The 55117-nt window shown below is 46.2% G+C and overlaps 1 protein-coding gene and 1 pseudogene across 1 annotated transcript; both read right to left on the reverse strand.

Moving 5' to 3' along the window:
* Positions 1–8262: 8262 nt before the first annotated feature.
* On the reverse strand, positions 8263–12394 carry LOC148215489 (uncharacterized; annotated as a pseudogene).
* Positions 12395–18452: 6058 nt separating this feature from the next.
* CASTOR1 (cytosolic arginine sensor for mTORC1 subunit 1) lies at positions 18453–44378 on the reverse strand. The gene is made up of 9 exons (XM_088143206.1): positions 44169–44378; positions 38453–38523; positions 29735–29928; positions 28054–28186; positions 27356–27479; positions 25464–25571; positions 24551–24633; positions 21520–21614; positions 18453–20681 (listed from the first exon to the last, which is right to left on the reverse strand). The coding sequence occupies exons 1-9, from the start codon at positions 44279–44281 to the stop codon at positions 20616–20618; spliced, it is 987 nt and encodes a 328-aa protein (XP_087999332.1). The 5' UTR covers positions 44282–44378; the 3' UTR covers positions 18453–20615.
* Between the last annotated feature and the right edge of the window lie 10739 nt (positions 44379–55117).

Genomic DNA, 55117 nt, shown 5'->3' on the forward strand with positions numbered 1-55117 from the left:
GGCTAGATGCTGCCATGCCACCCAGCCAGCCATGGGTTCAGCTTGGTTAGGCTTCTGAGGGCAAAGCCAGGCCATTGGGTTAGCTGATCATTCAGTGCATGGTCTCTTTCCTATGGTGCAAAGCCAGGTCAGACTAAGTTATTTCTTGGATGGGAGACCACAAGGAAATCCCTGAGAAATTACAAAAAATTCAGTGCATAGTGCAAAGGTGGAAAATTCAGCAATGAGGTTAAGTAGATTAGGTGGAGACAAGCCAAGCTAGAGAGTTGGCAAGCTGATCCCCTTCCTCTTCCCCTTCTCTTTTCCCTTTCTTCTAGATCAGTGTTTCTGCTGGCTGGGGAATTCTGGGAATTGAAGTCCACACATCTTAAGGTTTCCAAGTTTGAGAAACACAGGTCTAAACATTTCTCAAGTACAGGATCAGGAGCATCCCGCTGGGGCAAAAAAGTCAAGATGGCCACAGTCAAAGCCTCATTCCTTTTAACATGCACCCTCTGCAGCTGCCATCTTGACTTTTTTGACCTTCCACCCTCACAGATGCACTATGGTGGCAGCACCATTGCTGGGAATGTATCAAAGTAGCTTTCTTTTCTGAAATCTTCATTTGGAATTTAATCGGAGCATCTGAAATAGGTCTCGGAAAAACTACAGTTTGGAAATTCAGTTTGAAGGTGGAATCCCATCTGAAAATCAAAAGCCTTGAGGATTCAGCAAAGTTTTTGCAAGCTTTAGAGCCCTGTTTTCCAGATCAATTGATCCCGTTCAGTTTTCTCAAGCTGACGGGACACTGCAGATCGAAGGCAGTGAATCAACTTGATTTGATCCTCCAAATCAATTCAAATCAAGCTGATGGCTCGGATTAAGATCAGAGCTAAAGTAGGGATTCCTAGAACAGGGTTCCTCAAAGTGGGGTCCTACGATCCTCTCAGGGGTCTGCCAAATCAAAACTATTTGCCAGCCTATGTTGAAAAATAAAACCATATTAAAATCCCATCAGTCATGAGAAGCGATACGGGCAGCAAACGGGTCCGTTTTAAATGTTGATCGATAAATACAATCCAGAGAAACAAAAGCTCTTTTGGGGTCCTCCATCATTTTTAAAAGTGGGAAGGGCTCCCGAAAGAAAAAACCTTCAACTTTTTTTCTCCCAGGACCCCTTCCCACTTTGAATGTCTGAAACCCTGACCTAGAAGAAGCCGAAGAGGAGAAAGGACTATACAGTGAAAATAAAAAGATTTACACACCCACACCCAGGCACGGAGGCCACAAATACATGTGCTTCAAGCTCACCACAATCGCTCTCCTCTGGACATAATTCAGGACGTAACTTTCTCAAACTGAACGATGCAAACCGGCAGAAGAAAGGGCAGGGTTTTGTTTCAGCCAGGAACTAACCCCGAACCGTTACCGCCATGCACCTAATTCCAGCCCGCGAAAGGGGCTGCCATTCCTGCCTGGGAGGATGCACTAGTCCATCCTACCTGCCTCCCAGCGACTTTTCCACGCGCGGGGCGAGCAGCTGGATCCGATCCCGGCTCCCCCCGAGGCCGTGGCATTCATTTCCTCTGCCCGCCACGTTTGCCCAGAGCTGCCAAACTCACCTCTCACCTTACTTGGCTGCAAGAAACGGATGAGGTTTGGAAATCCGCGAGGGAGATGTTTCAGCGGAGGCCAGTTGTGAAAGAGGGGTGAATTCATACCAAACGTCTAACGCCTCTGGACATCACGGAAAATTGAGGAAGGTGAAATCGAGGCAGGGCGGAGGGGTGGGGGGCAGATTGAGGAAAACGTCTTGCTTTGGATTGCAGGGAGATTATCGCCAAGTATGCGTGACTATATTTGCATGCTTTCTCTCCTCATCACCTTACTTTGGATGTTCCCCCCACGGCAAAATACTTTATCAGTCAGGCTGAGCTTCCAGATGGGGTCTAGCCTGTCTATCTTGGAAGCTGGAAGCCTTTGTTGGGCTTTTTACTAGTGCAAATTCTGATCCACTCGAGAGGAATGCATTGCACCTCCATCCGCTTAACATTATTCTTCCCTCAAGGACATCGACCTGGGGGGGGGAGGTAAAAAATGGACAATGGCAGCTGCAGCCGGGTGATCAAAGCCTAACACACATTAAAAAAGAGGGCAAGGGTTTGATCACATGACTGTGGCCCCCATCTTGACTTTTTTGACCCCCCCCCAGACTCCCCTGTCCTCCCTTAACACACCCTTTCATTCCCACTGGACCCATTTAGAAGAGCACAGTGGGTTGCAGCGAGGGGTTGCAGCGTCCTTCCCCGTATCAAAGGGAAAAAGTTTCTACATTTCTCGTTGCTCCAGTTCTTTGATGACCAACGATGGGCACAGCCCTGCCCTCCTCCTCCCACCCCCCCGTCTAATTTCAGTGGGTTGGGTAGCCCCCCGGTCTTTGTGCTTTAACATTTAATTCCTGCATAGGTGTGTTTCTTGCTAGTGGACTTTTTTAAAGAATGCAACTGAAAGCAAAATGGCAGGGCCACGTGCCTTGCGTTCCAGGGGCGTTCCGGGGGCTAACACGTATGACAAAGTACATGACCAGCGTCTCTGGGAGCCGGGCGGCATATAAATTGAACGAATAATACTTTTCAGCCTCATGCAATTCTTCTTAGATTACCACCTTCTGCCTGAGCGGATCCTGGATGAGATGCTACCTTATATACATTATCGTACAACCGGCAGCAGATTCACTGGGTTGGGGGATAAACAGCACAGAGGAAAAAATGTGCATACATTTAACACTGCCCCTGAACAGGGTGCTGGAGCAAGTTCGTCTCGATGGAACAGTCCATATTAGCATTTTAAAGGGACTCCAGAAGGGAATCAGCAGGAACTGAAATGCAGGTCTCCCCCAGGTTGAGCTCAGCTTGTTTTTGCCATCTTCATATCTGTCCTGCTCCTTCTAGGAGTGCAGTTCCCAGAATATCACTCAAAGGGCAGGTGTGGCCTTTGACGGGGGCATCTGCAGGGGTGTGGGTCAAAAAAGTCAAGATGGGGGCTACCTCTGTGCAGTCAGTGTCACCCTCCCCCCTTTTATGACACGTTAAAAAGAGCCTGGATTTCAATGGTGCAGAAATGCCTGCTCTCTTGACTTTTTCCCCCCGCCCCTCCTGCAGACTCCCTGGCTCTTGACTTGAAAAAAACAGCCCACCCGGATCAGGAAACCCTGGACCATTTCAAGATCATAAGGATCTGATGGGCAGCAAGGGCTAAACCCGGCTGATGATCTGACGTGGCCCAGGACAGATTCCGTGAAGGAATGTAGACCTTATTTTGGGGAAGGAAGGAGCGAGCCAGAAAGGAGAACCTTGGAGAAGAGATTACACAGAGACTGAAGAAAACACAGGAATGAAACTCAAGAAATTCCTGCCATGCCTGATTCTTGATCTGGCCTACCTTGCAGGGCTGACATTCATAGGAGCAACTGCCCTGCCTTATTCTACTTTTTCCACAGGTAAGGCATACATCCACTCTGGTGAGCTGCAGGGAGAAATTACAGCAGTATGAGTGGCTTCTCAAACATTTAGAAGGCTTTGCCCCAATCTTGGGAACACCATCTATAAATCCATTCACACAAACGCATTATTCGCTAGACCAGCAACTCCGTGTCTATACTTCTGATCCTGGTGTTACTCAGCAAGGGTGTCTGTGCAGAGGCGGGGACATCATCACGCTTCATGACCTGATTGTGCAAATTACGGAGTTACGTAATTGGCGTCGGTTGTACCGCAACTGGATGCAAAATCCCTAGCCCAAAGTCACTTGCAATTTCTCCCTCCTCAAATATCTTTTGAAAGTGCAACTCCGACTAAAACAAATAGAAAGCTAAAAAAAAAAAAAACTTTAATGAAAATTATTTCAAGAGAGCAAAAACAAAAAGCTAAAAAAAGAGAAAAGAAAGGACAACTCCAACTGATTCAGCGTGCGTGTTTCGAGTCGTCTCCAAAATGTTCGGTTCTTTTGTACTTAATCGATGAGAGTAAAAAGCAGAGGGGGATCAGAACAGACTCACGGAGCCCCCCAAATTCAGCTTCCAGAAAACAAACAAAAATTCCTACTTTTTTTTTTTAAGTAGGTTTTTAACCCTCGTGAAAAATGACAGCACGTAGCTGAAAGCACGTGAGCGATGCCTGATGTTGAATCTTGAAGTGGCAGATCTGCAGAATAAAATCTCCAATGTTCACACATTGTAGTTTGAAAACCAGCAGCCTATTTATTCATTCATTTTCAGGAAAGGATCATTCTTCCTCTCGGGACCAGAGAAAGGAGCAAAAAGCAAGGTTGTTTGCTTGCTTTAAAAAATCCTGTCTCCCCTTCTGGCTTGACATGGGGCGTCCAAAGAGGTGATGAGAAAATTAAGGCACGCATCATACAAAACGTTTTTTTAAAAATATATTTTATGAAAATATCCAAAGGACAATAATTGTATTAATTGTCAGGAACAGGATACAACGTTTTTTAAAATTTTTGCATAAAAGCATGTTCTTCTCAGCCAGTAAGAACCAGTTCCAGTAAGAATATTATTTCCATGTATCCATTTGTCCTGCCAAAGTAATAAATACGCCAGACAAAATATCTCAGAGCGATCCCAGGCACAGGATAGCAAAAAATTAAACAACCCCGCCCCCTCAAAAAAATAAAATAAATCACAAACATCCTTCAATATAAATACCAATTGCAACATCTTAAATAAGCTTTTAGACATTCGAATCTATGAGATTCAATAAATAATGAAACCGTATGATACGTCTCGGAAGACAGCTGGGCACAAATGGCCTTTCGAAATAACCCACCCAAGTTGTGGACCGTGGAACTGGAGGGACGCCTCCTCCCAATTTCTCCGGGGGGAAATACGGTGCAACTGTCCTCAAAGAGGGGATTCATCCCTAGCAAGAGTTGTCCCTCTGTTGGAAAAATCCAAGGAGAGGCGCTCTCAAACGCTTCCCTTGGGTTGGACAGAAAGGTGGGAAGCCAAAAAATGAAGGGAGCTCTGGAGATGGCCTTGAAGGGAAGATGCAAAAACTGCGAGTCCTGAGAATGGAGGTAGCGTTGGGAGGAGGCTCCAGCTGCCTCCTCAATGGATTACAAGAGGGAAGGAAGGTAAAACACAAGCAGACTTGCAAGATTCTGTTACTCTACCCCAGGGTTTCTCGACCTCATCAACTTTAAGAGGCGTGAACTTCAACTCCCCGAATTCCCCAGCGAGCATGCTAGGAAACTTGTGTGGACTTCAAGAAACTGGGAACCTAAGTTCCCTTGGGCCAGGGTTTTGCAACCTCAGCCATTTTAAGAGGTGTGGACTTCAACTCCCAGAATTCTTGCTGGCTGGGGAATTCTGGGAGTTGAAGTCCATACCTCTTAAAGGTGCTGAGGTTGAGTAACACTGCTATACCCTATCTCAGTGTTTCTCAGCCTCAGCACCTTTAAGAGGTGTGGATGTCAACTCCCAGAATTCCCCAGCCAGCATGCTGGGGAACTTTAAGAGGTGTGGACTTCAACTCCCAGCATGCTGGCTGGGGAATTCTGGGAGTTGAAGTCCACACCTCTTAAAGGTGCTGAGGTTGAGAAACACGGGCCTATCTCAATAAAGTATGGTCATAGCCTTCCTGTGGAGTCGGTTTCTTGATCTGGTCTACTTTGTAGGGCTGGCAGAGAGGCTACAAACAATGAACAAGAGGACTGACAACCGACAACAGCAGCATTCACACATCACACCCTTGTATCAACTTCATGCAGGCACATGTTTAACCACCTCAAGTATGTTTGCACAACATGAATAGCACGATTAGTGTTAATCTTAGTTTGCGTTTAGTAATTCAGCTTGTGCAAACACAGCCTGTATCATTCATGTAGGTTTCTGTGCATTGTCCAAACCCAGAAAATTGGGTAAATTCAACTGCCACATTCAGCGTGCAGCCCTTAAGTGCAACATTAACACACACCTTGAAAATATTCTTTCCCTTAAATATTTTTTTTACAAACAATTCTCTTAATCAAATTGAATGAAAGCTTGGGGGGGGGGGGAAACAGAGCAGAATTTTTCCACCCCAGCAATGAAGTGAGTTTCTGGAGGGAGCATTCTTGGGAGCTGAAACTCTTCAACGATCTTTAAAAATGGTGTAAATCACATGCGTGCAATCGAGTGCGTTTTGTAGCATGAAGATGTTTAGTCAGGCAGGATCATTCGATACTGAATCACTGGAGAGAAATGGTCAGGTTCCTATTGAAAGCCTTTTTCTGCTGCTCTGGGATAACCTTGGAAATCCACGGACATGACTTGATGCCCAGAATGCCCAGAAAAAAATGATAATAATCAAGGGGAGGGTGCAGGAAAAACTGCTCTAATTATTCTTCACTGGCAAAAAACAGGCAACTGGCAATTACCAGCATAAAACAAGCCGGCTGGCCTGTTTTTTGCTGGTAAGCAAGGAACAAGATGCGCTTTCAGTGGGGTCGCTTCCCAGCCCCTCCCTCCAGGCTTATAAAGGAGGGGCTTGCACAGTGACATCACTGTGGGGCAGAGCCTGGCATAATTTGTCCTGTTTTGCTGCAGGCAACCCTGAATTTTAGCAGTTAAAATGCTTAGTATTCCCAGGATTCTTAGTATTCTCCCTGGGGGGGAGGCACGCAAGTTAAAATGATATGAGCGATCAAATGCCTTTCTCCTCTTTCTACCTCTCTGATTTAAAAAAAAAATAGGGAAAATTGTTCAGGGACTACAGTCGAAGTTGCATTTTCTCTTCAAAAGCAAGTTGGCGTTCACTGTATCTGTTGCTGTTGTATTCCAAGGTATTCTCAGGTAAGTTTCCATAAATACCACATTTTCCCATAGGGTACCTTGGCAACGTCCCTGAGGATTTTTTTTTTTATTATTATTTTTTGAAATGGTAGAAACCTTGCAGAGTTGTGAAATCCAGAAGTTCTTAACATGTAATTGCCACCATTTTACAAGATTTTAGGTCATTTGGGGACACCAAGTGTGACCACAGAATCACACATGGCTGGCTGGAAAGTGTTCCCTTTCCTATTCTATAAATATATCTTGAAGAAATTTGGGGTTTTCCTAACCAACATGACCAGGATTGAAGAAAGCACCAAATGTCTATCTTGAGAAGTGTTCTGTGAACAAGTGTGGTTCAAGTGTTGATGAACTTAGGTGATATTACAAAAAAGTGTTTCTTCCCTCAACAAGTTCTGAATGAAAACATCTTAAAAGAAAATTATGAAAGAGGAAAAACTGTTGCTCTGGTCTTCTGGTCAAGGAATACACATTTTGGCTAACTACCCCTTGAACAGTCAAAGATAAACATCTTAGTTAGTATTAGTGTTAGTTATCATTCACTGCTTTGATTCTCAACAATGGTGCATTGAAAGTCAAAGCAACTTTGGCACCTAAAGGTTTAGCAAAGACTCTTAAGTACAGTGGTACCTTGGGTTACGAACGCCTCTGTTAACGAACTTTTCGAGTTACGACCAGCTCCGGCCGCAAAAATTTACCTTGGTTTGCAAACTCCGCCTCGGGGTACGAGCAGGATACGCAGCCATTTCCCCTCCCATGACACGGTCTGCGGCCATTTTTCCACCCCTAACACGTGGTCCGTGGCCATTTTCCGCCCAACACGTGGTCCACGGCCATTTTTCCACCCCTGACACGTGGTCTGCGGCCATTTTCCACCCGACACGTGGTCCGTGGCCATTTTTCCGCCCGACACGTGGTCCGCGGCCATTTTTCCGCCCGACACGTGGTCCGTGGCCATTTTTCCGCCCCGACACGTGGTCATAGGGAGGGGGACTCTCCCTCCAAGCAATAGCCGCCTCCCTGTCCTCCACGCCAGAACGGATTAACGGTAATTACATTGAACCTTATGGGGAAATTTCCTTCGGGTTGCGACCAATTCAGATTGCGGCCAGAGTCATGGAACGAATTAAGTTCGTAAACCGAGGTTCCACTGTATTTCTCTTCCTATGAAAAGCCTTCTCTGACCTTCCTTGGTCCAAAGAACCAATTTAAGAAGAAAGAATTTAAGAATTTAATTTTTTATTAAATTAAATTAAATTAAATTTATTTAATTTAATTAACTTAATCTTAAATTAAATTTAAGAATTTAAGAAAAACAAGTTTAAGCACTCACAATAAATAGATCTCTTTTGACCAAAGAGGCAATTTGACACTGATAAACTTTACCTATGGGGGAGGTTGGGGAGTCATCATTTGCATAAATTAAAAAGATTGCTTTGCCTTTGCCTGAAAAATCCCTTGGACTGCCCCATCGTTGGCATTTCCTCCAACCAAAAGGAGTAAGATGCATTTAGAGGAAAGAACTATTTGTGTGAAGAGCCTCATATTATTCTCTGCTCGTTCCTTGTTCAGCCCCAAACTCCATTTCTCAATGACGTAGCCTTGAGTCTGTAGGGCGGTGAGAATGAGAGCCATGGGACAAAGCTGCTAATCCAGATTGAAGAGTGTGTCTGGCTCCAGACCCAACATTCTCTCTTGAAGACTTTGCCCTTCAGGCCTCTTCCTTTCCATGGGTCTCCAGATCATGGCATCTAAATTCTGGACTTGTGCACCTCGTCCTTCCAGGCGATCTCGAAGAGAGACTTGTCGAATTATACATAGGTTTATCACTTTACAGCACCACTACTGATGAGTCACTCAGAAAGGAGTGATACGTCTTTGCCTTCTTCTTTTTCTGCCTTTAACACTCGGCTTTTGGAAAGCCTTTGCTAAGCTCCTGATGAACTTGGAGAGATTCCAGAGGACTTGGCATCCTTCCATTTTTTGAACAAAGAATGAAGAGTCTTGGGTTCTTTCTGGAGGTGTGACGGGGACTAGATGAAGGCCCCTCAAGCAGTGGGCGCACTGAATGTTGGAAAGGAGGCCAGTGAGTGAGAGAGAAACTGTTGCTAGCTGGTGGCGCAATGGCATCTGTGCATCTGTGTGCCGAATTTCCAAGCCCTTAAGAGCGTCTTCCATAATGACCGCAGCTTTATAGAGTTCTTGCAGCATTATCCTCTCTGGTTTCTTAGTGATATTTCTACTGGGGAACCAAGCAACGGGCAGCTTGCAAAACGGGCGCAGATCATTCTGCAGGTCCATATGAGTCAGCTGGGTGTAAAATCAGAGAGGCGAGTCATAAATGATTGGTCTTCTAAAAAGAGCATCATGATAGACAGATCATATCCCTGAATTCAGAGCCAAAGCAAAACACAAGCTTGGTCCCACAGAAGGGGAAGGAGCAGAAGAAGAGAAGAGAGTGTTTCCCATTGACGTCGCTCGGGTCAGCAGGCAGGAAGCACAGCAGGAAGTACATAACTAAAAAGCAGTTTCATCTTGTGGTGAAACCGTCACTTACCCTTCGGTGTCAACCCTGTTCATCTGTCGGGAGGGTCAACAGTTTAGATTGCTAAAAGTGTGTGAAAGTTACGGACGGCGTTGGCCTGAGTTGTGAATGTCTTCTGGAGCCTGGGCCAGATCTTGGAGTATGGGGATCACCTGAAGCTCTCTGCTTTTTCTGTTTCCTCCAAAACAGCTTCCTCGGTGGCTGGCCGTCATAAGGGCCAACCAATCAGGAAGCCCATCTCCTCCCTCCAATTAAACAGTGCTATGAATGTGTGTAGTTCTGGCTATGCTTAGCTGTAGACAGGTTTACAAAAAGTGTCCAGTTAAGTGACCTGGAGCCACAACAGATAGTTCCCCTCTAACACTGGAAGGTAGCACGGGATACGAGAAAGCCCTTCTCATGAAGAACTGTATTAAATTTTGATGAAGAATAAAATATAAGAAAACAGAAAAAAAGGGGGGGAATGAAAAATGAAGATCAGAAAAGAGGGGGAAATTTAGAGTGCAGAAAAGGAGAAGGAAAAGAAAAAAAAAGGATAATTTCTGACTTTCTTTGATACAGGGACAAAAATATAATACATTCACCTCTTACTCTAATGTATAAACTAACACAAAGCATTTCTGTAGCCCTAAAAAGATCAGTCATCACATCCCAAAATTAAAATGTCATTGCTTTCAGTTTCAAGCAACAAATCCAAAAACGGTTTCTAAATAGAAATAAAGCCAGTCGAAGTCTTTCCTTTAATGAAAACAGTCAGTCTGGCTTTTCCACAGGGCATGCTGATAGGCTGAAGGACCACATCAGATGACATTGGGGATATTCTACATAGGGGCAAAGCTATGGGACGTGAAGTTGGAGAGACAGCTACAAGAAGACCATTGGGACTGGGAAATCTGGATTCGGTCCCAAACAATTTGAAAAGTACAAGCTGGGAGAAAGGTGATTTATACAGAGAATGGGAGCCAGGAAAAAAAAAAAGAGTAGTTTCCTTTTGAAAGGCACCCAAACCCTTTAGACAAATGCACCCCGAAGCCACAGTTTAAGATGAAAATGAAAAGGGAAAAAAACAGTAGCCTTGGATATGGGTGTGTGTGTGTGTGTTGTGCCATTGTGTGTGCGTTGGTATAGCTGAAATCAACTCCTGGGTTTGGAAAAGCAGAATAGTAAGAGAGAGATCCCCTCTCAAAGTCTGGATACAGGATTGGCCAACAGCGAACAGCGTTCGCTCCAAGTGACGAGGCTTCACCATCTGGAGCTAACGAAGGGGCAAATGATAAGAGAAGAAGAAAAGAAGAAAGGTCAGAAGAAATCCGCCAGCCGGACGATAGGGCAATCCCATCAATAAAGCCAACTTTACTTACGTAGGATTTGTACAAGTCTTGAGCAGGTCGCTTCAACCACGTGACCTGCAGCTGTATTTTCTGCAGGAATCCTGAATCTTTTGGACACCTGAGGCAGAAGATGGAGGTGGAGTCCACCAGGGCTGGGCACAGGAGCCAAAACGCGGGCACCAGGACTAGACAGGAAGGCACATAAGCAGACAAGTTGTGAACCACTTCCACGAATAAATGAAATTTGACACAGTTCAGAAGCAGCCTTTTTATTTTCCAGAATTTCGTTCCAGCATTTCAAATAACGTCTGCTCTGGTTTGATATCCATACTGCCTTTTGCTGATTCTGAGTTTTTCGGGCCTCTAACGTTTGCCTGTTAATGCTTGACCCTAGAGCAGGGGGAGAAGGGGCATGAAAACTATTTAAAATATTCAAAATTAACATTTTGCCCTGAAGATGCTGCGAGTTAAGGTCTCGGTGTTCATAGAGGGTATTGATTTCTCTCCTCTCTGTCCACAGAGTCTTCCAATGGAGCGACAAATGCAAATAAATTAAACTAAACTCCCAATCTGAGATTGTAGCTAATAGCAAAGCACTTGTTTTGCGTGTGCAAAAACAAAACAGCGACATCCACTTTGTGACATCTTCACTTTAAACTTCTTTGAAGCCACTCGGGGGGACCCTCCCCACAATAGCTGCAGCCCAGACAGAAACCAAACTGGATTGAACTGATTTGAAATGAATGGAGTGGAATAAAAAACGGCAGTAAATTCGTTAAAGGTTCTTTCTGCAAGGGCTCCTCTTGTGGGCGACATTTTCCCCCAGCGCACTGCTGCAGTCCAGACTTTCTGGGTGGGACACCCCATCACCCCCAGAACGCCAGCCCCTCCGAGACCAATTTAAAGGAGGAAAATGTGTGGGTCCCTCTCTAGCTACTTAGAAGCTTGTAAGCTCTGCAGGAAGCCGTTGTTGCAGAAGACTAAAGAAGGCAGATCATGAAAGAAAGAGAAGAAGAAAGTGGGGTGCGGCAAAGTGTTGTTACACAAAAAGAAGGAAATGTAGAGTCATCACCTACCAAGTTGAGCAGCAAGTGCTAAAGACTTCTCCACCATTCTTCTGCAGTTGACTAACTAAAGGGGGAAACTTCATTTCAGTCATCTCTTTTCGTAGGGTGTGGTCCTCGCCTACACACAAAACCCACACTAGCAGACACGCTTGAAAAGAAGAAGCCCTGGCAACACAGGGCCCCGAAGGAAACGCAACTGCCCCATGCTTCAATTACGTTCTCTGAGGTCAACCCGGGTCACAGGAGCGAGTTGCCGGTGGGTAATAGAAGCAGGAGACTTCCCCTTTGGTGGGTGACCAGGGTCCTCCGTCTTGACGGTGATGAAGTTCAACAGCCGCTGACTTGAACGAACCCAAAAGAGCTCCACCTACAAAATGGACCGTGGAATATGGAGAGGGCAAGGAAGAGGAACCCTTGACTGGATGCGTTGCAGAAGGATGCCTGAGCTAACCAGGTTTTGGTTTTATCGCTTTATTGCTTTTCGGTTGGCTTGTTTCTATGCTGTTGTGAGCTGCCCAGAGTTGTGTTTTGAAGATCGGTAGCCACGTCCGCCTTTTCAGTAAATAAATACATTCAAATTCAGGGTGCCCAACTTGAGCTGGAGAAGAGCTTTTAAGGGCTTCTCCATACCAGAATTGATTTGATTTGATCCTTTTGAAGCAATTCATGGTTGCCCTCTCAGTAAATCCGGGGGGGGGGGGGCAGGTGAAACGTTGGAGATTGGGTACAGTTTGAACATGGCCATGCAGTTGTCGGTTCTGATGGTCTGCAGACTGGGTTCGCTTAACTTTTAGTCAAAAAGTCTGCAGTTCGTTAAACGTTTATGCCTTTTAATGACATTCGTTGGTCAGACTCTGATTTTTGGCTCCCGGAGACGAATACCTCTCCCTTCCTACAATATTAACTCACTCGTCTAAGCAAAAATGGGGTTGGGGTTGGTACTAAGGCTCTTATTGGACCCCAGGCATTATCTCAGCCAACTCCCCTTAAGCCACAATATATAGCATATTAAGGGAACCCGGTAGATGGGTTTTGTTTGCAGGCGGTTTGAAAATGTTGCATGACCCTGGCTGTTTTTATTTCACAGAAGTGTAACCATCACAGTTTGCCAGGCAGAAGGCAAGACCGGGAGAATTAGAAAATGCCTGAGTGCAGATAAAGATTAGGAAATCTATCCATTTCCGTTTCTCTCTTTTTAGTTTCCAAGCCATAAATTCCTTCTGGCCGTTTCAGCAACAGACCTGTGTCTGTATAGTGCCACTTCGCATGAAAATGTGTTGCTGCAATCCTTCTATGATCGTGAGGGTGAGGGGGTGACTGTATCCTGTATATACGTGCAAACATTTACACATATCCTGAAGTTTTACAAGACATTTTCCCCAGGAAACTGCCTTTTTAATATGCGCATGCTTTCATGTAGTTTTCTGCCCGCTTTTCCTCAGTGGAAAAATGTTCCAAGATGTGTTGACTGTGAACCCTCCTCTGTATTTGGGGGTACCAGCCCTGCAGCGTGATTATATTTTGAAGAGCCTTGCAGGTAACTCAGAAAAGCTAACCTCTGTTGTTTCAAAAATCCTTACCTGACTTCCAATCCTGTCCTCTACTGAGGTGATGTGAATTGGGCAAACCCTGGACGGACCGGTTGATTGGCTTCAATTTTGCATCCGATTTTTAAACAAATTTGGGGAAAATCAGATTGCTGACACTGACTCAAGCAAAAACATTTCTGGGGACGTGTCGAAGTCTTCTGGATTGTCCAGAGCAATTCCAAGCATCTGATCGGAGTCAAATCAACTTGACCGAGCAATGCAGAACCTAGAGAGATTTGATCAAATCCCCATTGAATCAAATCTTGGAATCCAACATTTACACTTCCTTGGGGGTTACACTACCCGACGTCTGCAGTGTTATTCATTTACCCAATTTGTATCCCAAAGCAGTGTAGATAATGCACCCTCCTCCTATTTACTTCTATTCTCTCATCATCTCTCTTACTTATTTATTTTACCTATTTTATTTTTTATCCTATCCCGAGATCTGGATGACCCCCCACGCTGCTGTTGTTGAGAAGAGCCGTGAAGACCTGTCTCTTCCCCCGGGCCTTTGGTGAGGGAGAAGGAGACCCCTTGCTTCATTGCACTTGCCACCTCTTATCCTTATATTTCCTTTTTTATTGATTTTATTGTAATGTCTTTGATCGTCATGAGCTGCAGAGTCATTGAGAGTTGGGCAGAAAGTTTAACGAATTCATTATTAGTAATAATAATAGTTATTTTCCCAAAAAACAACCTGGTGGGGTGGGGTGGGGTGGGGTGGCTGAGAAGGACTGGCCCAAAGTCACCCAGCTGGCTTTCATGCCTAAGGCGGGACTCACAGCCTACTGGTTTCTAGCCTGGAGCCTTCACCACTAGACCAAACTGGCTCTCGATGTGGTGGTGGTGTGCTTCCCTTGTTTTCTTTACGATTCCTGTTGGGTATGTGGGTGTCCATCCCTTCTTCAGCCACACGGTCCCCCTGCAGTTACAGTTCTGCACTGTTTGATATTCCCTCCCGTAAACCCTGATAGAGCTGAGGTTAGAGGTTCCTTCAGTCCATTCTCCATGGCTTGCGGTCTGTTTTCACTCTGACTAGACACAACCAGAAACCTGATGATGAAACACTGGATGGTGGCAAAACAGTTCCTTTCCTTTGCTATCTTTGCTCTGAAAGGACACCCTACCAAAGAGATCCTCCCATCACTATGCAAAAGGGGTTTGGATCCTTTCTTTAAAAGTCACCAGAGCAACTTGGTTGGTTCAGGAGATCCAACCCACCGCCCTCCCCCCCAGACTTGGGCAAGATCTTCATTAGGACCACCCCAAGGGATGTGCAAGCTTTGGAGTTCTCCAGAAGTCTTCCTCGGCTGAGCTATTACAAAATCAAAGGATGGAGAAAAAAAAAAGGAAGTCCAAAATTAAGGCAGATGTTCCAGCCACAAGATCTGCGGTTTAGAGTCGGTCTCAAACTGGAGAGCTGTAATCAACTGAAGGTGTTGGTGGCTGAGATTGGTGTCAGGTTATATTTAGTATCTGGGGGCCAAGAAAAGGTTTGCTCCCCACCTCTAAAAGCACAGAAGTGTTGAGCAACCCAAACTGTCTCCTCTCCATGGGTGACATTCACGCGCTCCTGGTCTGGAGGAGAGGAGAAAGAAGCATTAAGGTCAACAAAATCAGAGCGTATTTTGGGTAGGGAACAAGATGAAGCCTTACAAGTCCTTACTGCATGTCTAGTCCACCTTTTGCAGCATACATACAGAAAAGAAACTTCCCAGGTTTATTGTCACATCAACCTTGTGAGGGCTGAGAGAAAGAGGGGCTGTGACTTTCATCATCAAGTAGGACTTCAACCTGGGCATCCTTGTCCACATCCTAGCCATTCATGTTCTCCCAACCGAGACTTGGTTGGGTTCTTATCCCATGTTAAACTCAGGTTAACATAATATGATTGCTGTGTTCACAATATATCCTCTACCCCAGCAAATCAACGATGTTATGACTTTGCACCATGCGGATGGATTCCCAAACAGGCTGAAGCACAATCTCTCTTACCCCAGTCAGTTTATTCTGGTGTACTGTGAGAATCCACCCAGTGTATTATCTGGCTGTTGAAGGGAACTGAACTCTTAGAACATCTGCTCCTCTTGAGGAGGTAGAATTCATTTTCTTCTGGAAACAGACTTCATCCCAGGATGCTATCTATGGTATCCTTCAGGGCAACAGGATTCTCGTATGTTCTGGTTTCAACTGGGACAATGAGATAGGAACTGGTCAGATTGCAAACGTTTGATTCACTGTTTGACCCAAAGGAACTGAATCTCCAAAGCTCCTATGGATTTGAGGTGTCCAGTTAAGTCAGAGACCTTCAAATCATCTTGGATCCAATTTACGGCTCCTGTTGACATTGGCTCATTGTATGAATTATCCGACTTGGATGGGTTTTCTGAATGGATTCCAGTGCAGATTGGCTGGGATGCCTAGCCCCCGGAATACGATTTCAGTGTCAGGGCGACATTTCTTCTCCCTTCCAGCTACTGAAAGATCTGCTCTCCATATTTTCCTAGCTGTTGGGACATACGTTGCCTCAGGCGTGGGAGTATAAGATAAGAGGCCAGGAAGCCAGGACCTCCGTTTGGGTAAAAATACACAACTATTTTTCTCTCTCCCTTCCTCTGTCTTTGCACACTCAGTTTTACCAGTACATTCCTTGGAAGAAGATAAGGGAAGGAAAGGAGAACTTTCTACACAGAACTCAGTTTTAAAATAGGAGCTACAGCTACGGTTAATCTTTGGGGCCTTTTCCTAGATGTCACTATTGCCTCGTGACTCAGTCAAAACTGTTTTGACTGAGTCACGAGGCGGTGGTGACATCTAGGAAAAAACGGAAGGGAAAGATTTCTAGTCCATGTGAGATGTCCAGAGTCCTACAAGCCAAGAATTTGGGAAACTGTGGTCCTCCAGAGATTACTAATCTGTGATTCCCAACATTTTCAACCATACATGGCTAAGAGCAATGGATGCTGGATCTTGTAGTGCCGCAACATCTGGAGAGGCTTCCTACTTCTATGCATCCTAGGCCTACATATACTTCTTTAGAAGTTACAGACATGCACTCATCAGAAACACACTTGTGTTATTGAATGATTATATATATTTCATATATAACAAATTATATATGAAAATAACAGTATTTTCAAGACAGTTGACTTTTCAAGACAGGATGCCTCGATATTTAATTTCTGCAGAACATATGAATCAGATCCATGCATGGTAGGCTGTTTTGGAAATCAAAGCAATTTGCGTCTTCTGGGTTCTTGGTCATTCACATTCTCCATAGGATTCATTTGTCAATTTTACTTTTTTTATAAAAGGGCATCAAATGTGTTAAAAAGCTCAGCATTGGAGATGAAATACTGACTGCAGCCATGTGCATCTGAGTTACGCCTCTCTGACAAACTGAGATGTTGCTGAATGACAAGGCCCAACATTTCTCACTTCTGAGGCTTCTGCTTCAACATCCTCCCAGCTTGGTCACATCCTGCCCCATTCAAGTTATGAAGATGGAGCCCTGGTTGAAGAGTGGGAATTAGGGCTACCCTGTTGTGGCTGCCCACCTCCAGATGACCACTAGGTGGCAGCAGCTAGAACTTTCAATGACCTTCTGCCCCCTACTGGCCGCCGGGAATGTTGCAGCCCAGATTGGACAGCTTTACGGGAGAGTTTCAGGGCAAAGCTGTCCCAAGAATGTGGACTGAAACCTGAGATTGTTCACTCAAATGCAAGCCTGCACAATGAGCATGATGTAACCATCCATGTTTCATTTGGCCCGACGGAGGCTGGTGAGTGTGAAAAAATGCCATGATTTTATGCAACTTTTGTAGGATGGAAAACCCTTAGGCTTGTGCAGCAGCAAAAATCAAGAGCGAGTGGGCCCCATTTTAATAAAAAATACCTCTCGGGTCCCAGAGCCCTTAGAGTCATCGAGGCAACCCAAGATTTCTTTTCTTCTCATTGACTGTTTCTGTAAGACACACCTAACCAGCTCAAAGACTTGGAAACTGTATTCCTGTAACACACTAATCTTGGTTAGTTCTCATCTTGGTTGGTGCAGGGCTATAGCGCGTTGGGTAAACCTAGCGGATTAGGTCAAATTGATGCAACGTGTTTTGTGCAAATATAAACCCAGGAAAAGGGGTTAATTCAGCACCCTCTTTAGGTGTAGGGTGTAAAATCAAGCTAGTGCAGAAAGACGGGGCAATATAGAAACATAAACGCATTCTTGGGAGATGTGATACCTGGAAATCAAGATGACCAGAGCCCAAGATCAGCACTGCAGGGTATTTAAAATAAAGAAGCAATTAAACAAAGTGTTTTCGAAGACAGGTGCGTTTCTCTAGAATATTGTATTCTCACAAAGAGCAGACAAGGGGATGAACGTAGGTATGTCTGGATAGCATCACTTCACCACGTTTTTCCCCTGGGCTCCAAAATATTTTATCCCTCTGCACAGAGAAAACTAGCATTTCGAGCTTTCCACTGACGCTTCCTGTATGCAAGATTAATCTGGAGGGGAGAGACGGTTGCGTAGCGCAACACTGGAGCACCACAGCTGGAATCTGACACAATACAAGCCCCGCCATCTGTCGACTGTGGGAAAGACAACTTTAGGCTCAGCCCAAATTGGATTGCTTGCAGAGCCTCCCCACGCCCCAAATTTCCAATATTAAAGACTTGTTGCACTGGTGCAAAAATCAGGTTCCAACAACTTCACCTTTTGGGGTGCACGATGTAGTTCTGATTGCATTCAAAAGAGAAGCATGGAAAATTTTACTTGCAGGCTGAAGCACTCGGTTGCGCAATCAATAAATTAGTCTCTGGCTCCCTCTGCTGCTTGAAACTGCTTATCACTTGCATGTGCAATTTGGAAAATAAAAGATTTTATTTAGCCAGCGTTTCTCAACCTTGGCAAGTTTAAGATGGGTGGACTTCAACTCCCAGAATTCCCCAGCCAGCCTTGCTGGCTGGGGAATTCTGGGAGTTGAAGTCCACCCATCTTAAACTTGCCAAGGTTGAGAGAAACTGCCATACAGAGAGATGACTTAGGTGTGGGAGGCCTGTTTGCACATCTACCTATCTTAAATATAGCTTTTATCCCATGTCCAAATTTAAAAACACACACATCCATGCACAGGCCAGCTAAGTTCAGTACCCCAAAACTGGATGTCACCCACTAAATCACCAAAGACTGGAAAATTGTTCCACAGATGAGAGACACTGCTTTGCCGGAGGTTTTGAAAATTAAAAACAAAAAAACCTTTATTGCCAAAAATTTAAAACCATCCCCCCGCCAAAAAACAAAAGCCCAACAACCACAGAACTTTATAAAGAAATCTGAATCTTAGCCACAGCTACTGAGAAGTTTCCATTTGAGGAGTCTAGAAAAGAAGCTCAGCTTCTTAGCTTAATTTAGCACCAACAATCAAAAATAAGATCATGGTAGCCACCAGACAACCATATGAACGGTGCACCGCTGGTCACTTTCCTGAGCTCCCCCATATGTACATGTTTCAGGCCAACCCCTGTTGTTCCCAGTTTCCTCTCTTTTATTAAAGATGTCTTACCATACTGTAGTTGCTACTGCAACAGCCTATGGTCTACCTTGGGTCATGACTCTCAACACACCTCTTGCAGAAAGCTCCCGGTTCTAAACTTTCCAGCAAACCCCAAGTGTGTGAAACCCTAGACAGGTATAGAGGCAGAGTAAAATCTCCATCAGTCTACCTCCAGCAGTGAGAGGTCACCTACGGAGGTCACCTTCTATCTGTGCATTTGAGAAGGAAAGACCAACCTTCTCCTCAACGCAAGATTACAATCACAGGGCTTGAGCTGGACCATGGAGTGGGCAAACGTTCCCCATTCGTGGCAATCTGACTGGCGGAGAAAGAGGAGAAACAGCAGCACTGGGACTGCTACACAATCACACACCTTCTCTTTAAGCAACAGGAGCCATAGGCGAAAGACATCTAAACTAGATCTTCTTGTTGGTCCCAAAGAAGAAACCAGCGAGAGCTAACAAGATGTCTGCAAGGGGTGGAGACAAACGACACCCTGCGTGTCGCAACATCCTGGGACTTATGTACTTGCATCCAACTTCAGGACACTAGTACAAAAGGCCAGGTTTGCATTGTAACCTGACATGCGTTCTGTCATTTTTCAGGTCATTGTGGTTTATACCAGATGCCCACATATGCTTGCATGATAATTTGTTTTTTAAAAAGCTTAACAACAAGAAGGCACTCTAAGGCAGGGTTCCTTCACCTCAGGAACTTTAAGATGGGTGGACTTCAACTCCCAGAATTCCCCAGCCAGCCATGCTGGCTGGGGAATTCTGGGAATTGAAGTCCACCCATCTTAAAGTTCCTGAAGTGGAGGAACCCTGCTCTAAGGCATTAAGGCTTCCAAAAGGAGGAGAGGAAGCTGTTTTGACCCACGCCTCTCTCCCTACCCCAACTCCAAAAATATTTGACAACTAATGCTTCCAATCCATTAATTCAGAATGTAATACTGTTCACAGAAGGAAGGGAAGTTGTACGAGCACCGAAAAGCTCTCTTCTCTCCTTCTTTACTTCTTCTCTCAGCAGTCACTGAATAAAAGAAACTTCACAAAGGACACAGAGGCCCAATCCGCTCTCCTCCTTCCAGTCACTCTTCCAGCCATCTCCATATCAGATTTAAAAAGAAATCCAGTGTTTTCTACTCTTAGCGTCGGGCACTGAAAAGGAAAACCAACTCTAAAGTCGGGGCTGTTTTTCTCCAGATGCGTTGGGGCTACCCAAGTCCCTCATTCATCTGGAGAACATCGTCTCTGAAGAATGCTGTCCTTTCACTGCAGGGCAGGGAATGCCATTTGACAAGTTGCCCCCAAGGATGCCTTTCGAAATCTCAGAATATGTGCAAAATAAAAGAGAGAGAGAAAGAGAAAGAGAAAGAGCTCTTTCTCTGACCGAGAAGTCGTCATGTATCAGAATTCCTCCGCTAGTCTCTGAAATCTGTTCATGCAACTCCCTTGTTTGTCAGTCTGGAGAGTTAAGGCAACAAGGCACGTGCTTCTCTGTCCGGGGAGAAAGGATGGTACCCACAGCTGAAAATATTTGGGTGTGCTCCACCCAGACACAAGTCATCTCCCAGAAAGATAACTGGCTTGCACAGGAGCAGGGCTCTCTCTCTCATTCCAGGAACAGGGAATATGGCTGGGACGAGATCCGTCAGCTGGTCTTCGGAAACCCACATCCGAGACAAACAGAGCCCAGGCGGTTATCTCCCAGCCTCCTGCCGTTTCTGGAGCACGTCAATGACGTTGTCGATGCCTTCTTCCGGGACCTGCAGGGAATGCGGAGGGAAATGACTGGCTGCATTGACACCTTTCAGGAAATACCAAGCGGAGCCTATAAGGGAAGGCCCAAACAATCTTGGGAAATCATCTTCAGATTCAGATTTGTAATCAGATTAATATCATTATCAATAACAACATTTTTCATTGTCCTATTAAATTTGCCACCAAGTCATTCAGATTCCCAATAGCTTACAAGGGAAGGGGAAGGGGAAGGGGAAGGGGAAGGGGAAGGGGAAGGGGAGATTTAATTCACACTCCTAATCACACCCTATGCTTCAAAACAACTCAGACAACCAAAACCAACAAGAATGGATTCATACGAAATCAAAACATAATGTTGATAGCAAAGGATCACATCCCAAATGTTCTCTGGAAGACTTCAGCCTTGGCCAGCCTCCAGAAGGCCACTCAAACTGTTAAGAGTATCTGGCAAAGATGGCCAGTACAACTCACGCAAAGGCAAAAAGGTGCTTCTGAAGATGCAGGAGCACTTGCACAACGCTTGCCTGTGGCTCTTTAAAGCAGCTGCATCTTTTCTGTACGGCTGCTGCTCGCTGCTGCCCACTCACCCAATCCTGGTGGGGATGGGGGGAATGGATTTGGTTAAAGGAACTGCAAAAAGGTAGAACTCCAAAGGTCCTTCAGGTGCCAAAGCACCCTTTTGGCTTTAGCTCCAAAATACAGCCCTTCCTTGTTATGCAGTCAGCACCAGTCCATCGTTGGCTCAAGATGAAACTCCAGAGCCCTCGTTCTGCTCCACATGTGGAACCCTCAAAACAACAAATGCTTCAAACTCAGAACGTTCTCCAGCCCTTTGTGGCTTACCAAGGCGTGGTCAAAGTTGAAGGTGCTGATGTAATAGGCAGATATGTCTGCATCGGCCAGGGGTTCAGCAATCTGGGCCACTATCCCACATTCATCTGCAGAAGGAACAAGGGGAGACATCAGCTCAGCGCGGGGCCAAAATGTCCGCCAGAGATTCTTCCCAAGCCCTGAAGTTTGTCCAAGCAAGATGCCCCTTTCCTCTTGGGAATCATGGGAGATATTTTAGACTCCATCTCAGCTACATGAAATCATCTGCACTGATGGTTAGAAATGAGATCTAGCATGATGGAACTGACAGAAGCTTCCAAAAGCAGAATGTTTGAAAGGACATTTATTATTGCTTTCTCTTATCCAATAATATAGAAAAAGGAATAAACAGCTAGATGTTTTGGGATATTGAATGAAAAGGGTGAACTTAAAATTATGCAAGCGTTGCAATAAGGTATAAAACTGAGATATATAGTAAAGAATTGTATTTGATTATAAATGTTTTAAGAGATTAGACTAAAATTCATACATGGTTGGATATAGTAACATATAGATTTTAAACTAGAGACATTTTTGTTGAAACATGTAGTGAAGAATTAAGTATGTTTTGATAGTGGTTAGAACTGTAATTTTTAAGAATTGGAAGAATGAAAAAGTACCTATGCAGGAGGAAGTTATTGAAAATTATGGAATGTGCAGAGATGAGTTAAATTGATATTTGAAATTAGAGTAAGAAGATAAGTAATTTTATATGACACGGGATTTGTTTTATTAATGATTGGATGAGAAAATATAGCAATGTAACGGACTAGGAAATTTTATAATAGAAATTTGATATTATTATATATATACGCATATAATCGATGGATTAAAATGTACTACTAATCCTATTGAAAGTTAAAACTTTTTGTAATAAATGATTCTATAGACTAGCTATGAATGATTAATAATTGTCAATTGATAAGTATACAAGTATATTTTGAATAGATGATAGGAGAATTTAAGACAATGAAAGGGGCACCAACGAGTTGGTAACTGGTTGACACACGGTATAAAATGGAAGATGTTTTTTTTTTATGCTTCTGTATGTTTTTGTTTGTTTATGTATGTTTTGTGTTTGTTGTAAAGAATAAAAAATTTTATTAAAAAAAAAAAAAAAGAAATGAGATCTGGCTTCTTCCTTCTTCTTATCTTCCATCCAAGATAAGAGGACGGCAGCTGTCATTTTCTTAAGATACGGAGCTGGCTCAGCATTGTACTTCCCCAAAATCACCAGGTGCCGAGCAGACATTTTCCCGTCCAATCCCGCAACCCCCAAATTGGCCAGATGCTCTTCAAGTTTTCCGTATCTCTCCTGCCATCTAGTGGTTAAGCGTGTCTTCGTAGCCCAGATCTGATAGCCCTACCAAATATCCATACAGGTAGTCCTCGATTAACAACCATTCGTTCAGTGACTATTCAAAGTTACGGCGGCACTGAACAAATAGTACTTATGCCCAGTCCCCAAAGTTATGGCCGTTGCAGCACTCTTAGTCACATGATTGAAATTTGGTACTTGGCAGCCCACCTGCATTTATGACTACAGGGATGCTTCAACTCCCCCCACCCAACTATTTCTCGCCCCATCTCTGCCCTTTTTCCTGAGGCCAGGTGTGCCGTTCTCCAAACGGCGCACATCGTTCTTGTGATGCTTTGGAAGGTCTCAGAAGCTTTCCGCAGGCTTTCCGAAGCATCGCAAGAATGGCGCCTGCAATTTGGAGAACGGCACACCTGGCCTCAGGAAGAAGGCCTGGCGTGGCCAGCAGCTGCCTCGCGTAGGGCCAGGCCGGGCGCGCCTCGTCATCAGTGGAAGACGGCAAAGGTCAGCTGGGTACTGCAGAGCACAAGGTGGCGGGAGTGGCTGGGGCTTTGTGCTGTGGCGCTTACGTGGCCGGCCAAGACGTGGGGCTCGAAGCAGCGCTCTTCGGCAGTGACAGTGCTGGGGCTGAAGTAGAGGCCTGGGGGCGGTGGCTGCCAGCTGAGACTGCTGAAGGCCCCGGGCCTCTATTTTAGCCCCAGCGCCACTGCCATGAGGAGTGCCACTGTGCAGGGCAGCCAAAAGGGCAGAGATGAGGGGGAGATAGCTGGGTGGGGGGAGTTGAAGAGGAGGCAGAGGAGGCACTCCCTTACATTACTGACACTTAGGATTGGGAGGGACCAAGCTGGGAGTGGCGTGGATCGGGGTGGGTCCTTGCCTAATGACCAGCAGGATTCAGTTATCAACAGCAATGGGGTTAGGGTAGTGCCAGGATTGTCGTCACTAAGCGATGCAGTCACATCGCCCTTTAAGACTGCATCACTTAGCAACAGAAATTTCAGACCCAATTACCGTCATAACTCAAGGACTACCTGTATTACTTTGGCCGACTAAAGCAAATAAATTGCATGTTCGCTGTGAGAGAAACCCCTCCAGACATCCACAGAACTACATCTAGCCAAAATAAGAGGAAAAGCACAATTGGAGGATGCTAGACATCTCATGATGGAGTGAAGATCCTGGGAAGCAGGCAGAAGCTTTCTAACTGCAATAAAAGCCTTAAACAGACAACCAACTTGCGCTAAAGAAGAATTGGGTTGGAATTCCATCCCAGCCACCATTAAACCTTGTACAGGATGAGATGAGCATTAACAAGAAGGAACACAGGTGGCATGAGGGCATTTAGAAGGTCCTCAATCACCTTTGCATCAAGGTCAGTAGGTTACGAGTCAACATGACCAACAAGTGATCAACACGATCAACATGTGGAGGACCTTCTATTAGATCAGAGACCTGCAACTGTGATAAGAAGCAGACTTCACAATGTCTCATAGTTTATTAGGACAGAGTGGTGCACACTGCAGGAAATGTGCACGACAGTGGAAAGAAAGGTAACCTGATCGATGCATCTGAGAAAAAGGAGTTATTCTGCTTACTTCTGAGTTAATTACACTCCAAGAGAACCTACTATCTATAGTACCGTCATCATTGGAAAAAGGGTGGAGACCAGAATACAATGAAACTCACCAAAGCCAAGGGGCTGCCCGCCAATTCTCACCATCCTCCAGAGCTCTCCTGAGGAACTGGTCAACAGCAGGTCACTAGGGAACCTGGAAAAGGAGAAGGGGATCTGACTTTTTTCTACAATGTTATCCACTGGAGCAAAGCTAACCCAGATGCTTATTTGACTCAACTAAGGAACCCCCTAAGACTTCTTCTACCTGTCCCTTGTGTCATCCGTAGTTACAGGAAGTTCTCTACTCCACACCATGACTGGCTGGAGGCTGCATATGCAACCAGGCTATTTCTGCAACCAAAATGCTCAGCTCATATTGATCATTCCAGAGAAGAGCTTTTTTCCATCAGTACTTGGAGATATCTGGGATTGAACCCCTTGGCGTGAAAAATCGGCATTCTGCTACTGAACTACAGCTCTTGACAGTACTGTTAAGCAGTAATCCAAGTCACTGATTCAATTTGGCAGTTTCGACAATTGAAGTCCTCTCCAACACTGTAATTTGTCAGCCCACTGAGATAGCCCAGGCATCAGACTTCACAAGGATTACTGGAACTCTACTTTATTGTAATAAGATATAAGAACAGAATTTTGAGAGTTTGGCAGAGTTTCTCTCTCCCTGCTCTTACACCAAAGAGAACCAAGGTGGGACAATCTTGAGTTTCTTTCTTACCCCTTTTTCCTTCCCAAGGCTAAGCTGACATTTACTTAACCATTCCTGCATTCCTTCTGCAAGGTTATCTCCATACACCACTACACAACTCAAACAAAAATTCAACTTTCAAAAAATTATGAAATATCACTGCATGCATTATGCTGTAACTATTGCACCTGGTATAATTACTCCTACTCAAGAGGACGTCCCCAGCATTCCTTTCCCTTGAGCCACAGCAAACACAAAACTCCTCTTCGCATGGCACCTACTTCTTTTTGGTCTCTGCATCCATGACGATGGAGATGTAGCCCTCGATCAGTGAGAAAGCAAAGAAAGTGATGGAGTCCTGGTTGTTAGCAGCTCCTTCTTTTGGTGGGCTGAAAATGCCAAAAAAAGAGCATAATTTACCAAAGTAAAAGTTTGGACGATAAATATCCCCTTTTTTGGAAGTATGGGGTGGAGATGAAAACTGCTCCAGGAGGACTTCTCTCCTGCTATAAATGCAATGATGTATGGTCTTACCAAACTGCAGTTTAGATCAGACAAACTGATCACAGCAAAAAATAAGATTACAGGTAGTCCTTGACTTACGACCATTCAAAGTTACAATGGTGCTGAAAAAAGTGACTGGTCCTCGCACTTATGACCGTCACAGTGTTCCCCACAGTCATGTGATCAGAATTTGGGTGCTTGGCAACCAGCATGTATTTATGATGGTTGCACTGTCCTGGGGTCATTTGCGACCTTCCCAGGGGGCTTCCAACAAGCAAAGTCAACGGGGGAAGCTGGATTCGCTTAACAACCACGGCAAAAAAGATTGTAAAATCAGGCCTGACTCACTTAATGACCTCATCGCTTAGCGATGGAAGTTCCAGACCCAATTGTGGTTATAAGGACTACCTGTGGTCTGTTTAGGAATACTCTTTGATTTTTCAGATTTCTGATACTCTCAACCATGGTATCATTCTGGATCAGCACTGGGGTTTGGGAACCAGTGGCATTGTTTTACAGTGGTTCTCTCGGAAGGAAGGAAGGAAGGAAGGAAGGAAGGAAGGAAGGAAGGAAGGAAGGAAGACTTTATAAGGTTAGTATTGTTAAAGTCTCCTAAAACAATAAGTAAGGAGTCCGGATATTTCTGTTCTATGCCAACTATCTGGTCTGCTAAAGTCTGTATTTGAGCATGAAACTGAGCAAACTCAGGGAGGCAGTGCCTTCACAGGAAGGCCTGGGGCGATATGGTTCATGGGGTCACGAAGTCTCGGACACGACTTAACGACTGAACAACAAAAAATCTGTATTGCACTATTTGAGGAAGGAGGAGAACCACTGTAAAACAATGCCACTTGCTCCCCTCCTGTTCAACATCTACATGAAACCACTGGATGAAGTCAGCTGCTGGTCTGGGGCCCAGTATCATCAGTATGCTGATGATACCCAATTATTTTGAACCCAGGCTGGCCAAGTGAGGTTGCTGAGATCCATCAAATATTCTCACAAAGAAGGAAGATCCACATCAACTTTCTTCAGCTTTGCCCAGCAGCCATGGTGGCTAGGCATTTCTGAAATTGCAGTCCCAATGTATTTGGAGGAGGCCAAATTGGGGGGAAATTGCCCTAGGAAAGATGGAGTCTCCCTGTGCATCTACAAAAGATCATGGTGGGCACCCCCTGAATATTGTAGGGGGACCACTCCAGAAAATGGTTGCCATCATTAACAACTCAACAAGACTTCTTCTGCTGATCTTAGCTGAACCAGGCCCACAAGGGAAAGGATAACCAATCCATTATCCTAGTTGCAACTGGACTGTTTTCTGTCTACAAGAAAGGGAGCAGTTACAATGTCAGATAAAGGCCAGAATGATCTTTCAGATGTGCACCTTCTCAGGGACCACTTTAAAGCAGTCAATCCCAAGCTATGATGGGGGGCACATACACTCCTGAGATGTCCTCACTCAAACCATAAGGCCATGGATTAGAACCTGGGCAACTTCCAGATGGGGAGATCCCAGAACTTCCCAGCCTGCATGTCCACTGCTGAAAATCTCGAAGTATCCAGATTGGGGAACCCTGGGATAGAGCACTACTGGAGGATCTTTTGCATGTTCCTTTTTTCTTAGCAGCCTTCTTCTTTTCCACATGAGCAGCACCAACAGATCACTTACCTGGGTGAGTAGAACAAGACATCAATGAGTATGGTGGCAATGGCAGGCAAGGTTTCGGAGGCGATGCTGAGAATGCAGAATCTGTTCTGAGGGGTCTGCACTGGATGCACAGTGGCACTGAACTCTGGGAAGCAGAGAGAGACACATCCGAGACCCAATATAAGAGCAGGGAGCAACGGGCAGATCCGTGAGCATCGACACGGTCAAGCACAGCCATAAACATCTCTAGACTGCAAAACTCGAAATGACCACTAGATGGCAGCACACATTCAGAACACTCCCTCGGCTGCCATCTAGTGGCCTCCTGACTCTTTGCAGCCCATGTCTCCTGTGTCTAGTCAAGCACAAATGAGGAAAGGAAGAATATTATGGGCAGGAAAACAGGTGCCCAAGAGCACAGGTAGATATTTTTGCCCCTAGTTTATTCACCCACGTTTCTGGATTCGGACAATCCATAAACCAACTACAGAAGTGGCACAGAGGAAAACATGCTTGGTGAGTTTTCAGTTCATGGTGCCGTGCAAATGCCAAACATTGGGCTTTAACACGCTCTCTAGGCTTCTAATAAATTAAGTAACATTCATTTCATTTACACTACATGCAAGAAACTGGGGGCAGAACCCAACCATAAGGTCTACCAATGAAGCTGGACAGGCCATGGAATAAATCTGACTTGGCCTCAATGACAGAAAACCCACCTTGCTTTGGTTTGTGGAATCCGTTGCTCATGTCTTCACAGTTTGCAGGGACCGGTTCTCCATTCACCTCCTTATAGATTTCGAATTCACTTGCCAGGGTGTGGATGACCACAGGCAGATCCTTCTCTCGTACCTGAAAGGAAAACCAAAGGTCACTGCTGCTACATCGTGGCTTCCACCTTGAATCTGGACCTGGTTCTTGCTGGCCAGTTGGTCTCTCTGAGCCTCAGCCTCACCACTTTCCATTTACCATTGTGGGATATCATAATTCTCTCACCCTGCCAGCTGGTTCCAACTTCTTCAAACCAGGGTTGGTTCCAGATTGGAAAGAGCAATTTTAGAGCAAGGGTAGACAACTGGTAGCCTAGCCCAACCTCTTGAAATTTAGGAGCCAGTTCTCCAATTTAAATTTGCCAGGGAAAACCTGCAGTATTCTGGAGAGATCAATTATTTGGCCACATCCCTGCCAGTTTCAGCCCAACTAAAATTTGGATTCCACTATCGTGTTTCCTAAGGTTGAAAACAGAAAGTAATTTAGCAGACATCAGCAAGATGGTTCCCCGCCCCCCCCCTTCCAGCTAGTTTAACATTAATTCAGGGACTCCAGTTCTGAAATTGCTGGAGCAACTTGGAATTTCACCACTGCTTCCTTGAGAGGGGTGATGCCACCTGTCTTGAAAGAAGTAGTCGTGTGTGCTCTCTTTGATAACCAAGCTCTTCTATATAACCAACACCCTGTCTCCTATCTCTCCTTCCTGGGAAAGGCTGTTGAGAAGGTGGTGGGACAGGAGCTAGGCCTAGATAAAGCAGACAATCTGGATCCTTTTCAATATGGATTCAGACCTGGGTATGGGTCTGAAACTCCACTGGTTACTCTTGCAGATGACTTGTGGGAGGACTTGAACGCGGCAGGGGAGAATGGGACCTTCCTGGCCCTAAACCTCTCAGCAGCCTTCAATATCATCAATCATTGTATGCTTATAGACTACCTGCATGGCTTGGGGGTCAGGGCCCCACACTGCAATGGTCCTCTCACTTCTTGAGTGTTCCAATTGGTGGAGCAGAGCATTCAAGCCTTAGACTTTCCAAGATGGGGGGGGGGGCAGGATTCAGACCCTCCCTCTCAGACAGTCTGAGTGAGGTTAACCATTAGCACCAGATGAAGTATCATCCAGTTGTGTATCTTTGCCCTAGGCCAAAAGACATGCAGTCAAAAGTCATGACTCGAGGCTGCCAAGGGTCTGAATGGGCTTAAGCCCAGGAAGACAGAGTGGCTGTTGATTCAGAAGTCTTCTCATTCCACAGGAATTCCAACTAGACAGGTCCTGCTTTTTCAGCAGATCCTTCCCCTTGGAGGACCAAGTTGGCCACTGTTGGCAAGCAACTAGCTTTTGGTGTTGACATGACATGGCTGAATGGGTGGGATAAGGTTAACCTTATGCAAGAGTAAATCTGTTTGGGGCTAAATCTACCTCCTCCCCAGGGGGTGGTCAACTGATTGGGTTCACTGACCTTTTTTGGTGTTTCCAAACCAAACACCCTCCCATTTCCAATTCTCCTAGTTAAGTGTGTGTGTGTGTCTGTGTGTGTGTGTGTGTAGGGGGATCCCAACCTTTGAACTCAGCCCTTATCGTACCATGATACCCATCCCTGCTTTGAAACCAGCTACCCAGCGGCTCACCAAAATAAAATCAGTCTGATAGGTGGACAACATTAAGACTGAGACGTTATGTTCCGCCAGCGGTGCAATAACAGACTTTGCAATCTTGGTGACTCCTATAGGCTGGTTGTTGATGGAGGCACTGCCGTTGGACGAGACATTGAGCACTAGCCATGTGGAATCAACAACTTGCAGGAACTCAGAGGTATGTAGCTCTGGAAGAAATGTGGGAAAACCCCATAAAAAAGAACAGAAAGTCAACCAGGCAGAAAGCCACTTGATGGCCACCTTAGGCTCCCACATGATTCTTAGCTGATTGGTACATTATCCATTTACTCCTTTACTTTTTTGGGCGCAAATATACAGCCTGGATTCACACAGCATCCTAAACCTTTAACCCCGATCCATGAAACCAAATTCCTGGGTTCACCTAAACACTGGATAAGAAAACAAAAACAAGATGACATCTAAACAAGATGCCTTCATTCACCCCATATGATAAGCCAAACGTTGTGTGAACCACACGCCACCAATCTCATTTTAGTCTTATTTAGCATGCTGTTTAGCTTCTGTGTATGTTTGAAGATTTTTAACAATATATTATATTGTTGACCGCCTACCCCATGGAATGTTTAAAAAAGTGAGCCAGAAGCTCAAGGCAATTTGTTTTTTCTTCTAAGAAAAACTGGCAAGTTTTATCCCCCAGCTGCTCAGCTCTGATAGTACCGCTGCCAGCATGGTTGATATTTTCAATCCTTTCCTAGAAATGAAAAACTTACTTATGTAACAGTTCCCTCGAGAACAAAGTCAAGCTAAAATGGGCCTGGGAATTGGCAATTTCCCTTCCTTCGCAGGTGAATTCAAAACTAAGAAGAACTTCTTAGAAGTTCTTAGGAGAAGATCAGACTGAAAGTCCAAGAGTTGTTTCCTTTAGTGGCCAGCTGGCTCCCTTTGGGAATCTAACCAGTTAGACGTGAAGGTATGGATCTCTCATCCTTGCTCCAAGCAAGGGGTACCTGCAGATATCTTGGCTGCTTGGAACCCAGATGTCTAGACCCATCACCTTCACCTACCTCAAAGGTAGACAACCTCAAAGCATTTAAGGCAGAGATGCACAAATTTATTGAGTTAAGATTGCACCCGTCTTGGAGTAACACTGCAAAATCTACATTGCAAAGGGAGTCAGACCCCATCAGAAAAAGGAAGAGCAGACAGGATAAACATTAATTTAATCAAATCTTATTGCTTTTAACTCATTTCATGAACAGTTACGTTTTGACCCACAGGCACACTTTAGAATAAGCCACAATGCCTACGCTTGTTAATTTCCAGGTTTAAAATAAATCAGGGTGAATTAAAAAAAAACTTATTTACACTCAGAACCGGAAGGGAGATCAAGGGTTCTCCCGGATCCCATGAAAGTTGGGTTGTAAGTTAGACACCTATGATTTAAGGCCTCTGGGGAAGGAAATTAAAGAGGAAACTAATTTGGAAAAGAGGGCTACAAACTGGCAGGCAGGTGGCAGGAAATTCAGAATGGCTGTCCTCCAAATTTTGTTAAAAATTAAGTCACTTCATTTTTCAGATGACTGCATGTTTTCAGGGGACCTGGAAGCCTGTTTACGGCCCGCAGCACACAGATGAGCAAAGGTTCCCGTTCAGAAGGAACTCACGGGGGGCGGGGGGGGACAATTCGGCCCTCTTTTTCCCCCAGGCACAATTCCCACCCACCCCCCACCCCAAAATGCAACACACCAAGCATCACAGAAATGGACACCGGATCTCGGCAACCTTTCGGCCCAATCTCAGATTTACGACGCAGCATCGCTCAGAAGGTACAACAGCACGTTTCTAAATAAACAGCTCACAAATGCTAGGGTGCTGCCTTTACTGGAGCTATTCAAAACAACACAACAACAAAGAGGTTGGCATCGTTATTGCTGTTGTTCCCTTCCTCCTCCTCCCCCCCCTTCAGGAAAGCAATCCTCTTGAAAGAATTTCCAAGCAGTATAAAAAACTGTAAATAGAAATACAACCAGTATTATTTAAAAATAATTTAAGCTTCTTTCTGAAGTAATTGCTGCCTGTCTCTCCTCCTTCTGTTCCTTCCTTCCTTCTCTATCTCTTATCCCTCCCTCCATCTTCTTCCTTATCTCCCTCCCCTTTCACTTTTCCTTCCTTCCTTTGTCTCTTATCTCTCCCTCCATCTCTCCTTCCTTCCTTTTCTATCTCCCTCCCTCCTTTTACTTTTCCTTCCTTCCTCCCTTCCTTCCCTATCTCTCTTATCCCTTCTTCCTTCCTTCCTTCTCTTATCCCTCCATCTCTCCTTCCTTCCCTATCTCTCTTATCCCTCCCTCCATCTTTCCTTCCTTTTCTATCTCCCTCCCCTTTCACTTTTCCTCCCTCCCTCCCTTCATCTCTTATCTCTCCATCTCTCCTTCCTTCCTTTTCTACCTCCCTCCCTCCTTTCACCCTTCCTTCCTTCCTTCCTTCCTTCCTTCCTTCCTTCCTTCCTTCCTCCCTCCCTCCCTCCCTCCCTCCCTTGTTCTTCTCCCCTGCATGTTGGTCTGTGACCGTAATACGGATTTGATTCCACTGGATTCCTTCCCCCTGGACAGCAGGTTTCTCCCCCTCCCAGAAGAAACGGGGGGGGCTCCACTGCCTGTTCCCACAGGGGAGCGCGTTCCCTGGGAACAGCACAAGGATCACACCTTCCCTCCGCCTTGCAAATGTCCTGCCAAGGCCGCGCTGGAGGGAGTCCAGGCTCCGGCGATACAAAAGCCGCTGCTGCCAGCAAGGACTGGCCGGGCAGGGCTGTTTTCCGCTCCCGGCCCCGCTGGACAAGTGAAACCCCGTGAGATAAGCATCTGCTCCCCCTCGTCCTCGAGGGGAAGAGAAAAATAGATGTGCAACAAGGAGTTTCTTCCCCTTCTCAGAACTCCAGGATTGCCTAACAAAAGGGACAAACAGAAGCAGAGATATAACTTTAATTTGCCACGGCTGCAACTTCCTCCAATTTGAGGGCCCGCCCTTCCAGCTGGGGAATTCTGGGATCTGAAACCCAAACATCTGGAGGGCACCTATGTGGGCTGCCCTGCTCCATCCATCCCAAACAAATGGAAGGAAGTCCCAGGAAGTGACTTTGCACCAAGTTAAACCGGCTGATCAGGGTTGTTGCGCTGACAGTTATCAGCCCTCCTAAACCGATCCCATCTATATACAGATCCAGTTTGTCAGAATCTGCTAAACACCTTCAGCTCAGGAGCATTTTGAGCCATTTGGGGTGTTTTTGTGGTGTGTTTTTCTCCAGGAGCTCAAGGCACTCCTTTGCAATTGCAGAAGGTTGAGGGAGAGGGACCGGCTGAAAGTCCCTAAGGAAATTCCAGGACTAACAGGGCAAAAACAGAGAAAGAAAAAAAGGAGAGGAAAGAAACGACCAAAAGGGATTGCAAACGATGCGTCCATCAAACATTAAACAATATTTCAAAGTTTCTAAATTAAAGAACATACTCTATTTTTGAACAAATGTCATCAAATCTGTGCCCAAAGGAAATATCGTCCTTTCCTTTTACATTCCTCATTTGTTTAGTTTGGTGTTGCCTCTTGGTTTTATAGGTTTTTCTTTTTTCCATTTTCATTTTTTGCTAGAACTTGTGAAAATAAATAAGGGGTGGGGGTGGAAGGACGGACGGACGGAGCATTTGAACACGTCCTTCAGGTGGTGCTTGCTGTAACTTAAGCGCTGAACTGCTTCATTTCTCCTCGACCAGAATAGATACCATGAATGTCATTCATTACTTAGGTCTACTTTTATTTTCCACTTGCAACATTAGAGGTTTAGATCCAGTATAGATTTGAACAGGAAGTAAGCATGATATACCGAGACAGAGAAAGCATTCCTGTCTAGCCAAGTTGACACCTGGCCCATAAACTGAAACGAGGCCAAAAAGCACCCAGAAAACACTGGGGACTCATTTGTGGTCCATGACTGAGTTTCACCCTTCCCTGGACAGACACATCACACCAAGCTAGAATGTAGGATGACTGATTTTGCCTAAGCACAGCTTCCCCCAAGCCAGGTATCCTCCAAAGGATACTCCCAGAAGCTTCTATAGCCCTTGCTGAAAAGTCTGTGAGCTGGCCTCACATCTGGAAAGCATCCAAGCTGAGAGAGTTTGGTTTACATATTAGCACAACCTGGAAATCCAGCCAGCTGTTGCCTAGTCACCCAACTGTGGCTGGTGATGATTACGTGCCAATCAAGTTGTTGTCGACTCTTAGCGACCACGTAGACAGATTTTCTCCAGGACAAGCTGTCCCCAACATGGTCCTTCAGATCTTCCAATGTTGCCACTATAACTGAGTCTATCCCCCTTGCAGCTGGCCCTCCTCTTCTCCTCTTTCCTTCCACCTTTCCCAGCATTACGGACTTCTCAAGGGAGCTGGGTCTTTGCACTGATCAACTAATTATGTGCTATCAGCTGGGTATTGACTCTTAGCAACCACATAAACAGATTTTCTCCACGATGATCTTTCATTAACCAGCAGTGCCCCCATTGCCACTGTAACTGAGTCCCTCCACCTTGCTGCTGCTTGTTCTCTTTTCTTTCCTTCCACCTTTCCTAGCATTATGGCCTTCTCCAGAGAGCTGGGTCTTCACATAATGCATCCACAGTAGGATAATTTAAGCCTGGCCATTTGTGCCTTGAGTGAGAACTCTGGGTTGATTTGTTCATTGGTTTGTTTCCTTGGCTGTCCACAATATTCTCAGGAGTCTTCTCCAACACCAAAGTTCAAAGGCGTCAAGACTCTTCCTAACCTGCTTCTTCAAAGTCCAACTTTCGCTTCCATAGTGTCCCCCAGGGGATCCCATGGCTTAATTCTAATCTTTGTAGGTACAGTATAGAGCCACCATGGCATTTCAATATCTTTTCCAAATGGCCAAACACTCTCCTTGCCAACTTGCAGGTCTCTGATTCAACAAGGCTTCATAATGTTCCCGGTTTCTTAATGCTCAGGCATGGAGAGAAGGCTGTTTGCTGAGCAAGAGAAAAGCCTCCAGCAGCAAAATCAAAATGCAGGCTGCATCAAAGAACCCAAAGGTGTTACCACATCCCTTAAATTAATGCCGATGCCACTTCCTGCAAAGCAAAACAACTAAGGCCCTTCAGCTGCAAATTCCAGGAAGGAGTGAGCAAGAGAAATCCATTCCCACGTAAAAATGCACCTCATCCCTTAACAGAAGCTTCAAAGGACAGACGGTTGGCACACAGCTGCAATGCCCTGCCACAGGAACCACCAACATGGGGAGCCAGAAGCACGCCCAAACCAGGAAGTGCCCCATCTTCCTGGCACAAGCCACAGAAAGATTATTTGATAGCCTGCAACTCCAGAGAGAAAATCCTTATCTGCATATTTCTTTCCAGGCTAGCAAGCCAGCCTACAGATGTGCAACTAGCGATGGATGTGACGGGACTACTTTTCTGGGAAATTACAGAAGGATTCCTTTCAAAACAATGTAAAAAGCAGCACGACTAGATTTTGTAGGCTGAGGCATTTGGGAATCCAACAGCCTTGCTTGTTTAACTTCAAAACAGACCAAAAAAATCTAAAGAAATTGCTTTCATGAGATTCGGATACAGTCTCTGAAAGCCTGAGTTGTGAACTGGCAAAGCCAACGTTTCCCATTTCCACAGAACAGAAAACTCTGGTTTTGAGCCAACCAGAATTTCTGCATAAAAATTGGGGAAAATGCCAGCAAGGGGAAAGACTGACAGTTTCACTCCAGCTGGTCCTATTATTCCCCTTCTTCTAAAGGGCTCACAGCAACTTAAACATGATACCTCCTGTTCTGCAAGTATATGTCTCCTGAGCGTTAAAAAATATATATATTCTATTCAATTTTGCTTAATCATTTGTAAAACTGTTCTTATTGACTTTAGAACAATTCATTTTCAATCATCTGACACCAGAGTCACTTACTGGTCTGAGATGGGTGGCTATATAAATTGAATAAATAAAATAAATAAATAAATAAAATCTTTAGAAAGACACTTTGTACTTATTCCTGATCTAGGGGCAACAATAAAACTGTGGTCATCAGCTTAGATTTGCCAATCGGGCTACAATTTCTGTTGGCCTCCACAGGAGGCATCTGTAGGATCTCATGTTTTCATCATGGTAGGAGGACAACCCTTAGTCTATGATATCCAAAATCAGAAGTCTGACATCACCTTTTGGAATGTGGTAGTTGGAAAAGGTACTACAGTACCAGATTCCTCCTGATATCTTCATCCAAATGACAAAGGAAGCATTGCACCGCCCCTTTGAACATGCTTGTGACATCATGACACACAACAAGAGGGGCAGAATTCAGCTCACAGTGCATCAATGCTGCCCATCATTGTCCTCTCCCAGTAAACAGAGATGATGGGAGTTTGAGACTGACCATCTAGAGATGGTCTAGGGATGGTCTCTAGATGGCTTCCATTTGTTCAGCCTACCTTCTCTAGATGGCCAAGTCACCAGCCTGCTTCCCACCACACTTCAACCCCTACCAAATGTAGAATCAGATGTTATAGAAGCTAAGCCATAATATGGTTTGCTGGGTTTCAAGTTACTGTGTTGCATGAGCCCAACTATTGAGGTTAAAATCATGGCGCATGCCATATTTCTTTATTTCAGGTATTTATCAGATTTAGATGCCAGCTTTCATTCTCAAGCTGGTGTCCACCGTGCTTCCTCCTATAGTTCCAAACAACCCTGAGAAGTATGCTAGGGTTGGGGAGAGTGACTGTCCCCAGGTCCCTCATCAAGCTTCCATGGCTGAGGAGGACTAGAACCTGGGTCTCCCCATTTCTACTCTGACACCTTCACCACTATATCACAAAGGCTGTTGGGCTGAGACAGAGAGAGAGTCACCCAGAGTTTCAATTCAGAATTGGACTTGAACCTGATTCTCTCCGATGCCAGTCCAACTCCTTCACTAACAGCACCTCGAAACCCAGTCCCCAAATGGGTCCTGCTCCCAACTACTTAGGGTCCTTCAACATGTCCTGCGAAGCTTGGCATGCTGTGAGCCCTTAGAAATTTAGCCACTTACTCCACAAATCCCGGTTAACAGCAATTACAATTCTTGCACTTGGCAGGGGGTTGGACTAGAAGACCTCCCAAGGTCTCTTCCAACCTCATGATTCTATGAAGCTCAGTAGAAGCGTCACAGTGACCATCAAATCTCCAAACTTCAGATTCAAACTTCTTACAGCAAGGGGGAGCAAGGAGGTAAAGAAACAGCAACCTAGGAAATTGGCCCTCTGAACTCCACCAGAACTGAAAACCAGATGACTAGCAATTCCATTACAACACCAGGGCAAACTAGATGAAATAAAAATGCTTCTAATTCTGTCTCAGCAATGTTTTACAATTGCATATATACTGCAATAGAAAACAAAGATCCAAAACATGCACGCACACAGAACCACAACATACAGGTAGCCCCGCTTAACAACCATAATTGGGACCGTCAACTCCGCCGCTAAGTGAAGCGGTTGCTACATGGGAAATCACATGACGACGACTGTGCTTTCTGGCTGGAAGGAGACAAGACTACTCAGTTTCACACTTTTGGCTTTTGTTTGCCCCTTAACTGCTCCCCTGCCCTTTGGAAGGCTCAAGCACCTGCTTACCGTCTTCTACACATCAAAAGTAACGTGATCGCACTACAGCCCAGGTTGGGGCACACTACACAAATAGCTTACGGTACTCTCTTGAAATCCCTTCCTCTCCAATCTCTCTGCTTGGCAAATGGGGGGAGAAAAAACAAGCGATTTCTGTAGGTAATCTCTCCTTTGCCTGACCCTTTCCCACTGCTGGCACAATTGTATTGCTTTCGATATGCAGAGGAACAAACAGCTTACTCTCTTGAAATCCCTTCCTCCCCAATCTCTGCTCTGCGGGGGGGGCGGGGGAAGGGTCAGGTAAAGGAGAGGCTGCCTATAGGACTCAATTGGTCCCCCCCCCCTCCAGGCAGAGCAGAGAGATTGGAGAAAGATAGAGAGAGAGATGATAGATAATTTTATTAAAAGTTTTAAAAAGAAGAGAAAAACAAAAACTAATATAAAGTAAAGAAAAGGAAGGAGAAAAACTAACATAAAAATATGAAGCAAAGAAAGAAAACGAAGGAGGAAGAAAAAAAAACGTGCAAAAAGAAAAGATAAAAAGAAATAAAGCAGCTCCCAATTTTCTTGGCAGCAAATACAAGCATGATTACAAAATTATCTCTTACTCTACAGTTACAAAAAGAAAAGCTCACCTTTTTCTATTATCTAGATTTTCTTCCTAATCATCAAAACCACAAATCATGAGTTCATTTTTTTTCTGTCTGAGAGATTTCAAGAGAGTATTGTAAAGCTGTTTGTGTAGCGCACCAGCAGCTCCCAGCCCTGGGCTACTAGCATGATCACGTTGCTTCCGATGTGTAGAAAAGCAAACAGTTTATTCTCTTGTAATCCCTTTCTCTTCAATCAATTTGCTCTGCAAAGCGGGGGGAGAAAAAATCACAGGTCAGGCACAGGACATGTACTGACCATAATGGCAATCACATGACTGAGGGACACTGCGAAGGTCAGAAATGGTCGTAAATGGGCTGTAAAGTTATTTTTTCAGCATCGTCGTAACTTTGAATGGCTGCTGAAAGAGTGGTCGCTAAGTGAGGACTACCAGTACTCAAGTTGCTCGTACCTTTGAACCCTTCTTCATCCAACATGATGGTGTAGTCTTCAGGGGTTTCTGTTAAGCTAAAGAATCTGCACCTGGGGAGAGAGCAGAAAGCTAAGTTGCATTTGTGAACCCATTCTGGGAAAGCCTGCTCCCTTTGGACAGAAATTAGAAAAACCACCATCAGCACCAAGCAGAATCCCAGCCTGGATCCACCCCAAGATCCTTTCCTGCATCCCTACCTGGGAATTCCCTCTTGACCACAACTGCAAAAACCACCAGAGACAGCAAGCTTTTTTGCAGCTTCAAGACAGGAACTGCATGAATATAGCACACCATCGCCTTCCAGTCAAGCTGGGGACCCCACCAACACACGCGTGATGTTTTCTTCGCAACAACCTCGGAGTGAAAACCTTTCTTTTCTTCCAGGATGATTTTTTAAATTATTTTTTCCAGCTCTGAAATTCCCTAGCAGCCTCTCATCCAAGTAGCAACCAGGCTAGCTGCAGCTTAGCTTCTGAGGATCAGCCATGGTTAACTGGAACTGCCACCAGAACAAGGGAAAACCCTCTTAGATGAAATGGATTCCTGAGGACTCCTGGAAATTTTCCTACAGGAGCGATTTGCCACTGATTTCCTCTGCAATGTTGTTATTACTATGACTGACTTTCCAGTCTCGCCTACGGCCTTCAGAATTCCTAAGGAATCTCTAATCCAAATATTAATCAGGTCCAGTCCTAGCTTAGTGTGTCAAAATCAAGGGGGGGGGGAGGAGAAACTCCCACAAACATCCAAAGAAAAACTATAAAGCCCCACATACTTTGCATACTTGTCTTTACTGCTGTGTTTTTTAACACCCCCCCCCCAGCTTTTGATAAGTATTTGGAAAAATTGGCAACTCAAACTGCAACCCCAGTCAATGTTCAACAGAGCTCTTTTTTTATAACAAAATCATCCACAGAGGATCCCGGTTCCTTTCTGAGTCTGACTCAACGTGCCAACGTGTTTATTATCTGGAAAGCTTCAGAAATACCCAAGGCCCGATCAGCTGAACAGCTTACCGTTAAGGCACCCGTGCCTTTTAAAAAAAGAAAGATCTTTAAACAGTTTTTCAGCAGCAAAGCGTTGTCGCCAGAAGCATTTAAACCCAGCATTCTTCTCTCTGAGAAGTGGAGACCCCATTATTTTCAGCCACTCAGTCATTCCCCCCCCCAATTTCTCAGGCTGCCCCTCCGGGTTGAAAAAAATCCACCACCACGGACATGGCCTGGTGATTTTTGAGTAACACAAGAAAATAACCCAGCCACGAGATTATTTTATGTGCAAAGATGGAAAAATTCAGCACTTCCCATTTTGGAGGAACGGTTGGTGAAGACAATATCTGCATTTATTGGCGACTGGAAACCTCTTGTGGACTTTTTGTGGAAAAATGAAACAAATGAACCTGGGATTCATGGCTTTGATGATTCGACAGAATACATTATAGAAAGAGTATTATGATGTAACTTTAGAGAGAGGTTAAAGTATAATTACTTATAACTGCTGTGAAGAATATTGGAAGCTACTTGCTTTGAAACTTTTTCCTATTTTTCTTCCACTTCCTTTTTCTTTTCGTGCACTCTTTGCTTCCTCTTTCATTTCTTGCTCTTTTTGCTCCCTTACTTTATATTCGTTCGTGTGTGTTTTTACCTCCTTGTTCAAAAGTTCCAATTAAAATCATATGCAAAAACAGGAAGAAAAAAGATGACCCAACCATGCTCCACCACAGCCACGCAACACAAGCCTGTTTAACCACTACACAGTGAGCCGTGCCCTTTCGTCTGACACACAACTTGTTTATTCACTTGAAACAGTTCGGGAAAGGAAAAAAAAAATGGTTGTTTGAGCAGAGGAAATGGGCTAGAATGAAATGGGCTGTTGATTCACGTGAAATGCTTGGACTTTGCGCATGGAACCTAAAACTAATTTCGGGCAATGATCCTTGGGAAGCTGCGTTTGCCGGGAAGATGTGCAGTGAAGTAGGCTGGGTTTAGGTCAAGATCGTGTCCCACTCTGGCCAGGGACCCACCCCGGTAGCCTTAAAATGCATCATTTTCCCGCAGCTGGTTTTCAGGTATTCAGGGATAACCCTGGATTCCAGCGTGATTCAAATCAGGCCAATTCAGGATGCTGAGTTCAGAAGCACTACCTAAATCAGTGTTGTTCAAACTTGGCAACATTAAGATGGGTGGACTTCAACTCCCAGAATTCCCCAGCCAGCATGGCTGGCTGGGGAATTCTGGGAGTTGTAGTCCGCCCATCTTAAAGTTGCCAAGTTTGAAAAACATTAACCTAAATACTGAATTGTTTCATCAACCAGCCAGATACTGGAAGGGAAAGTTCACCATGGGGGTGAGCTTAAATTCACAGAGGGTTAAGTGAGCTGAAACAAGGTCCCAGGTGAGGAGGAGAAGCCAAGGAGGAAGAGAAAATGGAGAAGCCAAGGAGGAAGGGAAAAGTGACCCAGAGGAACTGAAGGAAAAACAGAGTAAAGAATTCCCATTAGCAAATTGCCTGGTTATCACTGGCAATCGGAAGTGCCGTATGGGCAGTTAAAGGGGCTGTATTACTCTTATGTGCTTGGCAGAAGTGTGTGTGCACATGTGTGTCTTTTCAATAAGGTCACAAATAGATTAAGAACTTTCACAGGGGTGGGGGGGAACTGAAGCAATTTCCAGTCTGAAAAACCAACGTTTGGCTATCAGAATGAAAAGTCTGGTTTAAGGTTGACTTGGGTCGCCTCCTTCTGCCCCCCCCCCCCGCACAAGAATTAAGCCAGATTTTTCATCCTAACAGCCCGTTGGTTTTCCAGATTGGAAATGGTTTCAGGCTTGTGTCCAACGCTCCTTAAGGCTTTTAAAAACAACGCCAGGAGGAGGATGGGTAGCCCTTCCAAAAAGAAGACCCGTCAACTTCCAACAAATGAAACAAAGCAAAAATAAACTGAGAAAAGCAAAATGGGAGAAAAGCAAGCTATATTCTCCAGAACTGTCTTGTTTTTAAACCCTAATGAGATCTACGCTAGCTCTGTCCTTCTGCAAAGGCACCGTTTTGAACTTTGCTTTTCAGGTTAGGGTTTCTTAACAACCAGCAGAGGAAAAAGGAAAAAGCAGCTCGTTGGCACCGTTTGGAAGCTGCTGAGTCTAAAGAGAAAGTTAAGGGGCCAGACAAGACGTTGAGTAGCTAAAGGAAGTAGGAAACGGCCTGGAAAGCAGGAACTGGTGGAAAAACAATAGGTGGTGAAGCCAAGGAACTGGGCTGCAGAAGGACGCCAAAGAGAGGCAAAGAACAAACTAGGAAACAGGATCAGGCCACAAGGACTGGAAGGAAAGAGAAGGAAATTTGGGAGAAGGGTGGGGGGGACGCACAGCATGCTGGCCTGGAAATTATGCAACTCAGAGCAACTGTAAAAGATCAATTTCCCACTGTTTTCAAATTTTTGGCTGGCAGGCATCTGGTTTATTGTTCCTGCAAGTGTGCAAAACATCTTATGAAACAGACATAGGTTGTTCCAGCCAATTACGGTCAGTTTGGTGCTGAGAGGGAGTCGAGGGCCTCCAGACCAGTGCTTCTCAACCTTGGCCCCTTTTAAGACGGGTGGACTTCAACTCCCAGAATTCCCCAGCCAGCATAGCTGGCTGGGGAATTCTGGGAGTTGAAGTCCACCCGTCTTAAAAGGGGCCAAGGTTGAGAAGCACTGCTCCAGATGTTCTGAACTACGACTCCAAAAGTTCCCCAGGCTGGAAAATTAAGGGAATATTCTCCGTCGGCTGAGAATCTCTACTACGACGACAAAAGATAAGGAAAATTACTTCTGCAAAAGCTTTAGCCATTCCTACGGGGGGCGGAAACAGAATTCCTCCATCGTTATCAAGACTTGACTACCTGCTAACCCTATCCGTTCCGCCAACTGGCATTTTTATAAGCCGGATTCGCCCACAAACTAGAAGCCAGCCCTGAGAACGGGGCCCAGAATTTCTGCATTAAAAACGGCACCGGCCTCCGGGCAGCTAAAAAACGCTGATTTGTCGTGTTATTTGCAATCCATCCCATCGGCCGGGTTTCCAATCCGTTTCCACCCCTTTTTTCCCCTGGTGGGAAACAAGTTAAAAAGTCCCCTATTGTGGGGGAGATGGGCGGGGGAGAAATCCAATAAATAATAATAAATAATAATAAATAAAAAACCAGAAGGAAGGCGAGGACCAGGGGGAGAACCGCGGCAGGTATTTTGCACCCAGCCCGCTTTTTAAAGATCCACCTTTCGGGATCCTTTCTCCGATTCCAAGCAAAGCTCCGCTGGTCGGGACGGCCCCTGGAAAAAGAAACATCTCAGGAATGAGAGAGGCCAACTCTTGCAGCCAACTGCAGGGGCGGGAAGAATTTAGGAAAAAATAAGTGGTTTCCAGAGGGGAAAACATAAATGGTTTCAAGAAGGATTGGCTGCAGGGTGGAAAGAGGAGAGTGGTTTGGGCTGCACTTAAGAGGGAAAAAAAGGGACCCTCCCAAGCTAATCCCGGTCCAGGAAGACACTTTTCAAGAACTGGGGAGGGGTTCGATTTCAGCAACACCCCCCCCAAAAAACCAGGAGCGATCGGAGCCAGGAGTCGTGGGCATCTTTTGGGGCTGAAAAGATCCTGCAGGATCTGCTTGGTCAGCTGGGAGGGCGCTGCAGTCTGCATTCCTGAATTTAAGGGGCAACTCCAACCGCACGGGGGATGATGGGGAATGTAGTCCAAGCGCTCTCGAGGAGCCCAGGGTGGAGGAAGAGCTTCTCATAAAACCCCGCTCCAGGTTGGGGCTGATCTTTCACACACACGCCCCCCAACCGTCTCTCTCTTTGGCTCAATTGCGCAATTCCTCCCCAGGGCTCTGGTTCACGTGGGTCCTTCTGAGTCTCCCTCCACCCTAGGAAGGACTACAACTCACATCACCTCCATCCCTGGTCGGGATGGTGAGAGTTGTGGTCTAAGCAAAGCAAAGAGGATGCAGGTATTGGGGGAAGGTTCGGGACCAGGTCTCCCACCTCTGGCCTAAGCAGGCAACCGGCTGCAATACTCCACAGCGCCACGTGATGGCGGTATAAAGCATCTTTGCTGCCACCTAGGGGGCTTCTGGGGCACTGCAGTCCAAATCCTACCCCAGAAAGTCTGTGGGCACCTTCACCCTACTGAGACCCAGGATGTGGTCCAATTGCACAAGACACAACCCTGCACTGTCCACACGTGCACCAGGCTGCCCCTCTCCTCCCCGAACATGTGTGTATGCACACCCCCATATGGGGCTCAACCCTTAACTTGCAACGCACGCAGCAGAGAGAGTTGGTTTCCCACGTATAAACTGGCCCTTAGGCAGCCCCCCCCGCCCCAGTTTGGTGCACGTGTGTAAACACCAGACCTGATCCGCGCCTTTGCTACGGCCGGTGTCCAATCCAACAACAGCCCCGGATCCCGCGGCCGCAGGATTCCAAAACTCCGCCTGCGCAGCCTCTCCAGCCCGCCCGCGGCGACACGCGTGTCTGCGCCTTCCCGCACGCCCCAATCCCCCGCCTGCGCAGCCTCTCCAGCCCACCCGCGGCGACACGCGTGTCTGCGCCTTCCCACGTCCCAATCCCCCGCCTGCGCAGCCTCTCCAGCCCGCCCGCGGCGACACGCGTGTCCGCGCCTTCCCACGGCCCAGTCCCGCGCGCCCGCCCGCCGCCCACCTGCTGCGCTGGGGCAGGAGCAGCATCTTGAGCAGCGGGTGCGTGTAGAGCCGGAGGCCGCCGCGGGCGAGGCTCAGGACCCGCACGCGGTGCTCCAGGATCCGCAGCTCCATGGCGCGCCAGCCAGCCAGCCCGACCCCGCCGCTCGGCTTTACGCAGGCCGGCCGCGGCGCCGCCTCCTGCCCCGGCCGGCCCGGCCCCCGGGCCCGCCCCGCCGCGCTTCCGCTCCGCGAGCGGGCGCCTCTGAGCCGGTGCAGAGGGCTCTCCCTGCAGGCGGGAGCGCGCCGTGCAACGACGCGCGCCTGGCGCGGGCTCTGCCTCTGCGCCCTGGGCGCGTCCGCACGACCCGCTCCGCCTCCTGCGCTGTCGCGCGTGCACGAAGGCCGCCCGCGCGGGCTCGCCGGCCAGGCTTTGTGGCCGGGCCGTCCGCGCGCCGTGACGCGCCGGGCCCCTTTTCCGTGCGCGGCCGCCGGTCGTGCGGTCCGCTAAGCTGCGGCTCAGCTGGTTAATGACCTGCTAACTGTACGCGCTGCCTGCCTCCCAGCGACTCTCGCCGCGGTCCGCTGAATACGGAAGAGTCCGGGAGGCGCAACGTCGGGCGAATCTTCCTGACCGGCGTCCGCTTTTGGGACCTGAACATCAAAACCGTAGTTGAACGGTAAACTTAAAACTGCGAAGCGCAAAGGCGTCACACTGTAGTTTAAACCCCAAGGAGAGCTAATGTGGTTTTAAAGAGAGACTCCCCCAAAACAGCTGCACCCGCTTTGTGGCCCCTCTCACGTACGACGCGGGGCCCACCTTTGCCTGAAAACCTAAGCTAACAAGCCAGGGTTACTGCTTTGCACATTAGAGTTTGCAAACTGATTCTTCCATTGGCTTGTTGTACGAACTGGGCGTGGGTGTGTTTGCAGCTGAACCGACGGTGCAATTTTCATCACTGCCTTTCCTAAATGATGGTTTCCAGCTCCGTGCACGCTGGGAGCCCCACCAGCTCTGGTGGATATCTATTTATCGCGTTTATAGGTAATAAACGGCAGTTAGCGTCACGGGGGATCCAGTCGCAGAAGGGCCGGGCTGCTTCTGAACATCTGCACGGGCCTCCAGAAAAAACAATACTTGAACGAGACGAGGCTTGGAAATCGGCACGTCCAGATGTGCATTTTCCCGTTGAGCATCTTCCACGCCTTGCCCACATTCTCCTTAGCAACCCGCCTTCAAGCTGGGGCGTTTCTAACGTTCCTCCTGCTTCCTCTGCACGTTGCATTCCCCCTTCTTTTTCTGTCTCTTTGATGCAAAAATGCAGATATACAGACAAAACGGGCCGATTCAAGTTGCGGCGGGACCTCTAAATGCCCGCAGCGAACGTTCTTGCCAGAGTTATTAGGACATAAGAGTGGAGCGCGTAACAGCCCATCTTCCTCCTGCGAATTGCCCCCAGCCTGGCCTGAAACTGACAACAGACCAGCAGCTTGCTATTCCAGAGTTTCTCAACCTTGGCCACTTGAAGATGTGTGGACTTCAACTCCCAGTATTCCCCAGCCAGCTTGGCTGGCTGGGGAATTCTGGGAATTGAAGTCCACACATCTTCAAGTGGCCAAGGTTGAGAAACACTGATCTAAACCATCTTTTGCCTTGCACAGCCTTCCTGATCCCTTCTCTCCAAGGCCTGCAGCCCTTTCGAGGCCGGGGGAGCCTCCCCCATCTTAACGCTCTCCAGATGCAACTCTCAAGGGCGCCCCACGTTGCAGGGAACCGCATTTGCAACATTCACACCGCCAGGTTTCTTCCTCTGCCAGGCTTTCAGAGATTCTGGCGGAGTTACACCCCAAGCCAGTATGTGCTCTGCAGGTTGTGTGAATGCCGATATTACAGGTTTGCAAACCTGGCTTTAGAGCAGAAAGAGCTACCCAGCCACCTGCGGGTTGTCCAGTAAAGTATGCTTAAACCTTGGCCTAATGCAGTGTTTCTCAACCTCGGCAACTTGAAGATGGGTGGACTTCAATTCCCAGAAGTCCCCAGCCAGCATTTGTGGACTACAACTCCCAGCATGCTGGCTGGGGAATTCTGGAAGTTGAAGTCCACCCATCTTCAAGTTGCCAAGGCTGAGAAACACTGGCTTAATGCGTTGTGAGACTCCAGCTGCTTCCTGGATTCTTGTGCAAATGTGCAATCGTTTTATTGGTTGAAATCATATATTAACCCCTAAGCCATGGATTAGAGAGGCTGGATTAATAATAACCCACTAAATCCAACCCAAGCAAGCCATATTCCGGTTTAGGGAGTTGAGGATACTGTACAAACCAGAGTAAACCAGCCGCATAAACACAATTTTCTTTGTCTTTTGCAAACTGCTCCAAATTCTGATCAGCCGTTGAAAGGTGGCGCCGTGCCCGTTTCAGAACGGAGAGAGAAAGGGGGGGAAAAAAGCCCATAAAATCATCTGTAAAATTTTCCATGGCAAATGGGAGGATCACAAGAATCTGAGCAGAGACCGCTGAAAGCTCTTCCAGGGTGGGGAAAAAACGCAGAGTCCTGCATCGCTTTGGAACGGAACAGATCAGATGCAGAAACCTGTAAAACGTCGGGCTGCATTCCTAGAACGCGCTTCGCCATCCTGTTCAAGGTTGCACTGGTGATATTACCAGGGGTCATGTTAGGTAATATTAAAGCCTGAAATGAGAGGTTTGGCAAGAGATGCCCCTTTCGGAAAAAAGGATTTGGGGTTGATACGGAGCCGATCAAGGGGCTGATTTGATCGTGTCTGTAGCTGCTGCAGGGGTGGGAGTGGGGGGTTGACGGGCTTTTGGTCTTGTGGATTTTAATTCTGTAAGCTGCCCGTGTGTGAGCTGGGTGGCCATATAAATGTAATAAATAAACAAATACATAATTCACCCACACAGGGCCCTGGTTGCCTGCCCCAAAGCTAGATTCTGACGGGGTCATAGATTTACAAGAGTAAAGGAGATTGCCTCATTTCTACAGCCGGACAGTGGAAAATTTCAGCCCCGTGGCAAATTTTGTGGAAATTTACAGGCAGCTACAAGTGGGAAGTCGATAAAGAAGAAAGCCGCTAATTGAACGGAGTTTCCGGATTCAGTTAATGTAGATCTTGGACTATGCTTGATCCATCCTGGTTAGGAAGATGCTACATTCAACTTTGTGAGAATTGCAGAATTTGAAAAATTATTTTGGGGAAATCGCATTGGTCCCAAAACCACCTTGGTTGCTGAGAGTCTGGGCAGAGAAGCAAGCAGATTTTAACTCTGATTTCTTTGGGGGAGGAACTTGCCCCTTAAGGGGTCTGTTCAACCCTCCCAAATCCAAACTTCCGCCAAACCATATTATTCTGAATGGCCATGAAAGCAAGTTTGTCATTTCAGAACCTGAGATGGGAAACGCCATTTCTTCTTTTTTAATCAGAAAAGTTAAAACAAGCAGCATTCTCAAAATTCATTTTTTTAAAAATCTCCTTAAGGCCTTTGGGCAAACTAATGGAGGCAACTGTATGATCAACGTGCCAGAAATTATTATTTATCAGTTCGCTCCCAAAGAAATAAACGTTAGAATTCTATTCGATATGATGTGATATCATGTAAATTAGATAGATAGATAGATAGATAGATAGATAGATAGATAGATAGATAGATAGATAGATAGATTGATTGATTGATTTGTGGCTGAAAATAAACTACTCCTTTCAGTTTGAGGTGAATTGGAATTCACTTTTCTCCTACAATACAAACTATATTCTCAAAATGCTGAATCACAAACAGCCACAACCAAATGCACGTAATATGTAAACCCAGCACGAATGGCTAATTTATGGCCAATTGTGTCCTGCAACTGAGAAAATGGGACTGAGTAAAGCATTGTGAAAACGGCGCACCTGGCAAGCTGCTTTAATTTTTCAAACTCCTGACGCGCTATAAAACCAACCAGCAGCCCTTTTCCCACTGCTGAATCGCATTTTTCAGTCCCCCTCAAACGCCTAAACATCTCAACATCCATTCCTAGGAATACAAACGCATTCTCAGAGCAGGAAACACAACCCGTCTGCAAGTTAATCAGCGCTGGGGGTGCCAGAAAATATTTTGCTAGAATATCGCCCTTCAGCCCCCAAATGATTAACTCAGTCGGGCTGTTGTTCAAGTCACGTTCTCTGTTAGTTCGATCAACTATTCACTGATTGATTGACTCTCCTTATAGGGCACAATTAGTAAATGAATCTCTTTTCAGGGTTCACGCCAAGAAAATGAGCCACACTCACCAAATGGTGAGCTAAGCCACAGACGAGCCAAAACCTTTATAACTTGCCCCGCTTCACACATTTGCTAGTGCAATCGCTAAACTAGTTCCTCGGAGTCTTCCCAGGAAGAATTTTATCCTCAAGTCTGATGGGGAAAGAGCAGCTTCTGCAAATCTTTCTATCAAAAGGTTGGATTCGCACAATATGTGGAACCCCCGACCTCAGTTAAAACTTTGGGTTGTCATATCTAGCCAACCAGGAGCTGGCTTGATTCAGACAATATCTGGCTACCCAACTCCATTTCAGTCTTATGCGTGGTGTGAACCATGGCACATAGCTCAGTTCTTGGTTATACCTGAACTCAAGTGACACACAGCCACATCAGACTAGTGAATATTTGGGCTGGCCTCGTGGCTTGGTGCAAAACCAGGCTACACCTATACAGTCATCCTCATTTAGCAACTGGCTCATTTAGCCACCATTCGCAATTACGCCGGTGATAGAAAAGTAACTTTGCTACCAATCCTCACTTTTATGACCGTTGCACAGGAAAGCTGAAGTCAGATCATAAACACCATCGCAGTGTCACTTAGCGACCACTTCACTTAATGACCGGGTGGCTGGTTCCAATTGTGGTCACTAAATGGAGATGACCTGTATTAGGTTTCCAGCATTATTCAACAGAGAAGCCTAAGGTTTCTTCTCTACTCAGTCGATGATTAACTTGGACCATCTTTCTGTCCACCAAAAAGCCAAACATGGTGCTGCTGTTGTAGGCATAGGAGCCTAGAAGTTGAGAAGAAGTTGGCATGGGAGTAGCAAGCTACAGTTGCCCCCCCGAACAGCAACTCAGCTGTTTGGTACCACCCTCCTTGTAGGCTCAATTCAGGTGAATTTCCTCTGTATGCCAGGCAGCTACGGAGTGGAGTCTCTGCTGGGTTCTGCAGTCACCAATTTTCATTATTCGCACACGGTCCTTCCCTGCAACATCTTATGCTGGGAGAAAGCTGGCATGGGGCTGGGTTGGGGGCCACTCAAGGGCCACAGGGTGCTTGCCATGCTCTAAGTTGAATTATTCTCCAGCGCTCTTTTGATTTCCACCAACAGCCGTAAAGGGCGGGAGTCTAGTGCTCCTTAAAAAGGATCTTGCAACGATGGAATCACTGCAGAAAGATGGCAGCAGGACTCACATGGGTTCAACTTGGCCCCTTGTGACTTCATAGAGATGTCCACGTTGTTTTCTTGGAAACAACACAAAGGGATTTCCAACTGCCTTCTACCTTGCTTGGTTCAACTTCTCCATCTAGCCCAATGTTTCTCAACCTTGGACATGTGGACTTCAACCCGCAGAATTCTCCAGCCAGCATGTCTGGCTAGGGAATTTCGGGAGTTGAAGTCCACACACCTTAAAGTTGCCAAGGTGGAGAAACTCTGATCTAGCCAACAATCTTGGGATTTCCCAGTCCCATCCAAGCGTTATCCAAGCCTCGCCTTGCTTATTAATTTATTTTTATTACTCAATAAACCAGGTCAGTTAAATGTTTGCACCTTATATCTTCATATAAAAAAGGCCACATTTGATGAGGCTGTTTGATAGAATAAAGGCTACTCCAAAGATTTGAGTTCTGATATCACACCAAGCCATAACGTGGCTTGTTTGATTTTGGCTTTGTAAGGGAAATCAACTTTTTTGTTTGGTAAACACGGTTTATGGTTTAGTTTGCTATGCAAACCTACACAATTGTGGCTTTGTCAACACAGCATGATTACACATCCCGGCTTTGTGTGGCATGGGACAGATCTTTATGTAAAATTCGAAAGGAAAAGGGGAAATGTGCTGTTTTGTATGAAACGGAAACGACTGGCAGTAAGGGTGGACTATACAAAGTGTCTCTCCACCCAGCAGGCAGGATTCGCTTTTGGAACTCACAGCCACATGGCAGGTAAGAGCCAGCAGCTTTTACACTGCTTGTGAAATGAGTCACAACAATCAGGAAAAACTCACGCAACCCATCAGCTGAGAGATGAACAAGGACAGGGTCCGAACTAGCAGATCTGGGCTGCAAAACTCGAAGCATCCACTACAAGACAGCACAAAGATTCAGGAAGGAAAAAAAACTCTTGGCTGCCCTCTAGAGGCTAGATCAACTGTTGCTGTCCAAACCTGGTATGGTAGTGCTCAGCTCTGGGGAAACCGAGGTTTTAATCCCCCCACAGCCAGGCAGTTTACTGTGAGTGGCTTCTCATAACAGCCAAGCCAAAAACCATACAGGGCCACCTAAAGTCCTAATGGGAGATGCGGAGGGACACTCTGTAGTTCATAACCCATGGATTATGGCTTCTCATGGGGCATCAATCCAACCAATTGTGATGTAAACCATGATTAGGCAAGCTGTGGCTCAGTGCAATGTGTGAACCCATCTATGATGCTTTGAGGGCAGTCATTATCTTTCAAGCTAAGATGGGCCAGGACATGGGCAGAATTCTGTACATCATCTAAACCAGTGTTTCTCAATCTCAGCCATGTTAAGAGGTATGGACATCAACTCCCAGACCCATGCTGGCTAGGGAATTCTGGGAGTTGACGTCCATACTTCTTAATGTGGCTGAGACTGAGAAACACTGATCTATCTTCAAGGAACGGTGGGATATCAAAGCTAAGAAAGAACAGAGAAGCCACCACCAACTTTTAGCCATGCTAACGAAAGATACCCATTTATGTGCTCTGAATATTGGATGCTACAGAGAAGGAAGACATGGGTGTATTTCTTTGGCCCGGCCTGACGTTCTTCCAGGATGACCGCTCTCTTGGAAACAGGAGATAGGTCTCAACAGCGTCCTGGCCTGATCCACAGGACTTCCACAATACCTTTCTGGTCTTCATCTGCGGTACAATTGCTCTTCTATGAAGAACTTGAGCTTCCTTTGGGCCCACCTTCCTGGATATGGATGTAGCCTTTCCCCTAATCCCTGACAATCATTAATAATCTAGGGTTGGAGGTTAAACCAAGATGAGTCACTTATTGCTTCTTCCACCCTCTGTCACTTTTCTCCTTCTTCTATAATTAACTCACCCTGCTTTCTAATCACCCTCATCACAGACACATCCATAAAGTCCATGGAAGGTTACTGTAGTCTTCCCAGTTCTAGCATGCTCCAGACTTATGGATTACAGCTCCCATTATCCCCAGCCCACTGTGGCTGGGAGGGGATTGTAGCAGTACTCCAACAGTCTGGAGAAGGACCTGCTACTCTACCAGCTCCCACCAATTGCAAAAATTGCATCATTCTTGGCCTGCTTCAAAGTGCTGTTTTCTTTCTAGGCCTCCAGGTTGACCACTGAGGGCTGGATCATTCAAGAGGGCCGGTTTTGCCCCAGGGCCGTGCAGTTGCTGAACCCCTGCAGCCTGGAACGCCAAAAGGGAAAAGCGAACCCACGGCGGATGGAAAGCAACTAATTAGGAACTTTTCCCAAGACATGCCACTGCTCCATCTTAACTTAGCTACCCCAACACGGTGCCCTCCCAACATATTGGACTACAAACCCCAGGGTCCCCGATCACCATGCTGGGAAACTCCGGGAATTTATCCCTGCAACTGCTTCCAGCAAATGTTCAGATTTGTCCTGGCGTCTTTGGCTCAAAAATCAAAGCCTTGATCAAGTTTGGCACTAGGGATCCCTGCCCAGACCGACCCGCCCGAATCTCAGGAGCATTATCATCTTCTGCGCCCCCCTCTGACCCGTGACATTTTGTCAGCCAGCTGCAAAACGCAACCCAGCAATGACAGATCGCTATCCCAGCAGAGCCAAAGAGCGCCCGAGCAAGGGCAGAGTTCTGTTGAGGTTCCCTACGGTGGAAAGACGGGCATCGGAGCAGCTCCGATTCTTTCGGGCAAAAGGCAATGGAGAACCAAGGAGAAAGAGGCGGCGGAGATAAAGCCACGACTACAAGCCTCTGCAGCAGCGCAGAGGGCAATAAACACGCCTGATCACTGACCACGCCAAGAAAATAGGCTAGAGAGAACGGCCCCATTGCCACGTCATGCCGAGGTCAGGTTTGTTTTGGCCACTTTTTTTTCAAACAAGCCCCAGTGGGCTGGAAGTCTTGATGTCTTAGTGGCACGAGTAAACTCGGTGGGGGCAAATTAACTGGGGAGACTAAACCCAGCCCCATATAACTACAACATCACAGTCATGGGTTTGGGGCACAGAGCAATCCTGCCCTTGGGTTAGGCTGGTGGTGAAAACAGGGCACTGAACTTCCGGGGGGGGGGGGGGGATTGGACGCTTAGCCTAGGAAGAAACCCACATCTGCAAAATGCAACAAGTGGGAAATTGGGGGCATCTGCCAGGCTGCTGGTCTGGGACCCTGCTAGACCCGCTCTGTTGGTTCCCAGCACTGTAGATCCTGCGGCACCTCAACAGGCCAACCCCCCCCCCCCGCCCCGGCTTATGCTTTTCACAAGGGCCAGGGTTAAAGCCCAACACAAAGGGCAGGAAGAACAGCTCTGCTGAATTGCACACGGGGTTGGTGAGAAGGGCTATTACACCTGCAGCAACAGCTGTTTCCCTTCCTTTCGGTGGGCAACCAGAACGGGTAATATTTCATTCAGGCAGAACAGACAAGAAAGCACATTCACGCAGTCCGTGAAAGCCAACGTCCTAATAGATCCGGGAATGTGAAAATCCGAACAGATTCTTCAAAGCACAAAGGCATAACCCAAATCGGAGCCTGCAGGCCGTGGCAGAAATGGTCGCGAGAAACTTTCCCAAAGTTGCCACCAACTTGCAATTTTCAAATGAGAGACCAGGGAAACAGTTCAGTACAAAGGGATTAATCATTAGAATATGATTCTTTTTATTTGTAAGCCGCCTAGAGTCACTTATACAGTGAGATGGGTGGCATTATAAATTTGATAGATAAAAAAGAAAGAAAGAAAGAAAGAGAGAGAGAGAGAGACAGACAGACAGACAGACAGACAGACAGGGCAACCTGCTGAAACATAAAAGCTCTAGGCCAGTTTGAGCTACCATATTGTACAAACCCAGATGTTGTTTTGGGATCATATCACTTATATTCCCGTGAATATAAGTGAGGGGAGTCAGACCTCTTCCCAGTTACAAGGACAGAAAAACTAAAAAGTTCATTATCTGGATCAGTGTTTCTCAAGCTTGGCAACGTTAAGACACGTGGACTCCAACTCCCAGAAATTCTGGGGCGTGTTGGAGTCCACGTATCTTAAAGTCACCAAGGTTGAGAAGCACTGATCTGGAGTAATAAAGAATGTAACACACATCTAACCCAACTTTGCACTTCAAGCATACCTTAAAAGACGAGGGCTGCGCAGCCTTTGCACATCAAGAACTGCACACTTTGACTCGGGGTCACTGATGCAGGGAGGGGGGACAGATGCCCGCATAAGAGTGGGCTGGGGGAGAATTGATTTAGAGACCAAAAATCAAAGCCTGCGCTGACCTTGAAAGGAAATAACCAGACATCGGGGACAAACTACCTCTGGAGGATTCAAAAAAGAGGATCTGAATAGGCCCCCAAAGTCAACCTTGATCAAGGGAGGCATTGCTGTTTTCAGCTGCTATACACTTCTTCCATGCTGGCCAGGGAATTCTGGGAGTTGAGGTCCATCCATCTTAAAGTTTCCTAGCATGGCTGGCTGGGGAATTCTGGGAGTTGAAGTCCACCCATCTTCAAGTGGCCAAGGTTGAGAAGCACTGCCCTAAACCCTTTTCAGGTTTTTCCCCTGGAAAACCTTTGGGAAGACTTGGATACTTAATAGTGCAAGAACAGGACAGAAATAATAAGTTGCAGCTGCTTCTTAGTTTTCTGTCTAACCCATTCCTCGAGACCCACTTCAATTTGCCAGACATTCTCCGGTGATCGCTAGACCATTGTTTCCCAACCTTGCTAACTTTTAAGATGTGTGGACTTCAACTCCCAGAATCCCCTAGCCAGTGCTGACTGTGGGATTCTGGGAGTTGAAGTCCATACATCTTAAAGTTGGGAAACATTGCACCAGACCGTGGTTCCTAAGCAGGCTTATTTCTCAGTGAGCTGCATCTGGCTACTCTGTGGTTAGGCAATGGATCATATCTGTATAAGATCCACTGGCTAACCACATGCTGGCTGGAGAATTCTGGGAGTTGAAGTCCACCCATCTTCAGGCTGCCAAGGTTGAGAAACACTGGTTTAGGGGGAACCTGAATTTTTTGTTCCTGGTATATTCATACTGGAAACTATTAATACAGGTCCTCGTCTAGGGCAAGACTTCTGCCCTACAAGATCATCGGACAGCATCATCTGAAACCCCCCTGGATGGAGAAACTTCCATCTGCCCATTGACCTTCCAGGGAATGAAAGGGGTTGGAGGAGGATTATCAACCCCAGTCAAAATCCGGGATCTGGTGGCTCCTTTTCTGACTTACAAACGTTATTAAAAGGCAGAAGCTTTTGTGAGTTGCAGCTCATTGCATCAAATGCGTGGAGTGGCTGGACTGATGTAGGATTTAAATTGGGGTGAATCGGGGGGAAGAGAGAGGGAGACAGGTTGGTTATGCAGATGAAGGTTGCAAATGAGACAGATTACAAATAGCGTATCAATTCAGAACTGGCATGTATTAAAACCCGCTGTGTTTGTTGAGACCCACTGTGTTTGTTGCTGAACTTCAGATATATGTGAATTCAGC

Source organism: Python bivittatus, unplaced genomic scaffold, assembly GCF_059951505.1.
Source record: "Python bivittatus isolate LINGU-HERP-01145 unplaced genomic scaffold, Pbiv_v1 ctg000280_np1212, whole genome shotgun sequence".
Taxonomy (NCBI): domain Eukaryota; kingdom Metazoa; phylum Chordata; class Lepidosauria; order Squamata; family Pythonidae; genus Python; species Python bivittatus.

Bases quoted from the DNA above. Each gene is read 5' to 3' on its own strand.
- CASTOR1 (XM_088143206.1), bottom strand. From the start codon at position 44,281: ATGGAGCTGCGGATCCTGGAGCACCGCGTGCGGGTCCTGAGCCTCGCC. The intron at 27,480-28,053 runs GTGGGTTTTCTG...TCTGCTTCCCAG, and splicing joins ATTCCACAAACCAAAGCAAG to AGTTCAGTGCCACTGTGCAT. The intron at 25,572-27,355 runs GTAAGTGATCTG...TGGCATTTTCAG, and splicing joins GTCTTGTTCTACTCACCCAG to CCCACCAAAAGAAGGAGCTG.